This window comes from Amborella trichopoda, chromosome 3, assembly GCF_054954075.1.
Source record: "Amborella trichopoda isolate Santa Cruz 75 chromosome 3, AtrichopodaSantaCruz75HAP2 v2.0, whole genome shotgun sequence".
NCBI lineage: Eukaryota > Viridiplantae > Streptophyta > Magnoliopsida > Amborellales > Amborellaceae > Amborella > Amborella trichopoda.
This window is the reverse complement of record NC_142338.1, coordinates 57,327,456-57,399,544: the sequence shown is the minus strand read 5'-3', so window position 1 is coordinate 57,399,544 and position 72,089 is coordinate 57,327,456. Positions and strand designations below refer to the sequence as shown.

Below are 72,089 nucleotides of genomic sequence, written 5' to 3'. Positions count from 1 at the left end.
CACATGATTCACGGTACTAACGTCGGATGAGGGATACTTATGTAAATGAATAAACAAGCAGGGTAAGCTTTATATGTTTTTTCTATAATATAAAATTTATAAATTACCTTTTATCTAACCATCCATTTTAAATGAACGGCTAAAATTGTCTCAATCACAATGTCATGTATCTACACTATTTTATTTTTAATTTTTTTTATAAACTATTTTCACACCAAATTTTGCACGTCCAATTTTCTATTAACTCAGCACTAGCAAAAAACTATTAAAAAATATTTTCAAAAAAAATAAATCGACGAAAATGCCTTTGAAAAAGTATTTTAGTTATTATATTTTATCAAAATTTTATTTTTAATTTTTTTTATAGGTATGTTTTAATAAAAAGATGGTACGTACCAAATTTCAGATTCATACAATTTGTATAAAAAAAATTAAAAATAAAATACTTTAACACATTAGATCTAAAATCAAACGGTAAGTAACTCTCTTGATCAAAATTAGACGGTTAGATGGTATAAAAAAAACTAAAAATAAAATACTTTAAAATACCGGATCTAAAATCAAACCGTGAGTGACTCTCTCGATGAAAATTGGACGGCTGGACGGCAGAGAAAGCATAAATCTTCGGAGCCGCAGGGGAAGCATGGAAACCTTTCCCTAAACCAATAAGAGGCGAGAACATAGTTTCTAAACCCTAGGTTCTCTGTTACAAGGGTTTTCTCTGAGCATTTTGGGTTCACTCCGATTGTGAAGAGGAAGCGCAATGTCTCACAGGAAGTTCGAGCATCCAAGGCATGGATCCTTGGGGTTTCTTCCAAGGAAGAGAGCCAATCGTCACAGAGGAAAAGGTGCAAACCCTAACCCTAACCCTAGATTTAACTGTTGTTGGGCTTCATGTAGCCACAATTCAAGATCTGAACCATCCACTCATGGACCAATCATTTTTATTCTTGCCCATCTGTAGATAATGGATGTGTGCTAGAATTTTTCTATCAAATTTTTTTTTTCGTTAGAAATTAAATACTCGGTGTTATTTCATTATTTTGTTGCTGCGTTTGAGATTTTGGATAAATTGATATGATTGTTTAGGAAGTTCATGTTTAATGCAAGCAACGCGATGGTTAATGGATTATGATATCATGAATAGATTTAGTATTTAGTTACTAAATGTTCTTAATATTCATTCTAAAAAAAAAATGTTCTTAATATTGTATTCTGTTTTTCATAAAATTTTTACCTTTCTAGTTCCTATTCCTGATCCGAGGAATGAATTGTCCTGCTTAATGCTTGAAATGCAATGGGTGAGATTTATCATGTCATCACAAATAATTGGGTTATTTAGTTTAACTGCTGGTAATATTGTTTTTGGTTTAATTATTTTCCTAGTTCAACAAATGGATTATCATGGAATCCGTGTCGCCTTTGCTGTTGAAATTTGATTTACAGTTTCATTGAATCCTTCACAAGTAATTTTGAACTAGCTGTTAAAAAATTTTCAGTTTCATTGAATCCTTCACAAGTAATTTTGAACTAGTTGTTAAAAAACACTAGCTTCGCTGTATCAGAGCGGCAGCCCGCCATTAACAATCCCTAGTTTTCTTGATCGTATTTTGAGAGAGAGAGAGAGAGAGAGAGAGAGAGAGAGAGAGAGAGAGAGAGCAATGTCTCATAGGAAATTCAAGCACCCTCGGCATGGTTCCCTAGGGTTTCTTCCAAGGAAAAGAGCCAGTTGACACAGAGGAAAAGGTACAAACCCGAAATGCCCTAGCTCTAACTCTAGATCAGTTGGTCCTCAGGCGTCATGGGTCATTATTCAAGATGGTGACCGTACTTTCATGGAGGAATCTTATTGTATTTTTCTGTTTCTGCAAATAATGGATAGTACTCGAGTTTTTTCTCTGATTATGTTTTTGATTGAAATCAGGATAATCGAGGTGCATTCTTTGGTATTTTTTTTGTCTCCTATGCGGTTTTTATTGAAAGTTATTATGTTTTCTTGAATTATTTGTAAAATGGTATTGTTTATTTCTCCTCCTCGTGTGGAAATGGATCGTCCTGGCATTTGTTTGTTGTTTTTTTTTTCTTTTTATGTCAAAATGTTTTATTAGTTTCATGAAATAAGGACCTTATATTATTGTCAGCAAGACATTGATGTATTTTGTTATTTTGGCTGGATTAATGGTGTTGGTATGATCTATTTGGAATTGATTTCTTCAATACTCTTTCCTCTTGTATATAAGGATATTCGGATTTTTTTCGGTGGCTCAGGTCCTGCTTATTTCTCACAACTATCAGTGCTTTCATTCAGCGAATATTTCCTAAAATCCCAGTATCACTCTTTCCCTAACGAACTTTTTGAAACTCTAGGATACTCATTGTTGTTCATCCTGTTTATATAACTGGGTACGTAGTTTCTTATTATTCAGTTTATATGGATTAATGGCACAAGTGTTTTGTCCTCACAATAGTTCAGTTTCTACAGTTTGTACCCAGTTTTTTATTATGATTAAAAGTGGTATCATTGAACACAATGCAACTTAAATAAAATCACAGTATCATTTTATTTTGGGTGCGGTTTGTATAGAGTTGAGGCTCTAAACAATCAAAGTCAATCGCACCTTCAAATAGTGTCGAGAAATGTGGCTTCAATACTGGAAATATTTGTGATAGCCTTAAAATATGTTTTCATTTTTTATTATAAAATTTAAAGCTTCAAAGACAGTGTACATTGAACAGATCTATGAAAACTTGAAAGTTTTGAAAATTGGCGGTCCAAAAAAATGGGTTACAAGATGCACTACTTCCAAAACTTGAAATCCGTTTTTTTCTCATGTCCACGCATCTTGATGTCGAGATGATCAATTTGAGGATATTTGGGCATCAAAACATCTTCTAGTCAAAGTTTTGAAGTGGGCTCTAATTTAATTGTTTAGAGCCTCGGCTCTATATAAACTTTTTCCTTTTATTAATGATTAACTTTAGAATACTGTTGTAGTCTTTTTTTAACCATTTGTAGTGGCGCATGTAGTTTCTCATTGTGGGGTTCACCTGGTTTAATAAGGTTCCTCTTGTCCTCTCTGAAATGTTGTTAACTGGTTTAATTGAATGGGTTTGATACAGTGAAAGCTTTTCCAAAGGATGATCCCACCAAGCCTTGCAAGCTTACGGCTTTCCTTGGATACAAGTCTGGTATGACCCACATCGTCAGAGAGGTTGACAAACCAGGATCGAGTATGTTACCTTTTGCTCTTCTTTTATTATTTGATTTTTTAAAAAAATTATTGGAATATCTTTTGTAGTGACTACATGTTGGATTGATTATGTTAACTTTTCATTTTCTTCTAGTTTGATTTTTTATGTGGCAATTATTTCGTTTACGATGTATAGACCATCAGGCCTCGTTCTCACTGTTCTCATTAATTGAGATGTATCAGCCTTGAAATGTATGTGATGTTGCAACTTATCTAATGATCTAGGAAATTGAGTTTGTCATTTTCCCTTACCAAAGCAACAAGATTTTCTGAAAAATAAGTAGGCCAACAGCGAGAATGGAGATAAGATTATTGGAATATCTTTTGTAGTGACTACATGTTGGATTGATTATGTTATCTTTTCATTTTATTCTAGTTTGATTTTTTATGTGGCAATTATTTCGTTTACGATGTATAGACCATCAGGCCTCCTTCTCACTGTTCTCATTAATTGAGATGTATCAGCCTTGAAATGTATGTGATGTTGCAACTTATCTAATGATCTAGGAAATTGAGTTTGTCATTTTCCCTTACCAAAGCAACAAGATTTTCTGAAAAATAAGTAGGCCAACAGCGAGAATGGAGATAAAATTATTGGAATATCTTTTGTAGTGACTACATGTTGGATTGATTATGTTATCTTTTCATTTTATTCTAGTTTGATTTTTTATGTGGCAATTATTTCGTTTACGATGTATAGACCATCAGGCCTCCTTCTCACTGTTCTCATTAATTGAGATGTATCAGCCTTGAAATGTATGTGATGTTGCAACTTATCTAATGATCTAGGAAGTTGAGTTTGTCATTTTCCCTTACCGAAGCAACAAGATTTTCTGAAAAATAAGTAGGTCAACAGCAAGAATGGAGATAAGGAATGGTTTATTTCTTATTTCTTTTGTTGAATTTTATGATAAATAATTTTGCTTCCTTTTTATACTTGTTACACCTTTTCCATGTTCTTCTGTCATGTTTTTGCTGAGGACTGCCATATCCCTTGTTCATGTCCAATGTTACATTCTGTGTTTAACAAGTAGGTTCGGTGTTGTACTCAACCAAATCATTCAGACCAAGCAGGGTGCTGCTGGGTCTTTGGTTTCAGAACCCTAAGACTTGCCTGCCTCAGAACAAGTTACCTATCCTACTGTGTAATTTTTACAGAAAGTCGGCCCAGTCAGATTGCTGATTCAGCCGAACCAGACTGCTGACTTGGGCTTGGGGCCATGGCGAGTCGGGACCTGAGTCTGAGCCTTAAATCACTGATTATGTTTGAATCCTTTGCAACCTTCTTTTGTTTGCTTTATCTGTTCAATTTTTTACTTTAAACAAAAAAGAAGGGTAAGTAATTTTTTACTTCCAAAGTATATTTTGTTTACTTTATCTGTTTAATGCTTTATTTCCAAGTGTTAGAGAGAGAGGAATTCGAAAGACACCCACCTTAATTGGTGTAGTTCACCCACAAAAAGGCTGAGGTAGGGTTCTGTTTTGTCGCAAAGTATATATTGTGTTTCTTTCATGTATGCTACTCAATGAAATTCTGTTTTAGTTTTGTACATTCTGGTTTGCGTAGTGTAATGTTTGGATGTTCTTGCTTATTGATTGTTTTGCTTTTCATAGAGCTTCATAAGAAGGAGACATGTGAGGCAGTGACAATCATAGAAGCGCCTCCATTGGTTGTTGTTGGAGTTGTGGGTTATGTGAAGACACCTCGCGGGCTTCGCACTTTGAATACTGTTTGGGCCCAGCATTTGAGTGAGGAATTGAGGAGGAGATTCTATAAGAATTGGTACAAGTCAAAGAAGAAAGCTTTTACCAAGTATTCCAAGAAATATGAATCTGAAGATGGGAAAAAAGAGATAACTGCCGAGCTAGAGAAGATGAAGAAGTATGCTACTGTTGTGCGTGTTTTGGCTCACACACAGGTGCTAATTCATAAAGCTTTTACATATGCCTCGCCTTGCTTTTTGATCGCTGGTTTTGTGCAAGTTGTTACATTTTTTACCAGTCAATTCTCTTGGTTACCATTGTGAGGTGTGGCAAATTTACGTTTTACCCCCCAATTATACTTGGGTTCTTACACACCCAATATTTTTTGTTAAAACCTTTCGTAACCCCCGTCCCCCCCTCCCTCCTCCTCTCAAAAACCCCTTACATGTGTTTCTTATTGAAGCACTTTTGACAGTAATGCTCCTACTCTCTGGTTTTCGCTCTAATCCCTCTCTCCCTTATGCCCGCTTGTTTTTGTCTTCCTCTCTACTTATAGAACTCTGATTCTGGCACCGAACTCCCCTGAGAATCACCAGAAAATGTGTCCTGCCTCTCTACATGCATCTCCTTTAGCTCAAATGAAGAGATTGGAGATTGGAGATGTTTCACCTTTCTTTTCTCTCACTTCCCATCTCCAATCCCCCTTCTTCTCTCTCTCACTCACTCACTTTCCTAGCCTAAATTGGCAGAGTGTTTTTGCTTGCTTGCGTCTTTCTTTAGCCTACCTGAGTTACTGCTTTGCTCAATTACTTGGCTATTTGAAAGGTAGGGCTTTTAGTTTTGTGAGAGAATTTTGTGGGTATTACTGAGATATCTTTCTTCTTTTCGGTATAGTGTTCTCTTGATCTCTATGATTGTAACTGTCTTTTGATCTTCTCTTGAGATGCATAAAATATATTAGAGAGTGCAGGGTTAATGCTAGTGGGTTTTACCAAAGGTTTAATTTAATTTTTCCTGAGAATATTAGGTGTATTTGTGTAGTTGCGAATAATAAGGGGGTAGGACGTAAATTTCTATTTGAAATATCTAGTTCTATAACTGTGAACATCCTTCCTTGGTTCTTGGATAATTTGGTGGTGGGCTTCATCTATGTTACAAAGCTCTGCTCTGGCCACGCCATGTGGCAAAACTATGGCTATTGAAAAATCTTTTGAGCATACTAGGTTTTTATCTTTTTTTCTATAGAGTGGTGTTTGTGGTATTTCCCTTGAAAATTGGATAGTTCTTGAATAACTTAAATCGAAACAATATTTCTTTTAGTATTTCTCCTCCCTTTTCCTAAATAATTATCCATCAGATGCACTTTCTTTGATAAGATGAGGCAAGCACTGAATTGAATTTTGTAAATAAAGTGATAGTGAACCCCAGTAGTTTAAATATGTCAATTTGCTAGTGGTTTGACCCCAATTAGTTGGGAAAAGGCTTGGATGATGATGATGAATTTTTTGGTGGTTTTTTCATTGTTAGCAACTTAACATCACTTACATCATCCTTTATCTGAAATCTTTCTAGATGACTTATTTTCTGAGTTTGTCATAAGCAATGGTTTAAAAAGCGAATCGATGACTTGGATTGGGCATCTCAAAAACCCATCCGGATTGGTGAATCGGCGATTCGGATCGGGAATCGGCCGAATTGGTCGGATTAAGCCTTAAAAAAAATAAAAAAAAATTATTAAAATTCATTATAAATGTTGTTTTTTAGGAATCCAATAAGAAATGGGGGTACTCCATTAAGAATTTTCATTTTTTTGCATCAATATGCGAATATTGAGATGTTATTTCTCTGTACGAATTATTGTTAACCCTTAAACTTATATCACACAAAAGAAGAAACATTGAATTATCATGGATGAAATATATAATCATACATGGACTACAATAAATTAATAATACAAACAAATTATTTTACTGTTGTAACAAAAATAATAGATTATAATACTTTATAACACAAAAAAATTAATAAATAAAATACAAGATTTGATTATCAATGTATAATTATTATTTATAATATTATAACAACTATGATTCAAAAAATATTAAAAAACACTTCCATATCGTACGATAAAAATTAAAATAAATTCCCTTATAAATGTGAATATTATGGCATTACAAAATTATTCAAGAAAAGATTTTCACCTAATAATACAAACTAACAATGTCAAAATTCAGAAAAAAATAAAAAGAAAAAAATAAATACATATCATATATCCTAGTATTTTGCAAAGTATAAGATATACACTACAATTTTTATGTCAATAGGCGTTCACATGGGGAAACTGAAATTAGTCCCACATTGTTCTCATTGAAAAGTACACCTACCTATAAAAGGTAGAGACTGCATTTCAATGGTAAGAAAGTTCAACGCGGTAGAGAATCCATGGGAAGTGATGACGTGGCTCCAACATGGGTACGCTTTTAATGAATGAGGATGGGAAGTTGGGAAGTGAATGATGAGGATGGGAAGTTTAATGATGAGGATGGTAAGTTGGGAAGTGAATGATGAGGATGGGAAGTTGGGAAGTGTGATGGCGTGTGATGTGCTAAGCTGGGAAGTGAATGATGAGGATGGGAAGTTGGGAAGTGTGATGACGTGTGACGTGCTAAGCTGGGAAGTGAATGATGAGGATGGGAAGTGATGACGTTGTGATGTGCGAGAACCGGTTGAAATTGCTAGTGAACCTGTTGAAACCGCCCGTGTTACTGTAGCACGAGCGTGTTTTCGCTTAAAACTCGGCGACTCTCTCTAGACACGGGCGCTTCTGCGTCTTTTACGTGAACCAACACAGGGTGTTCAAAAACCGTGTCGAACCGGGCGACTCCGGTTTGACTCGGCAATTTTTCAATCGCTGGTCATAAGCATTCTGTTTACCATATCGATGAAGTGAGAGAGCAAGACAAGAACCTATTTGCCTACCGAGCATGTAGAAAAGCTCATGTCTTGAATGATTATGTAAAACGTGCTTTTCTCAAATGTTGTCAATTACCCTGCTGCTACAAGTACTTCTTTATTAGTTCATTCTTTACTTGAATCTTTTGTATTTCCAGCTTTTATTGTAAGAGAGAAACATTTGTATTGTGATCTGGTTTTGCAGATTAGGAAAATGAAGGGCTTGAAACAGAAGAAAGCCCATTTGATGGAGATCCAAGTGAATGGTGGCGCTGTTTCTGATAAAGTAGACTTTGCCTACAAATCCTTTGAGAAGACCGTGCCCGTTGACACAGTTTTCCAAAAGGATGAAATGATAGACATTATTGGTGTGACCAAGGGTAAAGGTTACGAGGGTGTGGTGACTCGTTGGGGGGTTACCCGACTTCCTCGCAAGACTCACCGAGGTCTCCGAAAGGTGGCATGTATTGGTGCATGGCACCCTGCTAGGGTTTCCTTCACTGTAGCTAGGGCTGGACAAAATGGGTACCATCACAGGACGGAGATGAACAAGAAGATTTACAAGCTGGGAAAGGCGGGGCAGGAGTCTCACACTGCAATTACTGAGTTTGACAGGTATTATTGTTGTTCTTTTTTTACCTTAATCAAAAAGTATTTTATTATTGGTGTTATTATTATTAAATTACTATTTGATGTACCTAAGATATATACGAAAGCTTCTGGGCCTTGCACTGCAGCACACTATTCAAAGATAATCAGGTGCAGGTGTTAGGGGAACTATGGACACCTTTATGTGAACCTACATGGTGCAGGGATTTTTTTATTATTATTGACAAAACTGCAGAACAGCCTCTTATATAATGTTGTAAATCTGTTTCTGGGTATATTATTGTTAGTTTTCCAAATGAAAAGATATACTGATTCTCTTTGTTCAAAAGATAAAGGTTGCTTGATAATGTTGAAGGTTGGTAGGAGACTTCAGCTTCTACCATTCTGGTTTTGTCATTTTTAGCCCCTCTTTTCAAAACTCACTTCACATGCTTTCTTGATAATAATATTGTTTTCTCAGCTTAAGGATGGTTTAGATTGGAAGGATAGATGCACGTCAAGAACATCTGAACCATCTGTTCAACCATCTATCTGCTTCACAATGAATTTAACAGCTTTAAATTTTGTCGTTGTGCCATTTTGTAATTTCAGATGAACGAAACTGTCCGTATTTCCTTACGTTGCTCAGCTGAAGTGTTACCATTTTAATTAGTAGTAAATCTGCCAGTCTCGTTGTGATGCTAATGGTCTTTCTGTATTGACCTAGACAAAAGACTTGCTTTCCTGAAATTGCTAGAAACATGTTTTTAGATTTCTTCTGTCAACTTGTCTCACAAAAATAATTCTTCTGTCAACTTCTCTGAACATTGGCAATTTTTTTAATGATCTCTTTGCATCAAATTATAGCTTTGAAATTGCATTTATCGATTATGTGCTGATTATCATGACTATATTTAGGACTGAGAAGGACATAACACCTATGGGAGGGTTCCCTCACTATGGTGTGGTTAAGGATGACTATATTATGATCAAGGGGTGCTGTGTCGGTCCCAAGAAGAGGGTTGTGACTTTGAGGCAATCCCTGTTGAAGCAGACTTCAAGGGTTGCTTTGGAGGAGATCAAGCTCAAGTTTATCGATACTGCATCCAAATTTGGTCATGGTCGCTTCCAAACGGTTGAGGAGAAGGCGAAGTTTTATGGCCGGATGAAAGCATAGGTTGAAAATCTTACCCCCAACATTTTGTTCCCTAGTTGTGAGACCTTAGTGTAGGGTCATATTTGAGGTTTATGCTGAACTTTTATTTTGCGATGAATTTGTTTATATTGAGTATTTTAGTGAAATTTAGTGGAGAAACAGATGTTTTCCTTTTGGAAAATATCATCTAGTGGCCGTTTTTGAAACTGTTGTAATGCATCTAAACTTCAGTGGACTTATTCTTTCTTGTTATGGAGTGTCTTTGAAATTGAGGGCTTGGATATGCTAAAATAATATGAGTTTGTATTATTAAGTCTGCTTTTTTGACTTTGAAACCAAATTAATAGTGGATATATAAATGGATAGTCGGGAGTAGTTTTGCACTCCTTTATACAAGCGATCGAAAAATGTTCCCTAAAGCGTTTTAAGATGCATTTTGATCCTTTTGTGTATATTTATATTTGTGACTGTATTTATGGAAAAAGTTGAATAAGGTTGCACCCACACACCATAAAAGTAAAGTGTACATTACAAGTAGAAAAAAATGTTCTGAAGTTGGGAAACCTTTCAATTGATCATTTCGATCACGAGCTACATAGATATAAAGAAATAAAATAATTTCAATTTTTGAAAGTGATAGATATAAAGATATAAAATAATTTCAATTTTTGAAAGTGACAATAGAAAATAGTGCATCTTGTAATAAGTTATTTAGATCATTTAAAAATAGTTATATATATATATATATATATATATATATGGGAAAAGATAGGATTACCCCACTATTTCATATGAACATATGAGCCCAACGTTTTAGATTGATTTTGGGTTGATCTGATGTTTACGAATGTTTCGTAGTGTTTGAATTTTAGTTTTTTTTTTATAAATTCAAATCAAAATTTAGCTCTGTGCTCATCAAAATAAGGTGAATTTTTGAAAATTATCAAAAAAAATATATTACATAAAATAAATTGACCAAAATACCTTTGAAAAGTTTTGAGGGATATTTTGGTCATTTTTTTAATAAATTTTTTTTATATATATTTTTATTAGCTACGTCTTGATGAGAAGCACACACTTAAAATTTAAAACGATTTGGATAGGTAGAAAATAAAATAAAATTCAAGCACTATCGGATATTTATGATCGTCAGATCGACTTAGATTCAATCTAGATCGTTAGGCTCATACGTTCATATGACCCTCCCATTAAATTTGGTTTAGATCTCATGGGTGTGAGATTTGATTTTTCTAAAGATCTGTGCCAAATTTAATGGTGATCTTTTGGGGTCTTACACATGAGTGTGTAAGGGTCTCATAGGATCATTACTCTATATATATATATAGAAAAAGTTTATATAAGGTTGCAACCTTAAAATGTAGAATTATATATACACCTAAAAAATCTATCAGAAAAGGTTGTTTTAATGTTGAAAAGCTCTTTAATTGATCATCTCGACAACGAGATGTATGTATATGAAAAAAAAGGATTTTGAGTCTTAAAAATAGTGTATCTCGCAACACATTATCTAGATCGTCCATTTTCGAGATTTTTTCATATGTTTATAGTTCTACTTAATTTTAACAATTTTTGAAGTTTAAAATTTTATAATTAAATATAAAAATCGATTTTGAGATAATTCTAAAAAAAGTTTGCACCAAAATTACATGTTATAATAAAAATTGGAAGTCTGCCTTAATTGGATTGTTTAAGGTTGCAACCTTGTATAAACCACACCATATATATATATATATATATATATATATATATGGAAACTCTTTGCAATGCCTATAGGCAAAAATGAAAAGTGATTTTTCTTACTTTCATCACCATTCAAATTTCATCGCACGGTTACAATCTATCTAGTAGTGTTTCAATTTTCATTTTTTTTTATATAAATCCAAATTATTTGAAATTTGGAGTGTGTGTACATCTTAGTGAGGAACATCTAATAAAAATATAAAAAAAATAGTTCATAAAATATAAATTGATCAAAATACCCTTGAAAATTTATGGAGGTATTTTGGTCAATTTATATTTTACGAATTATTTTTCTCACATTTTTATAAGGTGTGGTTCACTAATATGTACACTCCAAATTTCAAATCATTTCTTAGTAAAAAAAAAGAAAAATGAAACACTATCGGACAACTGTGACCATGCCATAAAATTTGGATGGTGATGATGGTAGGCGAAATGAACAGTGATATTGCCTACCCTTATCACCATCCCAATTTCATCACACGATCACAGTTGTCCGATAATGTTTTATTTTTCATTTTTGTTTTACTAATCAGAAATGATCTGAAATTTGAAGCTCGTGTACATCTTAGTGAGGCACACCTAATAAAAATATGAAAATTGAAACACTACCGAACAACTGTGACTATGATATATATATATATATATATAATACTACAAAATGGCTATAGACGAAAATAAACAGTGATTTCGTCTACCCTCATCATCATCCAAACTTCATCGCACGATCACAGTTATTCAGTAGTATTTCAATTTTCATTATTTTTTACTAATCGGAATGATCTGAAATTTGGAGTGTGTGTAAACCTTATTAATGTGCACCTAAAAAAAATATGACAAAAAAAAATCGTAAAATATAAATTGACTAAAATACCCCCAAAAGTTTTGGGGGTATTTTGGTAAATTTATATTTATGAATTATTCTTTTTCATATTTTTATTAGGTGTGTCTCACTAAGATGTATACACACTCTAAATTTTAAGTAATTTCGATTTATAAAAAAAAAATTAAAAATGAAACACTACCAGACAACTGTAGTCGTGAGATGAAGTTTGGATGGTGATGAGGGTAGGCGAAAATTCGAAATCACTGCTCATTTTGGCCTATAGGCGTTGAGAAGTATTTTCATATATATATATATAGAAAAAGATGGGATTAGCCCACTAACTCATATAAACATATGAGCCCAACGTCCCAGATTGAATTTGGGCCTATCTGACGATCATGAATGTCCGGTAGTGTTTGAATTTTAGTTTTTTTCTACAATCCAAATCACTTGAAATTTTAAGCGTGTGTTTATAAAAAATAGGTGAATCTTCGAAAAATATCAAAACTATATTTTACATGAAATAAATTGACAAAAATACCTCCGAAAAGATTCATGCAGTATTTTGGTCATTTTTTTTTTTTACAAATAGTTTTTTATCTTTTTTATTAAATACGCATTGATGATAAGAACACACACCTAAAATTTCAAGTGATTTGGATTTATAGAACAATAAAATAAAATTCAAACACTATCGGATATCCGTGATCGTCAGATCAGCCCAGATTCAATTTGAACTATTAGACCCATATGTTCATATGAACAAATGGGCTAATCCTATTTTTTTCATATATATATATATATATATATATATATATATATATATGGAGGGAGAGAGAGAAAGAGAAAGAGAGAGAGAGAGAGAGAGTTTTCTTATTTTCTTATTATAACGATGACGAGAACAAGGCATCTCGAATGACACTTTTATGAATCTTGCGTTTGCGTTGGTGCTCTAGATGTAGAAGTTAGTGGGAGAAAGGTCTCCCACTAATCTAAAACAAAACATGGTAGGAAAGGCATCTTTCCAAGGAGGACATGGTGTGGGCCATGTAAGGAAAAATGTGCCATCCATAAGTAGCCGTTTACCAGCAAATGACTCTTTAATAAAAGCAAGAGTAAAGGGATAGGCTTATGAAAAGAATAAAGGGACGTATCAAAACGCATAAATGTATGTGCGGTGCCAGATGGCAAATCTCGATTTTCATTTTTTTTTTTTTTTTTAAAACGATAGCATATCTTGATTTTAATAATTATGAATTTTAAAACTTAGATTTTAAGCATAAAAATGATGTACCTTGTAACAGATTATGAGGATTTATTTTCTAACATTTTTAGAACTTAAAATTTCATATCTAGAAACAAAAAATTGATTTTCGGGCAGTTATATATTTATCATAAAGATTTGCAAGAAATGTATTTTCCGGAGGGTTTTTATGGTACTTCTTTAATTTGCCTAAAGATTTTCGAGAAATGTATTTTCCGGAGGGTTTTTATGGTACTTCATTAATTTTCCTATTTTTAATTTAAAGCGTAATTCTTTTGCCAGGGCCGCCACTCTAATTCTGCTGGCAATTTCACACGTTGTTTCATAGAGAGGGATAGAGCGACGACCATCCACATGAGAGAGCATTCATCCACCAATCGTCAATGTTTTTATTTTTTACTTTTTTTTTTTTTGGGAGTGCTTCAGTCTTCATATATAATTTCAGCAATTTTTCTTGTTAAAATCCCAAAATTGAAAATTAGCCAATTTTTTTGGTTCTTGTGTATATGATTTTTTCTCTTCTTTGAGAAAATGGGCTCGATTCTTTTACGGCTAAAATGGTAAATACTGTGATATTCCAAAATCAAAATTGTCCTCAACTTGGTCCAAAAACTCTAGTCGAAATTCATAATATTGCTTTTGGCATTTAAAATAGTTTTAAATAAAGAAAATCGTAAAAACCACATATTGTGCTCATTTCTTTTGATTTAATTACAAAAATCCCATCAAAATAAAGAATGTGCTCCAAAATGGGTAGTTATTTTGATGAGGGTGAGGTTTGTATAAGGCGTCCACCTTATACTATACGGCTAAGGCACATATCCAAAGTTCGCTAAAAAATGTAGTTTTGGTACATAAAATCTTAAGATAGCTTGAAAATCTATGCTCAAATTTAAAATTTAAGCAATGGTGAGGTTCAAAGTAGGACGTATTTCTAAACTTTGTCATGAGATGAATTTTGGTGTCTAATACTTTTAGGATGATCCGAAAATCTATTACCATATTTAATTATAAAATTTTAAACTTCAAAGATAGTTGAAATTAAACAGATCTATAAATACGTTAAAATCATGAAAATAGATGGTCCAGATAATAAACAACAACATGTACTAGTTTTGAGACTTAAATTATTATTTTTTGTCATATTCATACATCTCGATGTCGAGATGAACAAGAAAATGGTTTTCCAATGTCCAAATAGTCTATTCTTTTTTGATAGATTTTTATGTACATTTTAATTTTACAATTTAAGGAGTCAACCTTATATAAATTGTTTCTTTTCAATGGTGTAGATCAAGAAGATCTATGAACACTTTGAAAATTTTAAAAATCAACGATTTAGATAACTCGTTGCAAAGTGCATTAATTTTAGACTTAAAATTATTTATTATTATTATTTTTTTCCGTGTATAGAAACCATCTCGATGTCCATATCATCAATTACAAGGTATTCCAAATTTGAATACTCTTTTCTATTGAATTTTTTAGGTGCACCGTGTAATTGCACCCTTATATATTATTTTTTTGCTTTTGATAAATTTCAAAAGAATAACAAAAAGAACGTCAAAGCACCAATGGGTAAAATTGTCCTTTCAACATTTCTCAGCCCTTCTAGACAAAATTAGAAAAATCAAAACCCTTTCTCCGAAAATACCGGCGATAAAATGCAAGCTCTGGTTCTCCTTTCATGGAGTTCTTCAACATAGGGCTCCTCTAGCCCTAAATAAGCAACTCTCTGTAAAATATTTCCCCTTTTTTACGACAATTAGTTCTTTTTTAATCTCACGGAGTTTAACCTAGGGTTTCTTTAGCCCTCAAATCAGCGGCTGCAACTTCTTCTACTTCTTCGCCATTGAAGATTTGTCTCCCTGCGAATTATTTTTGTGATGCAGAGCATAGAAGGAAATGCACAGTCGAATGAGCTCCAGCCGTCTTCCATGGCTGCTGACTCGAGAGGGAAGCACCGTATAATTGCGGAACTCAAGCGATTGGAGCAAGAAACCAGGTTCTTAGAGGTCAGTTTCTCTCTATTTTCTCACTTTTCATTTGAAATTGATAGGCATATTCTATTCCTTGTTCTCTGTGTTTCTCTCCCTCTGTGGATTCATTGGTGTTCATGGCTGGTTTGTATCTTTTTTTCTGACTCGCTTCAATTCATGTCCTGTTCTTCTTTCTCATATAAAGAAACTTAGGTAAAATATGATTCATGCATCTTTTTAATATTTGAAAAAAGCCTCTTTAGATCAGTTATTAGTCTTTTAAATTAGTGATTTGATTGCATTTGATTATGCTTGTGCACTTTTATCGAATGCCTAGTGGTATCGAACCAGTCCTTTTCTGGTAGATTTTTGGTTGGGTTGTTTTGAAGATTACCCGGTATTGTAGTTCCTAATGCTCTTACTTAGCGAAATTCATAGCTCATTATCGATGAATAAGAAAAAGATCTTTTGTTTTTTAGAGACTATCTTGTTTCAATAGTTCACTGAAAGTTGTTATTGCTTCATTTTTGTATCCTTTGCCGTTTGGTCAATGGAAATCATATACTTAGATGTCGTATTTCAGATGTCAGGTTGGATCGTTTCATGCAACTTCTGGTGGAGCCTGGGTTCAGTTTGGTCAATGTAGATCCTATTTTTACACTGGGATCAGTCCTTACTATAGAATGTCATAGTGTGTCCTTAAGTAGGATGGCAGCATTGGTTTTTTTACATTTCCTTTTTGGAGTTAAGTTTGGTAGGTTCCTCTTGCAAAGTGTATATATGTTGGGTCTTAGAGACATACGAGGTCTGCTATATGATATAAAAGGGGGCCATAACCCGGTGCTGGTCCCTCCTAAGCAGGGTCCCAGGAGGGCCTGCTATCTGATATATCGATCCTTTTTTTTTCATATTGATTTAAATATATATATGATGTCCTTCCTGAAGTATAAATGAAGTACTGTATGCTCTTAGGAGTTTGTTTTTGCGCAAAATTCATTTAGTACTAAAATTAACATATGTTGACCGAATATGGGTATAGTGATGCTCTTTGCTGATGGAGATAAACTCTTTTAGGTTTAGGTATGGATGTAAGTGATTCTATTTTGACATTCCAGTGTCTCACTTATAGATCTAAGTCACCAGCCTCCTAATCTTATTTCTCTTAGTATTCCAGGACATATGTACATTTCCAATTTTAAGATTTGAAGCTTTGTAGTTGATACTTCATGAAATTTGGATAGGAGATCCATAAATCCCACTGATTTACACCTTTCCCCCCCAATAAATTGCCTATACTTCCTTCTGTATGTCCTTCCTTTTCTCATCTACTTTGTAGTTATTTCTATACTTCATGAAATTTGGATGTTAGACACACTAATACCACTGATTTATGGACAGGAAATTATTGCTACTTCTGCTATATTTCACTCCCTTTCTTGTTGCTGTTACACTTCTCTCTATACAATAGAAAAATATGTTTATTTTTTTATTCATTGCATCTTAGGGAATATAACGTTGGAATCCATTATCTTCAATTGTGTTGGAGTTGTAAGCTGTTAGTTCTTCACTTGAAACTACTCACAGTTCTGCTGGCTGATATTAGCTCCTGTTCAGGGCCATGATCGCCAGGGGAATGAGCCGGACATGGCACACACACATACAAATGTAGAAACAGACACATACAAACACAAATCCACTTGGTTCTTTTTAGTTGTGTTCTGAATGTGGTGAAAACATTAAATAGAGGGATTTAAGTTGCCCTTGTCCTACAGAATAATTTCTTGTCTTGCGCTGTTTAGTACCTTTTGTTTTGAAAAAATCCAATAAATTTTGAGATTTTCATGCTATCTAGATTTTAAGAAATGCGATTCCCAAGGGAAGGGATCTGGGACTATAGTAAAACTGAAAAACAGTTATTGTTGATCTAAGCATGGACTTGACAAGCCTGATTTCTATGCTTTAGGGTTACTATCTCTGGTCATGCCCAAACCTTGCCATGCCGGTTCAAATTCAAATGAATTGATAAAAGTTTTAGTGACTAAGATCATGTCTCTGAGATGTGAATAACATCATTAAAGTTAAATGGTCGGTTGGACCATCTTGGGAGCATGAATGGAACTCATTAAATTAGAGTATCTAGGTCAACTGAAGTTAATTCAGGGCTTCAACTCAGACGTATATTTATGGTTGAGTACCCCTGTTGACCATTTGGATCTGTATATAGCTCAATTTGGTTGGTGGTCTTTAATGTTTTGGTGCTATAGTTTGGGATTAGAACTGTGAGATGACTAGATGCGTCACAGGTCCATCCAACTGGAAGACTCAACTTAGGCTGAAGCCCAATATTATCTTGCCAAAGTTCTTTTTCATGTGGGTACTTTTCTGCCCATAATTGTTGAGGTGATTTGCTCAACAGTGTTAGATAGTAACAATAATCTTATGATGTAGTGTGTCAGTGCCTGCTCTATTGATTTTAGGTACCTCCATTTTCTCCTTTCTTCCATTGTTTCTCCTCTCTTATTTTTCACTTTGGGATTCTATACACATTTGCATTACCTTGTAGTAATGGTCACCATAGCGAGAATTTTTATTATACTGAAATGATTAAGAAGGGGGTCACTGTGTCTGAGAAGGTGGTGTGCGGTTGTTTTCGCTAGTAGCGGTCATTCCTTTTTCATTGTGCTTTTGATGTATTTCATGGCAGTGCCCAATTATTAAGGTGAATTGAATGTAAAAGAAGGTCCGAGGTGGGGTTGGGTTTTTGGATTTTTCACCATCTTGGAGGAGCTGCATATTAATTTAGTTTGCTTTCTGTCTCTATAAAGTCGTCATGAAAATCTTCACTCAAGGTATCGAAAGTACTTCGAGGTTCCAGAATGTCAACAACAGCACTCCCGTCCTTGCCATGGGTGACTCGTATTTCTCCTCTCCTCAGTAGGTTCTCAATCTCAACTCTCAACTCGAAACAGGTTTCAATACAATGCCCCCTTTGGTTCTTGTGGTAGAGGCAGACTCGCTTTGGATCATGGAAAAGGGTCTTTGCTCGTCCTTCTTTGGCTAATTATGAGCTGGCCATAACCCTCGGTCAAACATGTTGTTTGGTGGGATCCAACTAATTCAAGCGTATTGTAAGTTCACTGCATATTTTTTACCAGCTCTGTTCTCTTTGCTCTCACTTCAAGATTACCAGGTCTGTACTACTTTACAGACTGTTACTTTTTTATCACCATCTAGGAATTAATTCTTAGAGTTATATTATTGGAGTTGCAATCACTTAAGTTTTGCAGTTCCAACATCTATTTTGATAAAGTTGTCCAGTTTTGATATTTCATCCTCGTGATGTGATTTATCAGCTATTAGATTCTTGGTCCAGGGGAGCATTGAGGACATAGAGGCATAATCACAAAATAAAAGCTATAGAGACTTCCCCTCCCCCTCCTTTGAATGGTAAATGGCTGCAAAGACTTAGTAGAGGATGTCATGACCTGGTGGGTCAACCCGGTCCTGGTCCGGGTCCAAGTTTTTGGACCCGGTGGATCTGTTTGCGGTCCAAAACCATGGACCCGAGTCAGATCCGGGTCCAGGTCTACCCAACCCGAACATATCTACACACACACATATATTTATTTAAAATACACATACACACACACGCACACATATATAGGAATTGTATACTATGAGACCATTTATATTTAGTGTATGGAGGTCACAGCTACTCCTAGCCATTAGATGTCAAATTGATGGCTTGAGGGTTGTCACAAAGTTCAAGAAATTTTTTTTTGAACTTTGAGTCTTGTCAATGACACACTCACAACCGCCCAATATAAAATCTGACAAACCTACTTGTATTAAAAATACATGGTGTCTTTTGTATTCATTTTCATGTGTATATATATATGAAAAAGCATAGAAAGAGACTATTTATGTTTAATACAAAGAGGTCACAATCACTCTTGTCCGTCACATTTCAAATCGGGTAGTTGGGAGTGCGTCATTGACTAGACTTAAACTTTAGAAGAAAATTTTCTCAAACTTTGTGACATGCCCTTGGCGATTCACTTTGACATCTAATGGATGGTAGCAATTATGACCTCCTTGTAACGAAGACAAATGTTCTCATAGTCAACAGTCCCTAGTATAAAATCCTTATTTATATAGTGCAATGAATTTCATTCTAGCCATTGCTTGTTGGCTTTTGAGCTGAAGACAAGCAAGAAAACGGATGTGCGTTAGCGCACCGGCTTTCTCTCTAGCCATTGCTGGTTGGCTTTTGAGCCGAAGACAAGCAAGAAAACGGATGTGCGTTAGCGCAATGGTTTTTGTGCTAGCTATTGCTTGTTGGCTTTCGAGCTTACGCTTGTTGGCTTTTTGCTCTTGCGAAGCAAGTGGTAGCAAGATCAATTGACTGGGCCTTTTGCTCTTGCGAAGCTCCAAGCGATTTGATGTTTTGCATAGGCTACACATCTTTTCGCTTGGGGCTTGCTCGTTGCCACCTCTGCCATAGTCATAAGTGCGAAGCAACGAGCAAAGCCCTCCTTTGAAGGAGTGCTTTCCTTTGATGTCTTCGTAGCAAAGTAAGAGCAAGCTACCACTGGCTTGTGTAGGCTAGACAAGCCACGATTAAGCTTTGCTCGTTACTTGCTTCAAACCACAACACAAATCGGCCAGCAATGGAAGTGTCATAAGCATTGAATGAGCAAAAGAGCATCTAGGCATTCTATTATATCTTAAAAACGCTTAGTACGAAAAAAAAGAGCAAGTGAAGGTTACTAAGTCAATTAGTCGATCGTGTGTGTGTGTATATATATATATATATATATATATATATATATATATATATATATATGGAAAAAGCTAACAATAGCTAGGCAACTATAATGAATAGTAATATAGGTGGAATCCTAGCTGTCAGGTCTTCATCATGTGGTTCAGAATGCATATTACTATTTTAATTTTAATTTTTTTTTTCTATAAATCTGATTAAGATGAAATTTTGGGTATATATACTTAATACTATTGCACATCATATAAAAATATAAAAAAATTATTTTCAATAATTTAAAATGACCAAATTACGCAATCATTTTTCAGGGGTATTTCGATCATTTTATATTTTGAGAAATATTTTTTAATTGTGCACCCTATTTAGTACACTCGTTTAAAATTTCATTATGATCCGATTTCTAGAAAAAATATTAAAATTTATATAGTGATATGCATTCTAAACCACATGATGAAGATCTGACGGCTGGAATTTCACCTATATTATAATTCATTATAGCTGCCCAGCTATTGTAAGGTTTACTCTCTCTCTCTCTCTATATATATATATATATATATATATATATATAAGTAATTACACTTTTGAGACCCTCCAACACCCATGTGAGTAGGACCCTAAAGGATCACACCATTAAATTTTGACATAGATCTCTAGAAAAGTTATCACATGCATGTGGGACTTGGGTGAATGGGTTTATTGATAACTTTTCTAAAAATTTGTGCAAAATTTAATGGTGATCGTTTGGGGTTCTACACACATGGGTGTGGTAGGGTCTAATGATTCTATGAGACCCTCCCACACCCATGTGTGTAGGACTCCAAAGGATCACCAAATTTTGCACAGATCTTTAGAAAAATTATCACGTGGGTGTGGGACTTGATTTTTCTAGAGATCTGTGCCAAATTTAATGGTGATCCTTGGGGTCCTACACACATAGGTGTAGGAGGGTCTCATAGGATCATTACTCATATATATATATATATATATGGGAAAAGATGGGATTAGCCCACTAGCTCATATGAGCCCAACGTCCTAGATTGATTCTGGGCCGATCTGACGATCACGGCTGTCCGATAGTATTTGAATTTTAGTTTTTTTTTTACAAATCCAAATCACTTAAAATTTTAGGCGTGTGTTTATCAAAAATAAGTAAATCTTTCAAAAATATCAAACAAATATTTTACATGAAATAAATTGACAAAAATACCCCCGAAAAGTTTTAGGGGGGATTTTGGTTATTTTTTTCACGAATAATTTTTTTTATATATTTTTATTAGGTGTGCCTTGATGAGAAAAACACATCCAAAAAATTTCAAGTGATTTGGATTTGTAGAAAATAAAATAAAATTCAAACACTACAGGACATCCGTGATCGTCAGATCGACTTAGATTCAATCTCGATCGTTGGGCTCATATGTTCATATGAGCTAGTGGGCTTTTCCCAGCTAATCTCATGGGAAAAGCTGAGATTAGCCTACTAGCTCATATGAACATATGAGCCCAATGGTCGAGATTGAATCTAGGCCGATCTGACGATCACGGATGTCCTGTAGTGTTTGAATTTTATTTTCTTTCTACATATCCAAATCACTTGAAATTTTAGACGTGTGTTTATCAAAAATAGGTGAATCTTTGAAAAATGTCAAAAAAATATTTTACATGAATTAAATTGACCAAAATACCCTTGAAAAGCTTCGGGGGGTATTTTGGTCATTTTATTTTTTACGAATAATTGTTTTTTTATTTTTATTAGGTGCGCCTTGATGAGAAGAATACACACCTAAAATTGCAAGTGATTTGGATTTGTAAAAATAAAAATAAATTTTAGGACTACCGGACATCCGTGGTCGTCAAATCTGCCAAGATTCAATCTAGGCCATTGGGCTTATATGTTCATATGAGCTAGTGGGCTAATCTCAGCTTTTTTTTCTTTCTCTCTCTCTCTCTCTCTCTCTATATATATATATATATATATATATATATATATATATATATATATATATATATATGAGGTTTGTTTAGAGTTAACAACCCCTCAAAATACAAAAGTTTAAGTTAGAAGGGGTTGTGATGAGTGTATTTATCAAAACAATCATTAATTTTTTATTAAAAAATTATTTAAATAGGTAACTTTACCATTAAGCAAGGAAAAATTTGAAATTTCTACAAAAGTACATTGACATTTTGGAAGTTATGGAACTTTATTAGTTAAAATTTCAACTCTACCCCTTATGGAGATGATAAAAGTACCCTTTGTCTTGTAGTAATATTTACAAACTTGCCCACAGAAGTAATTTTTTTTAAAAAAATAAGACTACAAAATTAATAAATCTACCCTTCACAACTCTCTCTATCTTGAACCTTTGTAATTTGAAGGGTTGTGAAGCTTAGATTATCCTATATATATATATATAGGATAAAGTTGAAATTTTAACTAAAGGACAAGGGCACTCTACAAATAAAGTTCTAGGACACTAATATCCAAAATACCAATGTACTTTAGTGAAGATTTCAAATTTCCTCTTGCTTAATGGTAAAGTTACCTATTTAAATAATTTTTTAATAAAAAGTATCAATTATTTTGATAAGATAAATATACCCATCACAACCCCTTCTAACTTGAACCTTTGTATTTTGAGGGCTTGTTAAGTCTAGACAAACCCTATATATATATATATATATATATATATATATATATATATATATATATATAGATAATGCAACCACACTTCTAGAAAACCATGATTGCGGTATTTGTATGATAAAAAATTTTGCACAGACACTCTCTTCATCTCAATAATCAATCAAAAAAAAAAAGTTCGATTTGAACATTGGATATGATCAAAATGAGTCCTCTTTAACAATGTGGTGAATTTCAAGATCTTATCCTTTACAAACTCAAAATAATTTTATTCTTTTTTAACATTGTTCATCTAATGATAATAAAGCCATCTAAAAACTTGGAAAAGAAAAAATCCTTCTAAGATCTAAGTATCTTATCAAATTAGACGACCTATGTTAATTGGGCTAAAAAAATACTTTTAAGATTGTGTTTTTAAATTTTTTTTTTTTGTGATTGTTCATTAGAATGAAAAAAATGTATATTTCAAATTTGGATCAAACAAATGGCTCTAATATGATTTTTGAAGATTGTTGCATTATATTACTATACAACCGTTGCCTGTATATATAATTATATATGAAAAAGTTTATATCGAGCCAAGGCTCTAAACAATCAAATTAGAGCCCACCTCTAAAATTTCACTAGAAGAGGTTGTTTTGATGCACAAATATCCTCAAATTGATCATCTCGACCTCAAGATGCATGGACATGAGAAAAAAATGGATTTCAAGTTTTGAAAATTGTTCATCTTGTAACGCATTTTTGGACTGTCAATTTCAAGATTTTCAAGCTTTCATAGATTTGCTCGATCTATACTATTTTTGAAGCTTTAAATTTTATTATTAAAGATGAAAATATATTGTAAGGCTATCACAAAGATTTCCAGTATTGAAACAACATTTCTTGACTCTATTTGAATATGCGCTTTACTTTGATTGTTTAGAGCCTCGGCTCTATACAACACACACACACACACAGACACAGACACACACATATATATATATATATGGAAAAAGCTAGCATATGCCCACTAGCTTAGTGCTATGTATGAGCCTAACGGCTCAGATTCAATATAGGCCGATCTGACGGTGACAACTTCATGTCGTAAAATCACGTGAAATTTTTGGCATCTATTCTTCTCATCAAGGTGCATCTAATAAAATATTTAAAAAATAATTTACAAAATATAAATTGATCAAAATACCCTTGAAATATTTTGGAGGTGGGTATTTTGGTCAATGTATTTTTTACAAATTATTTTTTTGATATTTTTATTAGATTCTCATATATTAAAATAACGCACGCTCAAATTTTCAAGTGATTTGGATGTTATAGAAAAAAAATTAAAAATTAAATATGAAATTAAATCATGATCATTGGATCGATCGAGATTGAATCTGAAACGTTGGGATCATATGTAGTTGTAGGCTAGTGGGCCTACGTCATCTTTTCCCTATATATATATATATATATATATATATATATATATATATATGGGAAAAATTTATATAGAGCGGAGGCTCTAAACAATAAAATTTGAACCTACCTCAAAAATTTCACTAGAAGAGGTTGTTCTGATGTTCTAATATCTTCAAATCGATCATCTCGACATCAAGATGCATGGACATGAGAAAAAAATGGATTTCATGTTTTGAAAATAGTGTATTTTGTAACAGTCCTTGGACCATCCATTTTCAAGTTTTCATGGATATGTCGATCTATACTATTTTTTAAGCTTTAAACTTTATAAATGAATATGAAAATATATTTTAAGGCTATTACAAAGATTTCTATTATTAAAACCATATTTCTCTGATACTATTTGAAGGTAGGCCCTAATTTGATTGTTTAGAGCCTAGGCTCTATACAAATCGCACCCTATATATCTCTCTCTTTCTATATATATATATATATATATATATATATATATATATATATATAGAAAGTCGAGCCCAATTAGTTGGGAAAAAGCTTTGGCGATAATAAATGCATATGTTATATGTATATATTTCCCCATTTTTTAGCTCTATTACGGTTGAAAGCTTTCATTTATGCTGACCATAGACATTTAGGCATTAAGTTGCAAATCCTGTGCACTTCACTGGGTACTGTCAAAATAATGAGAGACCTAAAGTATCTAGGTGTTTCTGCCAGGCACTTGGACAGATGAGAACAATTTTTTTTTGGACTTGTAACTTTGGCCATGGACACTTCTCCTCAATCTCCTTTCTCAATATTATATGCCTTAGTAATGAGTGGTGTTCTTAGCACTGTTGAGTTAGGCCCTGACGCTAGCAATGTTCACTGTCAAGGCGGAGGCTGCAACGGATGTACAGAGTATCGCCACTCCAATCTCTCTATCTTTACCTCCAACCTCTCTTCCTGGGCGTGGTAATGGGCCAGGCCATGTTTGGGTTGACCTGGACCTGGCCTGTACCCAACTCAGAACCGATTTACAGCGTATCACCGCTCCAATGTCTCTATCTTTACCTCCAATCTCTCTTCCTAGGGGTGGTAATGGGCTGGGTCATGTTTGGGTTGACCCTGGACCTGGCCCGTACCCAACTCAAGTCTAGGGTTATGGACCCAGACCTGACCCAGTTCGGGTTTAGATCTAGATCTAGAATCTAATAAATAAATTTAAAAAATATTTTAATATATGCACATCATACATATAGAAAAATTTATCAAAATAGTATATATTTCAAAAAATTATATATATATATATATATATATATATATCTAATGACCCGTATCTTTTATGGATCAAGATTCGTTTTCTGCAACTCCATTCAGCAAAGCTGTGGACAGGCGCAAACCTATCTTTTTGTGACTGATAACTTTCAAACTAATGAATCTTGGCTTCTCTAAATTGGTGGCAAGAGAAACTTGGTCATGCAAAGTAGAAATCTGCGCGATGTTTATAAAATTACTTTTCATGGACATTTCTCAATAAGTTTTCATTCACTTTTTAGTTGTCACCCAGTCTGTTCCATTTCCAATTTTGGAGAAATGATTAAAATTGTGTGCTTGCGTATGCCTTCAGGAAGAGTTGGAAGAGCTGGAGAAGACACAGAAAGTCTCAGCTGCCTGTCAGGAGTATGCAAACCCATTCTTAACATCCCTCGAATTTCCTTACAACTTAGAAACTCCATTTTTTCAGAAATAAAAAGATTAACTCAAGAACCCCTCTCAAAATGCTCACTCACTGTATGTTTCTCTGCATAATGTTGCAGGTTGTTGGTACTAATAGAGGCGAAGCCGGACCCCCTTCTTCCAATGTAAATATATGCCCAGTTTGTAAATCCTTATTTTGTAAAGTCAACCATTCCTTCCATAACCAACCCACCCTTTTCAATACTGTCAATGGGAGGCATTTGTGCAATCCCTAACCTCTGTTTAATCTTTATTAATGTCTTTTTTGCTATGGCAGAACAAATGGGCCCGCAAATCCAGCATGGGACCGATGGTTTGAAGGTGCCCAAGAATCACAAGGTTGCAGATGCTGGATAGTCTGACGGTCCCTTCGCTCCTAAACTTGGATCACTTGACGTTCTGATGGAATTCTCAAAAGGGTTTCTCCTCACAAAATTTGATTTTCAGCCATTTTTTCCCCCTATAAACCCAAGATTGTAGGCTTTTTACTTCCCATGTGATATAACCGTCAGTTTCATTTAAGTAAAATGTATGATACATTTTGTTGTTTATAATGCCATATGAGAAATTGTATCCTTTTGTAGGCCAACCATAAAATGCTGCATCAATTTGAGAAACTTACATACAAAAAGTTATAATCCTTTTGAGGCCAAGACTTTTTGTAGGCCAACCATAAAATGCTGCATCAATTTGAGAAACTTGCATACAAAAAGTTATAATCCTTTTGAGGGCAAGACTTTTAGCTCTCATTTGCTAAGAAAATGGCTGAGAAGCTAATTTTTTAGGGGAAAATTGTGAGAGTATAATTCTTTCCAAGGGCCAAGACGAAAGCACACCATCAATGAGAGCTACGAAAAAGGCTGAGAAACTGAAACTATTCTTGTGAGGAAAATGGTAAGAGAATATAATCCTCTCCAAGGGCCAAGACCAAAAAAGTACACCATCAATTTGCTGAGAAAACTTCATTTATGGTAACATGATAAACAAATCCTTTTTTGCCACAATAGAAAAGGTGAGAAGCTAAAAAAGATCACAACCGAAACCTGTAAAAAATGCTTTCTGCCTTTTAAGTTGTTGGCTTTCCGGTAACCCTTTGAGCTATCCACCCAAGCCCATCATATAGGCCTTCTCCAGTCAAAGCACAACATGCCTGGATATGCCAATCGTGGTTTTTGATGCTATGTAGAGAGAGAGCATCTGTGATTTCAGCAGGGGTCATGGCATCCTTCAAGTCTTGCTTGTTTGCAAAGACGAGCACAACTGCATGCTGGAGATCTTCATGGGGAAGTAGGCGAACAAGCTCATCTTTCATGATGTTGATCCTGGCTCTATCAGTGCTATCTATCACTACAATAACAGCATGGGTTCCTCTGTAATATGTCGCCCATGAAGTTCTCAATCGATCCTGCCCCCCTAAGTCCCATACCTGATAGCATTGCCATGTTACCAACAATCAGAACATGAATAATATGAACACGAAGAGAGAGAGAGAGAGAGAGAGAGATATTATTCTTGGTGGCAGTATTTGAATTACTCATGCAATATTCACAATTGAACCATCAAAATGTTCCTACTGAAGGGCGCATCTGGCTCCAATTTAAATCGTGGTTTGAGGTTGCATTAGAAATTGGTTTGTTTGTAACAAAATGAATTAGTTGGTTGGTAGAAATGAAGGCAATTAAGCTGGCTTTGTGGTATGTGATAGATACGGAACTGACGGTTTGTTTGCAAACAACCTGCAAATCATAAATCAACTAAATAAACGTACCTGTTTTTTTCTCACACTTGCAAACTCTATTTGCAAACAAGCTGAAAAAATCACAAATCAACTAAAAACAAGTTTTTCTCTTAGTTGCAAATGCAGTAAAACGTCAGCACTCCAAGGTCTCAAATACACCCAAAAGGGACCAAATGGAAAATACGGAGAGGAAACCACCCTAGTTTTTAATGGGGAGAACAGATCTGTACTCATACGCATGTCCTGATAAGGCTTTCCTCCCATCCTAGGTGGATAATTTAGAAGTGAGTTCCCATAAGGATTTTTTCATTAACCCCAACCAAATGTCACAATCTTACATATAAATAAAATCTTACATATAAATGTCACAAATTTTAGAGAAACAAGGATTCTACATATCAGTATTTCTAAGAAATGCAATATTCCAAGGACCACAAGGAACTCTAGACTAAAGATCAACCAGTACCAGGAATCTCTGCACCAGACTATATATTACCCTACTTGGGAATTGGGAAGGAAGCACACTGCAGCAGCTCCTAACACACATCTCATAGAAAGATCAAACAGTACTAGGAATCTTTGATGAACTGAGAAGAACGTTTCTGGATTTGTTCTCATCAATGAAGTGATGATGAAATCCTTTGGGCAGGGATGAGCCGAACCAATAGAACAAATAAGAAAGTAATATATTATTTGTTAACAGCTTCAGAAAAAAAAGAGTAGTACGTTATGTATTTGACTATGTATTTTGTATATTTGGCATCATGTATTGGACTAAACCAATGTTTTCAAACCAGAATGTTCATTGAACAGGTGACAGCACAGGTTCATTCCAAACCAGTTGGACCAGCGAGCTCGCGAGTTCATCAGTCAAACCTGTCTGGGAAAATATCATCATCATTAACAGAGCCTTTTCTAAACTATTTGGGGTCGGCTACACAAATTCTACTCCGACATTCTACTCTATCAAGGGCTATTTGGGGTCGGTTACACGAATCCTGCTCTAACATTCTGTTTTATCAAGGGCCGTACCCTCAGTGAATCCATAAGCCATCATATATATTCTCACTACTGTCCTTTTGAGCCTACCCTTTGTCCGTTTGGGGCTTTCCACACTGGCCTGAAAACATAAAATACATCTATATTATATATTCTAAAAAATATAAAGATACTCCAAACCAATAAAAAAAGGGGCCAAAACCTGTCAAAAACGCTTTAGACCGATCGATTCAACTGGTCCAACTGGCTGGACCAGCCAATTCAATGTGGCTATAACCAGATCAACCCCATCTATGAGTGGTTTTGACCAGTTGCAGGTTCATTTGATCAAAAGGTACCAGTTCAAAGCCCGGTTAGTAAAGCTTCCATAGCTACAGCCCAAAAACATTCTAGTGGATATTGCATAATGTATTAGGTTTCTCCAGGATCTCAACCATAAGCAAAATTGGACCTTCAAGTACAACCCCGTTAACTAAAATCACAGACCATTTAGACCTAAAATTGTGGCCTGAGCAAGCTGTATGCCCAAAGCTATCTAAAAATCTGGATCCACAATCCAGCGACCTAAAACTAATGTTAAAACTCAAAATTGCAACCCAGAGGTCCAAGCACCAACCAGCCCAAGTGATCCACATACAGAACCAAAATCCTTTATATCAACTGCTGCAATGATTATCGCTAGCATAAACTCCACTTTCAGTAAGTTTGTTTGTTTTAGTAGATTATCAATATAAGATTCAGCTTTAGAGATAAATTTATTAGTGCTCTACTTTGAAGGGCACCAATCTCACACTAGCATATGCTTTGCTAGTCAACTAATTCTAGATTTAGTAATTCAATAAAGAGTACCAAATAGGATTTACTATGCACCTTTAGATAAAAATGGGGATGCTGTTCATCTAACCATGTACCATATTTGAAAGGTCGAGCACTCAAACTTCCTACACCAGGTGCCTCTATCCAATGCATAAGCAATTGATATTTGGATGAAGCCAAAAATACCACTACATGTCCTACATGTTGAAGACACGCAAATTTATCCCTTCTTTTTTTTAAGAATGCGGACTGGATATATTTATAATAAGAGCTATACAAGCTTTACAATACTAATATACGTCTGTTACACTGCTTTGCATAAAATCGGGGGAGGAAACCAAAAAGCAAGAAAATCACTTACACAAGAGGGTGGGCTTTTACAAAATTGTTATTCCCCAATCAGGGTGGACTATGACAAGGCAGTTGTTTGCAGCTCCTTGTCTAGCCAAGCTGTCTGCTATGTCGTTAGCCTCATGCGATATATGGTTGAAAGTGGCTTGAGTGGCCCCACTCAGCTGGAAAATTTCTTCAAAAATTTGGTCCAGGAGCAAGGAAGACAGAGGAATGGTTCACCAATTTATGACATTTACGAATCACCTTCAACAACTAGAGTATTGGCCTCACCCATAGTTTGTACTCTCTAAAACACTGGGGTAGGGCACCAGCTTTGGCCATAGTCAAGGCGGTAATGCTTATAGGACTCGAGAAAGATAGTAAATTAACACCCATGCCATCCCTAAACAATCCCCCCACAACGGCTGCACCCAGCTTTTCAAAGGAGCATGCATCAAAGTTCAACTTAACCATATCTTTTCATTAATTCCATCAATGTTGGGCCTTCCCCTTGCCATTTTAAAGCATTCCACTTGAACCAAATCACCCCTCCAAACTGGTGCTGTATGGCCAGACCACCTAAGTCTACTTTCCCTCATCTTATCGCCTATTGGAGCCACCCCTCTATCCTTTCCTGTCTTGCCAGTCATCTATTGCAACATCCTCATCTCAACTACACATTTTATTCGTATGTTGTTTCTGGACCGCCTAACATTCCGTCCCGTAAAGCATGGATGGTCTTACAACCTTCCTATAGAACTCCCCTTATTGTTTCATTGGTATGTGATGATCACATAAGACTTCGGAAGTACATTTCTACTTCTTCCACCTAGATATAATTCTATGTGTGATATCCTCCTCAATCTCTCCATTCTTATGGATTATCAACCCAAGATATCAAAAATAATCTCTTTTAAGAACTTATTGGTCATCGATCTTAAGTAATTCCTTGTTTCTACTATTTATTACTAAACTTGCATTCTACATATTCTGTCTTAGTCTGGCTAATCTAAAAACCTTTGTATTCTATAGAGCATCCCTCCAAAGTTCTAACTTTGCGTTAATGCCGTTTCTAGTCTCATCAATCAAACTATGTCAACCGACATACACCACAATACCTCATCCAGTAGATGCCTAGATAACTCATCCTGTCATCCATAACCAAAAGAAAGAGATATGAGCTCAACGTTGATCCCTAGTGTTGGCCTACTGTCACTGAAAACTCACTTAGACTCTCACATAGTTGTCCTCATACTAGTTATCTCTCCCTTGTACATGTGACTCACCAAGTTAATATATCCTCTAGATATTCCTTTCTTTTCAACACCAACCAAAATTTCCTCACACTAATAATCCCTCCTTCGTACATATGACTCACCATGTTCATATATCATCTAGATACTCCTTTCTTTTTCAACAAGAACCAAATTAATTTTCTAAGTATCCTATTGTATACGACTTAGTATAATTATCACTTCATTTTGCATTTTCATAGTAAAATTTGCCATCCTCACACACCAAGGAACATAAAATCAAACCAAGTACACTCAATAAATAAAAAATTCATGACTGTTAGATCACAATCGTTGCATTCATCTCTATAAGTAGCCATAGAAGGAAAACAATGCAAGTACGAGAAAGTCTGCAACTTCCCACTCAAGGAGGTTTGAAAGATCAACAAATCTTGGACATGGCTTGATAGCACACAGATGCATCCATTCTCAAAAGTCAAAACCAAACTAGATCGCCGAGGCTAGTGTTCAAATTGGATTAGGAGAAGGCCCATGATCATGTAGAGTGGCAGAAACTAGACCAGGTTCCAGACCGTATGAGTTTTGGGAGAAAACCTATTTCAGGCTGCATTGGGTCACCATACTTCTCAGTACTGATAAACAGCTGGCCAACAGGTTCTTCCCCTTGTTGCAGTGTCTCCACCAAGGTGAACCCACTCCTCTTTCCTTAATTGCCATAATTTGAGAATTTTCGACAAGTTAATTGCCATAATCCGAAAATTTTCTGCACGTCACCAAGTTAGATCTCCAACTTATACAGTCAAAAACTACTCCAAGGCTTCCCATCCTCCAATCAATGGTTATTGCTCCAGTGCATTGACCATCCACAGGCCTGAAGATAAACTTAACAAAGACCAAAATGATGGGGATATGTCTTAGTCACAACGTTGAGCAATCTTTGGCCAAGATGCTAGGTTATGGGATTCAGCCATGATAAGTGCCTCAATCTCCATCTACGTCTCGACAAACCTAGAAAGATGCAATGGGATGAGGTAGTCAAAGTTTGATAGGAAGTTCACGGCATGGAATGCCAGGTTCTTGTCAGTGGGGGGCAGGATTGCCCTCATTAAAGACATCCAATCCAGCATTCCAGTGCTTCACATGTCCCCCTTCAGGATGCCATGTCTATTCTCAAGCGACTTTTGAGTGCCTCCTGAGAGATTTCCGTTGATTAGGTTTTCTGGGGAGGGGGAGGAGGGCATATAAATTCCATTCGGTTAGTGGGGATCTGGTCTATGAACATAAGAGGAATGGTGAGCTAGGTCAAAGGAAACTCAAAGACTGAAATACTCCCTCCTATGCACGTGGTAGTGGTGCTTTGCAAGAGAAAGCGTCCACCACAGCAAGTAATCAAGGGAAAGTACAGCCCTGATGGATGGGATTCGTTACCAAAGGCAAATGGTATCACAAGTGCCCAGACCTCAGGGGCCTGGAAGGGTAGCCTCCATTGAAGGGAATTCGTTGGTAGGATGAAATTCATAGTGAAACAACGGAGAGGATTAGGCATTGGAGGGATATGCAGAATGGGATTTCCCACTAGAAAGTCAATTCCCCAGCCTTTTTTCTTAGCCAAAGTCCAGATTACCACGATCGTACATTCTCATGAAGCACTTGGTGAACACCTTGTTTGGTCATCAGGCATTAGGAGTTACCTTCGTGATTTGAAGATCCCTGCTATCGCGGTTCTCCTTGATCTCCTTAACAATCAGTTCATCCTTCTTTTGGCTTCTATCACCTTTCTCGGTGACTTTTTTTGTTTCTCCCCTGGGGGCTCCTTTGTACTACTCTATTTCATATATACAATGTTAATAGTGAGCAGCGGCAGAATGATTTGGACCCTAACCTCAAGTGACTTTAGGTTGCCTCTTTGTATAACAGTTTGTAAACCATCAACAGTGTGCTGGCCACAACTAGAAGGTCCGTCGCGCCCCTATCCCACTTTTAATTAGCTAGAGATCTCTATCAAGGGCCTTACTATAGAGCAGATCCAAAGAAGAGGCATCAGGCGGCGGAAGATATTGACCATTTGTTTATCCATTGCCTAGTTGCTGCCCATATTTGGCTTTTATATTGGACCTTTTTGAGTGGGTCCAGTTGTGGCCCGAGAATGTTCCACGACTATTCTCAGGCTATTTCTCACCATTCCCTGCCGCCGGGCTGTTCCTCTAGTGTGCCACCATGTTGGCCTCTATCTAGTCATAGGGTTGAAGCACAACTCTCACATCTTCAAAAGCAAGGAATGACAGTGACTCTAAAGGACAAGATTTACGCCGCTATTGTCTTTTGGACCCAAAATCAGAAGGTTTTGTTTGGCTTGTCCTTTATAGATTTTGCAAAAACTAGGGCCTCATCGTAGAGGCATGACCGATGGATACTCCAAGATCCAATCAGTGGCTGTCTCCATCTCTAGGTGTTATCAAACTTATCTTTGACGGTTGCCCCCTTGGCAACCTGACAAAGGAGGGTGATGGAGGGATCTAGAACCAACATGCCTGAATTCTTACTATCGTATTCGGGCCCCATAGGCACAGCAAGAGGCACAGCAAATTCCACTATCGCCTTTTTTTTTTAGGTACATTGAGCACTCAATGTACCTAAAAAAAAAAGGCGATTCAAACAATTTTATGTCCTCCAACAATTGGAACCAGATTCAGAGAATATTATTGGGTGGGAGTTAAGGGAGCCACCCTATTTGTTATTGGGAGTGCCTGTTTGATCAATTCACCTTACAAGTCCCTTCCAAGCATGTGTGATACGAGTCAAACTCAGTGCCTTAGCAAAGGAAGGTGCAGGAAGTAATGCTTTTCTTGTCACCAGGTGACATTCATGAACAGGTTGTTTGTGTAGTTCAATGTATAAATTACTTTGGTTTATGTCCACCTTTTGGAAAAGATTTTGTATTATCAATAGTCACGCTTTCACAACCACAAAAAAAGAAGGGGGTTTCCAGGAGTTATATGTCTCTTGGAAGAGCACAACCCTTAAAGAGAAGATGGGACATCCTGGTATGTGTAATTGAAGGACAACCATTTTCTTTTTCGAACTATATATTTTTTCTATAGTTATGGGGGTATTAACGTATCAATTTCAATACAAATCATTGTTTCCTTCGCATGGTACTTGACCCTTGAGGAAACTTGAACTCCAATGCTTTATTTGGGGTTGGTACCTCCATAATGGACAGCTTATCAAGAGTTTGTTTCCTGCGATTGAAGGGGCCATTACCCTGCCAAACCAAATAGTCATTTCTGCAGGGAGCAAACAAGGAAGTCTATTCTTTTAAACGTTCTTGACAAAGGTCATGGCATATTCAAAACCTCGAGAAAATACTTCTTCTACCCTCGATGTCATAATCCCTCCAATATTTAACAACACTATGAACTATACCCTCATTCTCCACAATCATTGGGAAAGGTAACAATGATTTTTGAAACCCTACTAGGGCGAAATGACCCACACTACTGTTAAGTATATGTCAAGATAATGTAGCACAATTCACCTCCCTAGTTCACCATACTATAGCACCAGGGCTAATTAAGAATATACTTTATTTCCCTACCAAAAAAATCAGTTGCAAACCTTACCGACACCATCAAAGGGTAATACTAACTTCTGCTCTTTGATAACTAGCCAAAACTCCCTCTCTTCTACTCTCGATTTTAAGTAGTTAGGGTTTTTTATTTTTATTTTATTTTATATCTTTTAGGAAATTGAAGCTAGAGACAATCGGTCCCATAGTTTTTCATTATCTTAGGATACGTATGTGTCTTTGTTGTTTGAGATAATTCAGGGGCAGAATTGTCAATTTTGGGCAGACGAAGGGCTGGAACTTCATAATGATTGAGGTATCTTATGGATCACAATATAAATATGTATATTTTTTGGGGAGAAAATAGAGAAGTTGAATTGAGATCGTAGGATCTTGTTAAAATATCTAATCTGGGCTGGACCCCCTTGCACGCCAAGAGAGAGGGTCGAGTCTCTCAATATTTCTTTGTTTACTGTATTTTTCCTTTGTCTCTCTCCTTGCATCAATGGTTAACAAAGCCTCGAGATCCATGCAGCTTGACACCATCAAAACCAATGTAGGCAAGATGGATTCAATCTTGGAGTGTGTAGATCATATTTCGAGAAATTCTAGAAAGGCATGCAAGAGATCCTTGGCAAATTAATGGAATGAATGGAACAAGAACTACAGGGCATATCAAAGCAACACATGAAACAAGAACATAAAGAGGAAGAAATTGACCTTCACTTCAAGCATTAATCAAACACCACAACAAAGTCCAGCAGTTGATCTACCCATAAGTACGAACTACTAGTCATTAAGTATATTTCAGCATCAAAGTTAATCTCCCAGAATTACAAGGCTTCATGGTTATGCCACAACCATTGAAAATTTGACAGGAAAAAGGTGAAGAGTTCAAACTGGAACAAAATGAAGAAGAAAATTTTCAAATTCCTTGAACTTGAGAATGAGCTTCTCCCACCCTTGGACAGTTATGTACTACTATTTTCTCTTTTATTCTATTTCATATTTTAAGAACATTGAAACTAGGGCTATTTGGTCTTTAACTTTAATTACCTCAGGAACAATGTATGTCTTTTTCTTTGTTGCAGAGAATTTAGGGGTAATATTGAAAGTTCAATTTCGGGAAATAAAGGGCTAGGATTTAAAAGTGATTAAGATTTCTTATAGAGCAAGTTAGACTTTTAGGTTTTTTCTTAAAAATATGTATATTCTTTCCAAGACAATAGAGAAGATGCATTGAGGTTTTCTGAAAAGATCTATTTAGTGTTGTGTTCTCTTGCAGTCCTAGAAAAAAGGACAAATCTTTGACTTTTGCAGTGGACGCCCCTATAAACCCATATGGAGGGTATTTTCTCTAAATACTTTTTTTCATGTTCCTTATCATTGTTTCTCTCTTCCTTGCATCAATTTTTTCAAACCCTTGAAAAAGATTATGAGCCACAGAGCTTTTACTACAATAGATGGGAAACAAAGAAACCAACATCAACAACCTCAATTCTAGATGAAGTGATGAACATAAGATATCTAAAATATTTCGTACAGCCATGAAGAAGTATAGAATATCGAGGAGCTGGGTTGGTCATATTTTGAAAGGAAGTGATGGTTTCTAGAAAAACCAAACCTATTAATAACAAAACAATCAACACTTTTATGCCTCCAAACATAATCATTATCGTCCAAGCCTTATCCCAACTATCTGGGGTCTGCTACTTATTCAACCATTCTACTCTATCAAGGGCAATTCCCGCAGTAAGACCATATGTCACCATATTGTTTCTTACTACTTCAATCCGTGTCCATTTGGGTCTTCCCCTTGCCCCTTTAGAGCCTTCCACTTGTAACAAATCGTAACTCCTAATTGGTGTTGTATTAGGTATATGCTACACATGGCCGGCCTACTTAAGTGGCTAAGTCTACTTAAGTGGATAAGTCTACTTTCCCTCATCTTGTTTCCTATTGAAGTCACATCTAAATTCCCTCGAATGCATTCATTCCGGATTCTATCCTTTCATCTCAACATCCTCATCTCAGCTACACTCATCCTATGGATATGTTGTTACTTGACCGGCCAACATTATGTCCCATAAAGCATGGCTGGTCTTACAGTTGTCCTATAAAACTTCCCCCCTCAGTTTAGTGGTATGCAACGATAACATAGATATATTTATTCATAACCGCTATGGCTGATAAATACTTCCCTCCGTCCCTTCCTCCCTCAGAGAAGGGATAAAAAGAAAAGCAATCTATCCCCACTTCTAAGTGTATCAAATTGTCAAATGGTTCACCGTGCCTTTGTGCTAGCTACATGGATATCTAAAATGGGTCTAATGCAACTCAAGGACATTCTACTACAAAATACCTAATTCATACAAGTATACTTTCAATAAACTTCAAGACAAAGGCTACATACATGAGTAACATAAAGCTCATAAGCTCATATCTTTAAATGGGCAGAGTTAAGAAGCTCATATGCCTTTAACCACCAAAAAACAATGAGATATCCATATCGTCCCATATCATCCGAGAAAGACAAGCTTATTAAAGACAAACCAAAAAATAAAGATTTAACAACCAAGTTGCTTGTTCTAGAACAAGAAGGGGAAACATTGAAAGATTCACAATAGCTATGCAACTTTTAACCATATAAATGAAAGTAATAAAAAAGAACCTCAAGAATTGAAAGCTCATGCACTCATCCAGAAATCAAAAATACACCTTGAGAAAATTAATGCCACTCAGACAAAAATGTATATGCATGTAAAGGCATGAAAGTATTTTGGGGCACTGGTATCCTTTCTTTTGGGGGGGTAGTCAGTTGGTTTTGAACCACAACCTCAAGGTTGCAATATTGTGTGTCTTCCAGTTGAGCTCAGAGCTTGAGCCATTTTTAGGTCCACAGTTTCCTCAAGAAACAAGAGAATGTAGCTTTCTTCTTTCCTAAATAAAAAAAGTACATCTAATGAAACATCATCTTCTTCCACAACTCGGAAGTGTTTCCTACTATGTGAAAACCTCTTAAGAAACTAAATATGTTCTTTTTTCCTTAAGATACCCTATATCCGACACGGATAACTAGTTAAATACTTCTGTGTAGCGATATAGAGATTGTACATAACAACAAGCAACACCAGAAAAGTATTAATTCAACCTTGATGCATGTACTAAGACATAGTGATTAAATAAATCCAATGAAATTCATAAACTATCATTAACTGCAAACTCAAGTATCGACACAGTTCTTAGAGACATGTCCAGAAATCCCATCTAATTCACAAATAAGACGAGAAATATAACTCTCCACCTCCAAGACATAAAAGGCAAAACACATTCAGAATCCTAATAAGGAACAACTCTTTTACATTGGAAAAATGCTAAAATAAAGAGTCTCTTCAAAATTCAAATAACCAAATCCAAAACATCAGCAACTTAGAATTGGAAGTAAACACTGGAAAACCCAAAACTTTTATGCGATGATCCACAAAACTTCATAAGAAATGTGAATCACCTTCATGAATCATCTAAATGAATCACCTTCCGGTTTTATATTAGCTCGTGCTTTGATACCATGTATAGTTGTTTTGTTCAATACCATGGTTTATACTCTCAATATTTACGGTGAGATTTAACCCTTTAGGCTCCAATTTATAAGGAACAGCTTTTACCCCTTTAATATCCAGAGGAACCTCAGGGGGATGGATGGATTGGATTTCTTTCCCATCTTTAGTAGTAAAAACTTGAAATTCTTTTTCTACTACATTTATTTCTTTATGAAATTTAGGAAATAAGATACCTTGTTTCTTTAAGAAGTATTCTAACCACTTAAAGAATTCAATATTAATTATTTTTCCTTTCATATATTTATAATATTTTTTATATAATTTTATTCTGAGTTTTTGTTTAAACTCATTCTGAAATCAATCTCTTATCTATTTATTCTAATTAGAATAAAAATATTTTCTCAGGTTAGCTTTATCAATTTTAAATTTTTCTTCTTTAAGAAGAGTATTAAGACCAAATTCCATATCAGAAAAGGTAGGAGATGTATGATTTTCAGGTTCTTCCTTCATTCTGGAAGATCCTGAAGTATCAATCATGTAATAAGGTCTCTGAATATGCTCAGAAGTCATTCGGAGGCCTTCAAAAATTATTCTTTCATATTCCTTTCCATGCTCACTCTGAGGCATAGAAGAGCATGAAGTCCTTGGGGGAAGCCTGGAATGAGCATCAGATATATTTATTTTAGCTCTTCTAATTGGGGTAAACTGGATTTCACTTTCTCTGTTATCATGTTCAATTCTTTCAATTATTTGTTCAACTTCCTTGTTTTCAAGAGGTTTGGGTTGAACATCATTTTGCAAGTTCCACCTATCAGGTAACCTATATGGGAAATGCTGGCGTAGTAGATCCATTAGCCAATAGCTACATATAGGCCCAACGGCCTAGATTGAATATGGGCTGATCTAATGATCTCGACTGCATTTCGTATTTTAATTTTAATTTTTTTATATAAATCTAAATCATTTGAAATTTTGGGCGTGTTCTTTAAAAATATTAGAATCCAATAAAAATATCAAAAACATATTTTGTGAAAAATAAATTGACCAAAACATCCCCGAAATATTGTAGGAATATTTTGATCAATTTATATTTTGTGAAGTAAATTTATACTTTGCGAATTATTTTTTTAATATTTTTATTAGGTGCGTGTTGATGAGAAGAATAGATGCCTAAAATTTCACATGATTTCGATTTGTACCAAAAAATTAAAATTCAAATACGAAATGAGGTCGTGTCAGCTAGATCAACCAAGATTAAATCTAGGCCGTTGGGCCTATATGTAGTTGTAGGCTAGTGGGCTTACGCCAATATTTCCCTACATATATAATATTCCTCAAAGGTTCAACGAGAGCTCAGAAAAGGCAAATGGATAGAACTTTTCTATAACTTGCATAAATTCATCAGAAATTTAATGAAATCCTCGAGAACAAAGCTCTTCATAATATCAATAAAAATTCATCATGAAACATCATTGTTTCGAAAACGACCCGCCTAGTACCTAGCTGCTTGCCTAGGCGCCGAGCGGACACCAAGGCCCACGCCCAAACCTATGGCCCTCTCTGGGTACCAGTACCTGGTGTTGGGATGGTGATGCAAAATCACTTCCCATTGACCTATGGCATTTCTCTCAATGCCAAGGGCTATTTTCATCACAAGAAATATGATTTTTGTAGAGGCTCATAAAGTCATTGTGTAGAAAGAGAAATGTGGGATGTTTTTGTGAGGGAAGCTCTTGAGAGAAAAATAAGAAAGTTTTGGGGAAGATAAAGATTGGGGGTTTTGAACATACCCTAACTGTGTGTGCCCTTGTATTGGGCCAGATTTCAAAGGCATTTCTTTGCAGTGACGGAGTTAGTCGAAAGTAGCAAACAGAGGAGTCGATTGATGATATTTTTATCATATGAAAAAATCATTTTGAACTTTTCTCTACCATTGTAAGGTAATCTCTACATACCCACAAAACTTTAATTCTTTCATTGATAGTGAATCCAATCATGGCCGGTTGCCCATAGATGTAGCCCAATTTGAGTGAATTACACATATTTGTATTGATGGTGCTTGGATTGTAGTTTTTAGTATGTTGAGGTTCTTGGATTTATAGATTTCTTGGAATTGACTTGCTGGCGATAGCAATTTTGTTTCAAGGTATTGGATTTGTTGTAGTAGGCGGTTCACAATAGGTAAACGAGATAGTCTTCGTTCCCAACACCTGGGAGCCCACCTAGGTGGCCTAGGTAGGCGCCTAGTGACTTCGCCCTTTGGGTCATTTTTCACCCACAATTTTCTCATAGAAGGTCTTCAGGGGTATTCTAAATCCCCAAAGTCAAAGAACTCATAAAAGGCTCTCAGGGGTTTCTAAACCCCAGAGTCAAAAAACTCATAAAAGGCCTTCAGGGGTTTCTAAACCCCAGAGTCAAAAAACTCATAAAAGGCCTTCAGGGGTTTCTAAACCCCAGAGTCAAAAAACTCATAAAAGGCCTTCAGGGGTTTCTAAACCCCCAAAGTCAAAAAAATATTGGAATCTAAACCCCAAATCTATTGATGGAATCTAAGCCCTAAATCTAATGATTTTGAGATCTATGTGAATTGAGAAAAAAATTCAGATTTTTTAGTGTTCTACTAAAAAAAAAAAATTCTTAAGGTTTTTCAAAGTCCCTCTATGGACTTTGTTAAGTGTTTTCACTAAATTTTCCACGATTTGAAGTTTTCGAACATGTTTATTCTTAACGTACAGTATGTTTGTATAGAAATAGTTAGTTATAATACACAGAAATGCTAGAAATTGCAAGTTAAGAATAAATATACGCATATACGTGCATTTGAACAGCACATATATGCATATATCTGCATAACTTTCACTACAGGAGCCATTGCGTCCGAGCTTCTGGTGCCCGCATAGGCGCTGGGTGCCAGGCAGCCGAGGTTCTGGTGCCAACATAGGGGCTGGATGCCAGGCGCCCGCCTAGGGGCTGGGTGCTGGGGCCAGGCCGGCCACCTAGTGTTTTCTGAAATCTTGCAAAACATGAATAAACTCGTGGGAAAAAGTTTCTGATTCTCCTACAAATTTCATTAAGTTCGCTGGGTGCCAGGCAGCCGAGGTTCTGGTGCCCGCATAGGCGCTGGATGCCAGGCGCCCGTCTAGGGGCTGGGTGCTGGGGCCAGTCCGGCCACCTAGTGTTTTCTCAAACCTTGCAAAACATGAATAAACTCATGGGAAAAAGCTTCTGATTCTCGTACAAATTTCATTAAGTCCGTGGGAAAACAAAAGGATATCATCAAAAGACACAGGAAAAAGGCGACAAACCTTAAGGAAAAAAAACTGGGGTTTAAGGGAACTGACCTCGAAGCGGATGTTCTTGTAAACAAGCTCCTCCACATTGCTCCCAACAGTTGGATGAGTGGTAACAACCTCTCCAAGATGCAATTTATAGAGAGTCGTAGTTTTTCCTGCATTATCCAATCCAACAACCACGATCTTGTACTCTTTAGCAGGAAACATCATGAACCAGAATCTGGATATAAAAGCACCCATTTTTTTCTGAAATAAATCCCAAAATTCCAAGAAAAAGGGGATCAAATCAGAGGAAGAAAGAGAAAACGTACAGATGTTATCGAGGATTCAAGGGCGAATTCTTAGAATCAAACAGAAAAATACAGAGATGATGGATGAAATAGACGGAGAAAAAACACAAATAAGGTGGATGAATCAGAGAGACGAAATACACATAGAAGGTGGACGGATCAGAGAGAGAGAGAGAGAGAGAGAGAGAGAGAAAAAAATACAGAAGAATTAGATAGAGAAAACACACAGAGATGGTGGATTTGGAGAGAGAGAAAGAACGTGGTAAAAGAAGTCAGAGAGAGGATCCATTATATATCAAAATAATCAACCTTGCTTTAGATGCAACGTTTTATTTTGAACTCACTCATGGGCTCATTCGGGAGAATAAAAACCATTGTGAATTTGAGATAATTCGGGGTTGCGTTATTTGAGATGTCGGCACATGTTTTACCGAAGTTTCGGACCGTGTGATTTCGGCCGTCAAAGTGACAGGCGGAATGGTCGTATACAATGAGACTACTTTTCACCTAAAATCTGTATACCATGTCAAACCGTCCGATTTAGAAAGCCACAGTTGGGATGTTCCATTTCCTCTTCTGAATGCCTTTTTTTTTGGATGAAGTTTATATAAGGCTAGGCTTTATGAGAACAAAATAAAGCCTCAACTTAAATGAATGCTCTAAATAATTTGGTACTATTTAGCGCTTGAAATTTTATATTTTTTCACAAAATGTAAAGGTCTTTCGTTGTTGGTAGATAAGTGGGGAATACCGGCCCTACGCATATTTTTAGAAATAGTAAGTGATTTTTTAATCTTATAGTGGTAATGAAAATCTACAGCGGTGGGTAAGGCTCCGGTATGGATGGTAACGGGTCAGGTCAAGTCGATCTGGACTCGGATCCAGACCCGAAAAAAATTATGGGATCTGGACCTGACTCAAAAATAAAAATATATATTTGAATGTTAGATTAAATATACACATGTATTATTTAACTATTATAACTATAAATATATAATTATATTTATTTAAATATCATATTATGTATATAATAATACTATTCGGAGCGGGTGAAGTCGGGTCCACATGGACCTGCACCCGAATAGTGTTCGGGTCCAATATTTGGATAATGGACCCGGACCGTACACCAAGTCTAATTCTTGAACCCATACCAAGGCCCAGGTTGAGTCCGGACGTGGCGTCCTGAGGCCATTGCCACCATAAGCTTAGGTGGCGCTAATACCATGAGCTTAACCCCTTTCCGGAATCCTCTTCAAGTTGAAGTGATAATCGATTTGTTCCATTGACGTTGCCATAGCCAAATAGCTTAGACGGAATTGAAGATTGGATGCCGTTTCTATAAACTTCAAATCTTCATCCTGAGAAAGCACATTAGGTATCGAAACTCTCTAGGATGGTCTAAAATCAATTTCCAAGACCAACAGTGAAATTTGAAGCTTATAAAATGGTACACATCTTGTGGAATGGACGGTCTAGAGAATGTATTCCAATTTATACAAATTTTAGGGCTTGAAATCCTAGTTTTTTTTCACAACTATACTGGTCAAGTCTGAGATGATCGATATGAAGATTTTCATGCAGCCAAACTGTAATTTTTTGTGAGTTTTAAAGTAAAGCTTTACTTATTTTGATAGGGCTACAACCCTATCAAACCATTTTACTTTTAAGATTTAACATTAAGTTAGAGCCACCCGCTCCAACCAAAAAAAAGGGAAAATTTATGTAAAACCTTCATTACGTTTTTCAGGGAAATACGTCAAAATACATTTAAGGTATTAACTATTTAATATTTTACCCATACATTTTTATTTAATTTCAAAATGCACATGAAAATGTATGTGATCTAAGTTAAAATAAATAGAAAAAGGGTGAAACATTACATAGTTGAAAAGTGAGTTGTATTTTGATAAATTTTTCTATCTTTAATATTCAAGAAAAGTCTCATGAATTTCTTATTTTTACATTTCAAATCTTATTTAATATAATATAGTTTTAAGAAAAAAAAATTACAAAGTTTTTGTTTTATTTTTAATTTAAAAAATAGTTTAATGTATTTCATATTTTACACTTCAATCCCACCTTTTGGGAGCATAAAATGTGTTTTAATTTTATTCCTTTTTTTATACATCTGATTAAGCTAAAATTTTAGCATCCATACTTCTAAGCATCACACACCTATAAAATATGATTAAAATAACTTAAAAATAAGACAAACAAAACTAGGACCTTAAAAACCTTGATACCACTAAATCAATTTTCTTTAAACAAAGAAATAATAACAACTCTTATACTTGGGAGTACAAAGACGATATAATTAAATATAACAAAACACAAAAAGAGAATACTAAATATTACCTCAACCGGGTTTATTACACCCTACACCGAATCACTACCATCCAATGGTGCGAGATCAACGATCAACATTCAATCTCAACCAGGAAAGCAAGTTTAGGCCAAGCCCTCCAATGGAACTATGACCTCTTGATCACAAAACTCAAATTTAGAAAACCCACAAAACTTAGTTTAAGTGGTATACTACTACCCAACCTTTTAGATCATCAAGGCAAGATGAGAGAGAGAGAGCACCATCTAGGTGGGACGTGCCCCTTAGGTTAACCCAGAGAAAGGTCAACCTAGAGAGAGTGATGGTTCAAGAGGTGGGGCGTGCCCCTTACTATTGTCTAGAGAGAGAGAGCTTTTAGGGTTGGGGTGTTGCCCCTATAGTTACCAAAGAGAGATAAATATTTAGATAGAGAAGAGAGATTTTGGTGTAAACATTTATGGCAAGTGTTCCTCTATTTATAGTGCAAAAATAGGATTAGGGTCTCTTAGGATTTTTCAAAGCTTGCTTCCTCTTGTGAGATTGAATATAAACTATTGATCTTGGGTGACTTGTGGAGTGAGAGATTTGAGCTCTTCATTTCATAGATATGCCATAAACATCATGGTAGATGTTATAACATATATTCCCATTTTCTAAACTATTTTCCCATCAATTGTAATTAAATAAAATAATTCTAAATATAATATTGTATATACCAAAATACTGCACAAGCATTCTCATGTTTTCCAAAAATCCATTCAAAATCTTCTTCAAGCCAATGGCCTTCCAAAACATATAACAACTTGGCCTTCAAGCCAAAATCACTTATCAATAAAATAGAAAGCTGGGTGGGGTATGCCACCCATGAGAGGATCTCATGTGCCCCACCATCTAGGTCATGGTGGGCCCATGTACACAATGAGTCTCTATACAATTTTTAAATATTTTTAAAACTCAACAAAAGAATTTTAGAATTTTATTTGAATATTTAAATCAATATAAAATCAATATCTCTGTTTTTATAAATCTAAATTTTATAAATAAAATATCCAAAAATCTAAAAAAATTCAAATAATAATTCTAAAATCATATATATATATATATATATATATATATATATATATATATATATCATATAACACACATAATTAAATTCATTAGATGGGAAAAAGATCCATATAGTATAGGAATTAAATCAATAAACACTCGGGCACTCCACTTTCATACTTGTTTTATCAAACCAACTCAGTGTTTTTTATGACTTACAGTCCATGCAGGGGCTCATTAGTGGTCATTAAAGTCTGGCCGATGAGTCAAGGGGTCATAATCTCAGCTTGTGGAGGTCAGGTTCTCCCCTAAATAATGTCACCTAGACCTGATGCAACCACAACTCCTTTAGCGTATAGGGAAATCTCTCACACATGCATAACCTTCATCCTAAAAGGTGGTTTACTTTCCCAAAACGACTATCATATATGCATGAGGTTTTGGCCCATCTTTAAAAGCCACTATCACACACAAAGGTCACACGGTCTTTCGGCTCACTCGTCCGGATATACTCTGAACTCATCAAGGAATGACCTATTAGAACCCTTGTTGGATAGTTTTCTATGTCTAGGTAATATAGGTTTTTCTCAACCGATTGGCCTAGTTCGTAAAGCTCAGTTTGGTATCAACAAATGCTATTTGCTTAGTATAGTCTACAAAAAACCACACTCCCACTGAGTTAATATTCCATTATAATAAAATATTTTATTACAAGCATTCATAAGGCCTTTAATGGCCACACTCACCCAGCATAAATAACCAAAATACCGTTACATTATTTAGGGGTATTTTAATGATTTTATTCTTTTAATTTAATTTGTAAATATTTTTTTGAATTTGTGATGGTGAGAGATAAGACCAGTAAAACTTGAACTTAATTCAATATATAGATAAAAAGATAAAATTAAAATACACTTTAGATTATAAAATTAATTCGAACACTAAACAATAACTACTCCGCCATTTCCCCCCGTCCCCTATTCAATAATTGAATCTACCTATGATTCCACCATATTTCATCTAGGGTAGGACATCATATTCCACATTGTCGAACAAATAACTTTCTAGTCTTCCAATAGACATGATGCGTCATTTTGGTTACTCGCCATGCAGGCTTTGCCAAAATATTTCGTGTTTATGATGGAGAATAGTATCCATTAACTCCCTTTGGCAAATTTCAACATACGAGAATTTTTAGAACCCTAAATTTTAGGGATGTAATCCCATGTGCTCTACTCAATAAATTTTTTTCCAAATTGCATTTAGTATGGTCTTGAAAAAAAAATGCCTTAAAGATTGATTACAAACCGTCCAATTTTTAAAGGGTAAGATCTAAGGGTTAGAAATCTCATAATTCATTTTTTTTTTTTTTTTTTTTTAATATAATGATTTAGCGATTTGTAGGTGGTTCCGGAAATTTTGGATCAAAAAAGTATTCTAAAGTTTCTTTTGCTCGAGGAGCAAGAACATAGTATACGCACTCCATAACTTTATATTCCTTCTAGAACCTATGTTCAAAGAGTTAAGGGCATTTTTTAATAAACTATCAAACACAATCTATTACAACTAATCTTGACTTTGTCAAGATTACCAAGACAAGTTGTTGTAACTATGTAAAATTGACTTTGTCAACATTACCAAGAGAAGCTGTTGTACTTATGTAACCATTTTTTTATTTTTGTGTTCCCTTTTCTGTGGGATTTTTATTCTCTTTTGTATTTTTATACGCTTCCTCCTTGAATAGAAATGATATACTCAATTCAGAGTTTACACAATCTATTATATTACTTTCCTATGTTGTGTGGGAACCATCTCGTTTGTGTGTGTTTTGTATTTATTTATTTTTATAGTACCTCAACTCATTTGTGCCTGTTGCTTTTGGAATCCCATTTGTATAGTGTTAGTATTTTTAGTTTAAAAAATGCTTAAATGTATTTCAAAACAACAATTTTGGTTTTATGGATCTTACTTAAAATACCTTTGTAGAGAGAGAAAGATAAAGGTTTGAGTCCCATATTGAAGAAGAGAGAGTTTGTTGAGCTGTATTTAATAGCACATATTCCCATGTAATATACTCTAAGTACAAAGGACTTAGAAATAAAACACATGTGCGACGCACACAAAGTGTGCGACGTGCATGCACATAGGAGTTAGTTTTTTAACAGCACACTTTTGAGCATCTTAATGCACATTTTCTTTTTTAACAGCACACTTTTGAGCATCTTAATGCACATTTTCTCTATAATTCTAGCAAGCAAACCAATGGGCTAACTCTCTCTCTACTCGATTCTCTCTCTCTCTTTCTCTGTAACGCATGAAGACTCTGATGCCTATTGTGTAGGTTCCAAGCTAGGGTGCATCGAGCTTAGGAAAATTGTAAAAGATCTCTCTGATTTCCCGTATACCGAGAACGACCCTTCTTATGCATGTCAAATACTATATCGAAGGGAGGCAATGCATGTCAAATACTATATCGAAGGGAGGCAATGTCTATTATTGTTGTGTAGGTTCCAAGCTCAGGTATATAGAGCTTAGGAATATTGTAAAAGACATTTTTGTTTTCATGTATCTCGATAACGAATTACCCTTCTTATGCAAGTCAAATACTATATTGGAGGGGGGCAAATATATGTTGGATATATAGCATTTCAAGGCTTGAATACCAATAACCTCTCATTCAGTGGGAGTGATTGGGAGATAGAATCTGGGTGCTTTGCGAACGGGACCCAGATTCTTATACCCCAAGTACTTGAGGCTAAGAATTTTACGTTCGAGAAAACAATTTCTCAAGGAGGTATAAGGGTCACCTCCTAGTTGGGATCTTATTTATATTAGCCTCATGATTTTTGTACTTAGCTAGTGTTGGGAGTATCCAATTGAGTACAATAGAACCCGAGTATTTTATGAATAACGGCCCTGTATGGGATAGTCATGACTTATGGGACATAAGTCTGTATCTTGACACAAGACCATTTTATGGCATGTGCACTAACATTCGCAAGGGAGAGCACTTTTCCAAATCCATTATCCGAGTTTGGAATAGCTAGTGCACATGTGCTTTGAGATGACCCATGTACTTGTATTGGACTATGTCCCACATGGGTGCACCTGTAATCCATTGAGAGCCGGATGATGAGAAGCTCTGGCTCAGTTACTTTGATGTAACCAATTATGTGTCTCTGCCATAAACTGTGAAGCATAGATCCATTGGGTCAGGTTGAGACATCGGCGAAACATCATTCGGGACTAGCCCGATGGAGTATTTCGATACCGAGAGTTGAGCCCATGAGATCTCATTTACCATTTGTCCAATTAATTATGATAAGAAATGATGAGCAAATGATCATAAATATTTTAAATATTTATTGTGAAGTTTGAAGATTTTTTTGAATTTTTTATTAACAAAAATGTACTTTTAAAATTTGTTTAGACTCAATTCCATTTGAGAACTGCCACATGGCACACTCGAGTGACCATAGGGTGGCCACGTGGCATCCCTGGCCCCACCATAAGATCAATGCCCAGTTGGGCACTAATCCCAAGGTGGGAGACGTGGATGGCATATATTATTTTGTTATGTTATTATATATTGCTATTTGACTTGTTATATTATGTTATAACCTGATATATATTTTTCTCACATGTTTATTTGATTCACACAAGTGCCTTTGTTGGCACGTGTGAGCTCCATTTTAATTTAATTTAAATAATGTATCTAAAGTAAAATTGAAATTTGAATTTGAATTTCAAAAATGTCTTCACACATGTGTGAATGAGACATCAAACTCATTGTGGTTAGTTTGAAATATTAGATCTATAAGGTAATAGGCTTTCATAAAGGTGTATTTTTTCACATGTGTGAGTTTTATCATTTACTTTATTGTCCATTGCCCTTGATGGAATTCTACACTCTTTGATTATTTAAAACTAATGGCTTTTATGTAAGAGAAAGGTGGATTCGCTAAGAATACAAATATGAACCTAAAGACAAAAGGGTAAAGTGTCATTACTTAGAGTTTAATATGGATGATAAGGGTGCTAATTCGTATCCCATCAACCTATTGGTTGGACGGGGATGGGTGGCTAGGGTATATTAGCCTTTCATGTGCCTTTGGATAGGTGCATCAAAAGTGTTGATGATATCCAATCTTACACACTATGTATATATACTTATTTAAGTCTCAAATCCTACCCACTAGTAAAATTGGATGTTGCTTGAATTGAGTAGACAGAGAAAACCTTGAAACCTCCACATACCACCAATTTCCCATTGAGAGTTCTCATCCATCATTGATGATCTTTGAACCTTGATGGTGGTCCTTCACTCCATAAGATCAAGTTTATCTCATACTATGATTAATGTATTATCTAAGTTGTTTTATGTTAAAGATCATTTTATCCTTGATTAAAGGTTCTTGGAAATTTCATTTACAGTTATATTTTAGCTTCCTTGGGCCTCCATTTTGATATTAACTTCATGTAATTCTTACATAGTGCGATCCCTCACTTACTTATGTGTTATATGCATTGATAAACATTTGATCCGGCATAGTTTTCTTTGATCTACCTTGTACGAATTCTGTTGAGTACTTCTAAGTCTTGTCATTCAAATTTCATAGATATTTAGATCATCTTAGAAGTATATTTGGTCATTTAGAGTGGGAACTTCTGCATGAAAAGTTGTTGTGGTGGTATGCTGGACCACCACATGTAGTTTTAATGTATCTTGCTCCATATTGATTCGATTTGCTTCATTTTTCTTGCAAATGTTTTTAAATCAATTTTATGGACTCTAATATGTGGTTTTAAAAATGTAAGAGCTTCTTTATTGAATTAGACAGCCTTGAGATTATAAACCACTCTTTCATTATTCATTGGGACAAAATTAAGTATCTAAAAGACTCGAATTTGTGGCCCGGGCACAAGCGGTTCAAATTATGGCTTCCCACATGTTTGTATGCATGTTTATTTATTGTATTTGTAGTTATTAAATGATTCATGATTGAAAAAATTGTGTATGTTAAGTGAAAAATAGAATTGTGTTTTTAATCTTGTGGTACGAGCTTTAATATTATGTTTTACTATATATATGAATTAAATCTCATCGGATTATTATAATCAAGTGTATGTTGTGTATAAGACATTGTGATATATGATGAGGATGAATAATAAAGATGAATTTATCATGTAATTTTGATATAATGGAGAATTTTAAGTACAAGCCATGTAATATATCATCTAAATGTATATTGTGAGTATTTGGACATACTATTGAGTTTAATTGTATTTTTTAGGAAGGGAGTGTAAGGCACCTATTAGGGTTGAATTTTTATTATTCAGATGTATATAAATCAGGCTAGGCTGCATTATGGTTTTGTATTGAGATATTCATATATTTAAACCATTGTGTTTTAATATAATGAATTTTTTTTTAAAGATTGTGTACCTAGCCACTTGGTCTTATACCACCAATAATATCGTCTTGAAATAGCATTCTTGCGTGCCCGAAAACAAAAATATTTCAAGATCTAATTTTTGCAAATCGTACCATTTTTTACCCCCATTTCATCCACACAAAGTCCAACATATAGAACATAGATAATAATGCTATTTGATAATAATCAAAAAAGAAAAAGAAAATCACATTTTCAGTTATTTATAATAATACAAAAAAATATCCCTGGAAGCACAGTCCAAACGTGATGTATAGAGGGCATCCACTTGCATAAAAGCAAAGATGGGAAATTCTTATTTATTTGCCGTGCTGCTGCATGTTTCATAGTGGATCCTTTCCCCTAGAGGGTCCTTATTAGGATCCAAGCAACCCTATCTCGATCCACCTCAGGCTGTCCTCAGCCATATGCTAATACCAAATCAAATTATTTAAGTTTGCACATAGCATAGCTTGTTCTATACTTGGCCACTGCTTTAGCCAAAATATAAGCCCCTCTCTCTCTCTCTCTCTCTCTCTCTCTCTCTCTCTATATAGCTTATTCTATACTTGACGCCTGCTTTAGCCAAAATATAAATCTCTCTCTCTCCCTCCTTCTCTCTCTTAATACTTTCTTTTGTTTTTCAATATCTATTCTATATCTATTGACGAAAATAGACAGTGAGTTCGCATACTCTCATCACCATTAAAGTTCATTACACGGTCATGATTGTCTTGTAGTGTTTTATTTTTCATTTGTTTCCTAGAAATTAGAATGACCTAAAATTTGAAGCGTATGTATATAATAGCGAGGCGCACTTAATAAAAATACAAAAAAAAATAATTTGTGAAAACCAAATTGACCAAAATACCCCCAAAACATTTCGGGGGTATTTTGGTTATTTTTTTATGTAAAATATTTTTTTAATATTTTTGGTAGATTCGCCTATGTTTTATAAACATATGTTCTAAATTTCATATCATTTCGATTTGTAAAAAAAAAATGAAAAATAAAATACTACCAAACAATCGCGACCGTACGATAAATTTTGGACAGTGATAAAAATAAACGAAATCACTGTTAGACATTTTGTAATATCTTCCCGTGGCAAACCAATACAGCTACTTAATCTTAGATCTTCATCTACGAGGAAGAGGTCCTTTCCCCGTCTTCAGGGGTTATGAAACCCAAACCCTTTTGCCCTTTCTACCCCTTTCACTGTGTATTTCCCTGTCTGTTTCCTCCGCCTGCGCTCTGAAGACGAGAGAACCTTGACAGCCCCTGAAGGGAACGGCGTTTAGCAAGTCGGGCAATATCAATACATGGGAAAATCAAAAGATTGCTATTAAATTGGTTTTGCTTTTAAAAAAAAAGAGGCAAAAACAATCACATAAAAAAAAAATCAGAACTTTGTTTGTCTTTGTGATATAGATAGAGGGCAGGGTTCATCTTCCAAGGCTAAGGGCGCCTTCAGGTTAGATGTGTCTGATAAGAAGATGTATCTCTTCTCCCGTTAGCGATCGCAAGCTAAGGGGAGATAGAGGGTTTGGGGGAGAGAGCATGAGAGAGAAGAGTTGGGAGTGATTATTTGAAAAAAAAAAAAAAAAAAGAAACGTCACCATGTTTGGAGAGAGAGAGCTTGTTTGTTTTGCTCGCATTACCAACAATGAGTAACTTGAAAAAAAAAAAAAAAATGGAAAAAGAAGCCGTGAGGGTGTGCCGCTCATAATTTGAGACAAACGTGATTATTTTGTAATTGACCCATCATGATCCGTACGTAAATTTCTCAAAAAAAAAAAAAGAAGACATCTATATCTCTAAATCTTCCTAAAAGAACCTCTAAATCTTGCTAAAAGTTGTTGTTCAAGTGTCATAAATTCTTACGATGGCCTAAGCAAAAAATCTATTTTTATCTCTAATTATAAAATTTAGAGTACAAAAAAATATATAGATTAAGCAAACCTATGAACACTTAAATTTCTGAAAATGTCTAGAAAATTTGTTAAAAGATGCATTATTTTCAAAACTCGAAATCTTTTTGTTTTTTATATCTATACATATTGAGATGATCAATTGTAAGGTTTTTTTAACATTTTTTTTGATATAAATTATAAAATTTTATTAAAGAAGACTAAAAAAAATTTACAAAATTAGAGCTCAGATAGAAAATGCCCCCTTTGGCCATCAAAATGGCTTTAGGGTTTTTTTAAAGATTGAAACAACCTTTGCTGATAGATTTTCAAGGAGCACCTAACTTATTCCATATAAGGATGATGCCTTATATAAGCTTTCTCCAAAGTGGCTTTGGCAGATTCCTATCTTATATTGGGAGGGAAAGAGTTCAGTTTGCCGGCCTTTGAGGTTCGAACAATCTGCTAGCAACTCCTCAAACCGTCTGATGCCAGCAACATACGTTTGAGGAGACGCTTGACAAGTGCCATTCGATGAACAGTGTGCTAGCAACTCCTCGACTCTCCATCATAGACAACAACAGTGTGCTAGCAACCCCTCAATTCTCGAGGAGTGCCACTCGCCGAACCTGTATTGAAAACTAAAAGTGGTTCTTTCTTCTTCAATCCCCCATTTCATACACAGTTCTTTGCATTTTTCGAGTTAACCATCTTTGCTAAGAAAGATGAAAATGCCACTCGCCGCACCTGTATTGAAAACTAAAAGTGGTTCTTTCTTCTTCAACCCCCCATTTCATACACAGTTCTTTGCATTTTTCGAGTTAACCATCTTTGCTAAGAAAGATGAGCATCCAATACCTTTTTCACCATTTTCGTTCTCATCAGAATATAAATCCTCAATATTATTTTATCACTGACATTCAAAATACCAGAAGGCATGAACCTTTGCTTATACTTACTAATCACTGATAACCTCAACAGTTCATTCTTTATTGTTCTTGCACGGCTCATGAAGTAACCACATTTCCTTTTTTTCCTTGGTAATTTCCTCTTTTATGTTTATCCAACATTGGGTGATTTCAATCCTCTTTTCTATAAATTCTATGAAAAATAAAAATAAAAATTTCATATCAAGTTTCATCTTTTATACTATTGAACTAAGGTGCACATTAAAAATTCTGTAGAATCTTTCGGGGAGAATACTCCCCGTGGTCAAAGGTATTCACCAAGCTCAAATCCACAGGTCAAAGACATTCACCAAGCTCAAATCCAGAGTCATATTTTTGGGGGACCAACTACCACTACCTCAAAGGAGTACCCTTTTCGCCCTTCATAAAAAATTGGAGCAACGTGTTTTGACACAACCACAAACATCCACCCCGGACATCTATTTGGAGACCTCCACCACAGGGCCAAGTAAAACTTAATTTCGATAGATAATCTCTCGAAAACCCAGGTCCATCCGGAATAGGAGCCATCATCAGAGACCACCACGGTACTACTGTAGCTTCAATTCCCAAACATATTGGTCTTGCCAATTCAGTGGCGACCGAGGCCGTAGCACTTTTGAAAAGGCTCAAACTCATCCAAACGCTAAGTCCACATTCCATAATTGTATAGGGAGATTTCAAGAATACAATTTCTTGGGCCTAAGGGCTTTCTTCACCTCCCCATGGATCCTGACACATCTTTTTTATGAGATTGACTACCTTTGCACAGATACGCCCATCTTATGGGGACATACCTGACAAGAAGGAAACAAGGAAGCCGACGCCTAACTAAAGAAGCAGCTACAATGGCTGGAAATCAAGGCTTTTTTGGTTTTATTTTCCTTTTCTTCTTTGGTTTTTTGGATTGGCATCTTTTTTTGGGTGATTGTCATTGTAACCTTCTAAAAGAAGGCTTTTTTTATTTGCCTTTACTTTCTCTCTTCCTCCCCTACAGCATCCGCCCCCTACAGTGGATTGCCTAGGTCTTTCGTACTCTACTGCTCTTTAATGATTAAAGGTTAACATTCTCAACCAAAAAAAATTCCTCTAAAAAAGAATGTTCTAACATTGGAAAAACCCTCCAATTGATAATCGCCACCTTGAGAAGCATGGATATATTAAAAAAAAAAAAAAAAAAAATCAAATTCTAAAACTAATACATCTTGTGAAAAGCTATATAGACCATCTATTATCAAGATTTTTAAGCCTCTATAGCTCTGCTCAATCTATACTATTTTTTAAATTTTAAATTTCATGACTAAAGATGAAAAAGATTTTCACGTCACCGCAAGGTTTCTAATACCAAAATAATATCTCCATGCAAAATTTAGAGGTGCTTATAAGGAGGGCGCCTTATATAAACTTCACCCAAACAAACAAACAAGATGACTAAGTTCACTATAAGTTCACAGAACATTCCTTGGGTGGTCTTTCGGTATTTTTTTCCTTTTCTTTTCCTTTTTGACAAGATTAAGAGGCGAAAGAACGTAAATAAGAAATTAAGCGTACATTTAAACAGAAAAACCCAATCCAAACCTCTTTTCACTATTGTGATATCTGCTCTCTTTGTTCCCCAAGAGCACAAACCTAAGCATTAGGCCCCATATCCAATCAAATTAGGACCTTACAAATGAGATGATCCAATTGGCTACGACAACTTCCAATTTAGCATGGCAATCCACATCATTCAGATTCTTATGGGAGGAGTTTGCATCTGTTTTCTCTTAGTAGACCTGTTTCGTAAGATCCATCGGTTCTCTCTCTAGACGAATTCTTGTTTCCAGCAAAAAAAGACCGCACATTCCTTTCTCGGAGATAGAAAGGACTTCACCAAAATAAGCCTTCTGTATCCACACATACATTTACATTTGACCTCCTCATGTTTGCTCCTAATAGAAATTCCAGCATGGCAATGACTGGTTCCTCTTCAATGTCAACTCACTTCAAAAGTCTAATTTTTGAATACATTGAGCTAGACAAACAGTATATTGATTTCAAAATTGTGATCCAGCCACCTGCATGTGCACAAAGATAGATCTAGTCACCTATGGCATTTAAAGAGGTACTACTACCACAAAATTTAATATTTCTTGCCATAAATGTAGGTCATAGAATTGAAAAACAGTATAACATATTCTACAGTTATCAGATAATTTCATCAAATTCAAAGAAATATACAATATCAAATATGAGAGTCCAGATACTTTATTAAAAGCAGAAGTTGCATATCACAGGAAAATCAAGCAGTATCTGAGAATATGTTTTCCAAAAATCCCGAAAAGAATAGCAATCATTATACAGGTTTTGAATTATGAATTTAAACAATACTATGAAGAAATATTCGTTTCACCTAATAACTGCTAAAAATACCTCATCTTGCATTACTTTCTCCAGCAGCCGGAGAACCATCACTGACCGCCGCAGAAGAATCAGTACTCCTATGTAAAGGACTTTGGGTATCAGCCACCTTAACCTCTTGCTCCGTTTCCTGATCAGGAAACACTTGAGAGTGCAAAGAAGGGGCAATTCCATTAACATGGAGCCATGTAAGCTCCCATAAACTATCACCACCAAGAGTGCTTCTCTGCACAAGCACCCCCTTTGCTTTCATCACCAATAGCATGTTCTTTAGCAACTCCGGGACCTCTTCCTGAAGTTTCTCTGTCTTTTTTCCCCTTATCTTGGCCTTCATGTACTTGTCCATTCGACCAAGAACACCAAGCCACAATTTACAAAAGTTAGGTAGTGGAGAAAGCTCGTGCAAAAGCTGAAGAAAGACCTTGGATAACAATTTCACAGCTAGACGAAGAGTTCCCTCCATATTTCGATAATCCTTGAGGGAGTGGCCCTGAGCAATCTCGAGCAAATCATCAAGCATCGTGAACACAACCAAATCAAAGCATTGAAGCCACAAGGCAGGTGCAAGTCCCATCCCTTCAGCGGAAGTGAGGCACCTCTGCAAGGCAGAGAGGGCATGGTTTCTCACCTCTTCCCTCTGTTCTAAACACACTTTCCTAAGCCCTTGCACAAGCCTAAGCCACATTTCCCCTATTTCTTGACCAGCATCTTCGCCCGCCTCCTTGGCCTCACGAGCCCACTTCACTAGGCATGTGACCGAGTCAGCCATGAGGTCAAGGGCTCGTAAGGACCGGTCGGTAAGCCCAACTCTTGATTCAGCAAACTGGCGTGAAGCATCCAAGCACAAGGAGTAGTTAGCCCTTGTGAGATGAGCCCCCTCAGCCATGACAAAGGTGAGGGCCTCAAACCCAGGTTCAGAGGCCTCAGGGTGCCTAGCCGTAATGGAGAGAAGCGATGAAATGGTTCGCCACCCCATTTGAGACTTAATATGAGATGCATTTGCCTTTACCAATCTCATCACATCTTGCGTAATATGTTCACAATATGCATCGGCTACTCTTGCGTCAAGCTTCAATATCAATTGCAGTGACCTCAGGAGCTCGTCAGCTAGGTTTTCCTTATAGGGGAGAAGCCTTTGGCAAATGCGCAAAAGACCAAATACAGCCTTTTCCACAAGAGCACAGGGCATAACTGTAGATTGCACAATGCTTGCTATGTGCTCATAAACACCTTGCCATAGAAGCACAATCCTGTCTCGATTGTTCAATGTGATGGCAATCAGTAGCTCAAGGCAAAACACTGCTGTATCTTCATCTTCAGGAGAGCTGCTCCCCCCCTTTTGTGGCCTACCAGCCGCCCAAATCAAAGCCTTTGCAAGCTGAAGCAATGAATCAGCCTGCAAAAACTTAGACTCAGTGAAAATGCTATCAATGTGGCACTTCTGTATTGTTTGGAGAGTTCGTTGATGAGCAGCAAGTTGTTGTTCAGTTGGTTGAGACCTGGGTTCTTCTGCATCAAGAGATAAGAGCTGACTAAACCGACCCATTAACCCTGAAGACCTTCGAGGGGTTCCAATGGGTGGTATATGAGACACAGTCAAAGAAGTTGAGGAAACAGGTTTTCCATGAATAGGATCAGTAGACAGCTCAGTATCATCAGCTGCATCACTGGCTACTCGAGCAGGGAGAAGGCCAAGCTTGTGAAGCCTCAAGATACAGTCAAGTATGTTCCTCCATCCTGTGCGTATGTAATCTCCAAACCTGTTTGCTATAGTAAACACAGTGATGGTTGCCATCCTGGCTTTTGTGTCGTCTCCAAAGGCAATAACAGGCTCCTCAACCGATGAAACAGGGTTCAAGAGAGTGGTGAATTTGCATAGTGATACGACCAAGTCATCAAGCACATCTTCAAGATGGTGGCTAGCTGAGATTTTTGCCACTGCCAAGAACCCACCAACACAAGTTTGGAAGACCTCCTCTTGCTCTGCGTGATCAAAAACCACTGATATTGCTGCAATAGTTGGACCCGACATGATAGCAAACATATCGTGATCAAGAAAGGCTTGAGAATCACAGACAATGTAAGGTGGAGTCTTCTTTGATTTCTTCATGAGGTCGATCCAATGGCTAGGAGTCATTTCTGGGAACCCAGCACCTTGCTCAGGTGAAGTCCTAATCTCATTCTTGCATATAGACTGATAAAGATCAGAGAGAAATTCCCGTGGGAGGTCTTTCCCAGCATTGATATGACGATTATTTCGGATGAAGTCCTCTTCTGTCATCTTCTTTTTAACTTGCACATTATGCTGATCAGTGTTGAGCATAATGAGAGAATACGATAACAAGAGCGCTGCATCTTTGTCCGCCAAAATATGGGGTGATTGCTCGTAGTATCTCTCCGAGAAAGCCTCAAGAACCCTCTGTATCTTCTGGGACTCTCCTGGTAATCGGAAAGTTTCCAAGAACAATCGAAGTGCAGTGTCCAAATTCATGTCTTCAAAATCAAATGTTCGAGCAAATTCATGAAGCACTTGAACACAAAAATCATCATGGTTTCCGAGAAAATCGCCAACAAGGTTCTTATCCAACCCTGCTGTGTACCTGAAAAAGCATGCCACACTTTGTGGATCAAGCTTATCAGGCAAAAGATGGGTTCCCTGTAAAAACTCTAGCCCTTTCTTCGGGTCCCTGTTAAAGTGGTCAGCACCAATCATCAACCTCCTCTTTATGAACTTCCTTCGACGCACAAAGCCCACCCATTGAGAAGCATCACTATAGTTCTCACACTTCACTGTCCAGAAAGGATTATATTCTTCAAGATCTCCTACTATTCCCTGCTCTAAAGATTGAGAGGAGCCAACCCTCTCAGCCATACCCTGAATAACTGCAATCAAGCCATCTAAAGCAAGAATATGCATGGCAGATAGAGGGCAATTTACAGGGAAGGCACTCTTGGATAAAAGGTTTGCAAGGTCTTCAAAAACATTGGTGCAAGTGATGTCACAATCAAAGTTTGCATACATCTCAGACATGAACGAGGTTTGCCTGCAAAAATCGACAAGGGCCTCCATGGTCACCTCCTGCTGCTGATATGAAGCCCCATACCTGCTTTGTGCCAGCCTCAATATCACACACGAGAAGAAAGCCTCAAGCTGAAGCTTCAACTCTGTTCGCAAATGGTGATACAGATTGAGCACCACACTGCATACCATCGAGAGAATCAGTGGGCTCATTGACAATCCAAACTGCATGAGATTTCGAAAGAGCTCATCTTGTATCAGCGACAATAGCTTGGCATGGCGTTCTATTGCAAGGCCCCCCAATTCAATTGCAGAGTTTATTAAGCCCAAAGCAAATAGTGGCACATCTTCATCGAATGCTATGGTGTTTGACCTCTGCCCCATCCCAACGTGCTCACCGAAATTGAGTAGGGAACACAAGAAATGGAATATCTCCACCATGCATGGAACACCATATGGCTCAGTCATAAGATGACCATCACTTGCCCCATCATTACTGCTCCCAATTCCTATCACATTATCATCAGCCAAACTTGCCACCGAGTTCCCTGAAGCATTAGTAGCAAACCCAACTGAGACTGGCGGGTTTTCAGGATCAAGACTCCCATTTCCATTTTCTGATTTCTTAGAGACAAAAGTGTAATCTTTCTCACCCACCTGCAAAGAGAAACCTCAATTTATATATGGATTACAAAAGGGGTAAAGTGAGCAATAAAATTATGATTCTTACCAGGGCATCAGATTTGATAAATGCGGCATTCCCATTACTCAACGAACTCCCTTCCGTGCACTCAATATCCGGCAAATGTGCAAAAATACACCTAATGAGCTCATGCATCGTGTGTCGAGCTATTCTTTGCAACAACTCCCCTTTGGTTCCGGCTTGATGAACTATACGAAAGCATGTATTCACTATGGTACACACATGCTGGTTACTCAAAACCACTGATGCCTTACTCTTCATGCAAGCCAAAAGAACTTGGAGTATCTTCATTAATACCACCTCTTCAGAGGCAGGATCTATCACCTCAAATCGACAACTTGTCACTGCATCCACTATCGAATGCATTGCTTCTTCTACATTCACTGTATTTAGATCAAATATCTCAAGGGATAGAATCTTGTAAACAGAAGTTAAAGCAACTCCTGTGATGGGGGCACCAGTTTCATCAGATCTAATCACATCCAAAAATGGTTTGAGGTAAACAGCTGGGTTAATTGATTGCCAATTCTGATCCCATGAGAAGATCTGCCTCCTCAATGCTTTAAGAGACTGAACTAAGGTGTGTTCCAACTGGTCATCTCCTGCCATATAACGACCACCCCATCTAACATTTCTTCTCATCACTGCCAATACAGCCCCAACTTCTGAGTTCACCATACAGGCAAGAGCCCCTCTATTAGACGTGCATTCACAGTCTTCACTACGCTCTTCCTCTATTGCCTTAATACCAGTCTGAAGCTTTGGACGCCCCATTCTAATATGTGGTTTCTGAACTTCCTCTAAATATACTAAATAAATGCAGCGCTTTTTATCTTCCAAAAATGCTCATCAACACATAGAGCAGCTTCAGTGTATTGCACTGCATCTCATATGACATGTGAAAACACTACATTGATACCACCGCCTTCTCAATTATTCGCCACAAAATCAACAGCATAGTCATGGGAGGACCCAAAAGGCATAGAGGTCCAGGCAGAAAAACTTGCCATCCACATGATCACATTAACCGGAAATGTAGACATTAGATGAAGCAAGCTAACCTGCAAAAATGATAAAACAACAATGAGGCTATGACCTTTAGCATCCCTAATAATGAAAAAAAAAAAATCTTCAGATTCAAAAATAAATGCAATATAAATATTTCAGTTATTAGCAGCAGAAGAGGCCTAGTCTGTAGGTAAATCTTACATGAACTAGATCAGAAATAGCCGACAATAAAAAAAGGCAAAAAAGAAAAAGTAAACAAACATAAACATTTCGCCACTCAAGCAAAAATAACACGCAGAATTCCAAGTTCAACTATCTAATCATCACAATAAATGCAAACCGTGTGAAACAACATATAAATGTTTTCCCAAATAACATAGGGATGAATTCATGAAACAAGGTCAAACATGCACAAGATAATAATTTGCAGAAGCCAACCTAGGACTTTTTTCTTTTATTTTGCTTTCATTGGTTTAGTGAAAACAATTTCATTTTAATGGTTAATTCGTAACACATTATAGCATGTCATGATGAATATGGGGCCTGCAGAACACCTCGTGCATTTCATAAGTATTTTCTTAGTGAGGATCATTTCTGATGACTATCGAATACTAACTCAACCGCCATTTAGTAATCTTAGTACACAGTTTTTGAGGATGGACTTAACCTCACCCATGGGGTAGCTCAAGTTGGGACAGAATATGGTTGAGTCAAGCAAGTCAGGCCAACTTCGACAGGTTAGACCAATCTTGAAAATGGTAATAAGCTCAAGTCCATACAAGTCTTGAGTAAATGAATACAGAGAAACATAAATTAACATTGCATACAGATGATACATATCAAAGAACCCAAGGATCCCAGGGGCCTTGGGTCCCAAAGCAGCACAGGCACAAATTGGCGACCACCCCATCTTGGTAATCGCAAGCAAAACATCATAGGGCCCACAATAGGAAAGGGGTTGAAGTCAAGGTGGTAACACCACCTATGACTCAGCTAGCGATCTCGGTTTCCATTCCTACCAATGCTCCCTTTCGAAAATTACTAATGGTTTCAAAAATCGCTAATCTAGTACTAAGAGTTAACGTTAAAAACAATAAAAATTATAAAAATAAAACATAAAAAAATAAGGCATCATAGGGTTCACAAAGATTAAAAAAAAGGAAGAAGCTCTTTGCATGAGACTATTACATCAAGTATGATTGAACTAGGAGTGGATTGCCTTGCCTAAATAAGTTTGTAAAAATAAATACTAAAGGATGTCATTGCGAAACAAGGTAGCTTGCCAGAGTGAGGATCCAAAAGACAAACAGCAAACAAGGGAGAGGATTCACGATAGAAAGGGAGGAGAAACCACCAGCCTAGATCCCATGAGCACATATACATTTGGGGGGATGCAAAAGTGGGTTTGAAAATATGTCCCAAGTGAATTCAAAGGGCATATGTAGAAACCTCTGAACTAATGATCAGTTTATGCATCACACTACAGGAATTCCTCTCATCATATATTTTGAGAGACCGAGTTCAGCTAAATTGTGGGGAGCTCGTTGGCAACATCGCTTCTCTATCTAGGATGAAGGAGCGAAGTTGGCGCACTTACATTGGATTCATATAGAATCGATTGGAAATTTGTGTATCAATGTAGGGTGATTGTTCGGTCAGGCATAAATTTGGAAATCATCCAAGGCTGCATATTTTAGATGTGTGGGCACCATTTTAACAATGGAATCTACATACCCGAGATAAAACAAACTTTGAACAGCAAGCTGACATGTACCTTAATTTTGGTTTTTGCAGGTCAAAAATTTCTCAAAATCCACACCACAATTCCAAAGAAGCACAAATAGCGAATGAATCTTGACCTCAACATAAACATCAGATCTTTCCATTTTCTTTTCTTTTTTCTCTTTTCTTGAGAATAAAGATCAGAACTTTCCACATTGCACATGCATTTCTGTTTCTCGCATGAGTGGACTTGCCAAGACACATTATCCAGGGCAGTAAATGGACTGAATAAGATGCTGAGCAAGACTCCATCATAAGGACCCAAAAATAACAAATTTAGTTTTGAGCCCCTGTGGACAAAATGAGGACAGCTTAGCCACCAAACAAATTACATACATGTTTCTCCCCTTTTTATTTCTTAATAACACGTTTTTTACGTATATCTACAAATCTCCAGAAAAATTAAGTGAAATTTGACAGATATACAACATTGTCCAGAATAAGGGTTTTCTACTTAACTCTGATTTTCAAGTGTGACCATAAGAAACCTGCCTGATGGTTCGATATCAACGAAAGTAAATGCAAGAGATGAAATTCTATGAGTTCTATTTTTCTGTTCTGTAATATCTTCGGATAGCTTTTCAAAAAAAAAATATGAAACCCAAAAATTCAGGTCAAGTAGCTCCAAATACATTATTGAACGAAATTCAACATCTCATTCCAGAGAATGAATAAAACAAATTTTAAACTTTTAATACATGATCCAATTAATACATTCACAGATTTCAGCTATCAACAAAAACACATACTCAAAGCTAGAAAGTGGAAACCTTTTCACATAACAACCGATATATATTACACAGAATCACCCCATAAAATGGACAAAATAATATTAAGAAAGTAAGATCTCCAAATTCATTCATGAAATAAATCTTAATTTTCATCCAAACCAGACACATAAGAGAGAATTTTGATCATAAGATGCAGAGAGAGAGAGTGATACCTGGAATGAGTAGATAGAAAACCCAAGTGGCAGAAAATATTTTCACAGGAACCCTAAATCTCGATTCATGAATGAGGTCAAGGGCTGGAATCCACGGTGGGAAGATCGGGGGGTTCAGATCTACTCCTAAATGGCGGATCTGTGAGGCTAATGACACCTACGAAGGCTGTTCCCCTTTGGCTCTCGGGCTTGAGAGAGAGAGAGAGTCGTTTCGAAGGGAAAGGGCGAGAGAGAGAGAGTGAAGACACTTTCCAAGAAAACAGAGTGTGTGTAGAGAGAGAGGTGTATTTTCTACGTAAAGCGCGTTGAGAGGGGTATTGAACGTAGAGAGTGTATTTGTCTTTGGCAAAAAGGGCAAATATTATTATTATTATTTTATTTTATTTTTAAATTTTTTATTATTATTATTTTTAAAGAGAATATAAAAAAAGATAAACGATTTTATGAGACCCTCCCATACCCATGTTTATAGCACCTTAAAGAATCACCATTAAATTTGATCGTTATAAAAGTCAAGTTTCACACCTATGTAATAACTTTTATAAAGATTTGTGCCAAATATAATAGTGATCCTTTGGGGTTCTACACGCATAGGTGTGAGAGGGTCTCATAAGTTCATTACTTACAAAAAAATAAAAAATAAGTTGTATAAAACATCAAAATTAGACTTTCTAAGTACTTTGCCCAACATAATTTTTCATACCATTTTTTTCTTCAAAACCAAGTTTTATAGCAAAATACCTCCAATCTAAAAAATATATAAAATAAAGACTAAACTACCTTCCCCTTCATTTTTTATTTTCCCTCAATTTTTCTTTTTCCCTCATGATTTTCCTCTTTCTAGGCATTTCGGTGTTTTACAAGTTTGATCCGTCATTTGTTTATGAATTAATGAGCAGATTGGCATTAGTGAGCTACGCTCTGGTGCTTATGTCACTGGTGTAGGCGGTCCAACGTTTGGAAGAGGCGATCTGGTGCTTATCTTACTAAAATGGGGGGTTCGATGTTTCATAGTGGCAGTCTGGCGTTTTGAAGTGGCGGTCTGACGTTTCATAATGGCGGTCCGGCATCTCATAGTGGCAGTCTGGCATTTTGAAGTGGCGATTCGACACCCACGTTACTGGAATAATGGGTCTTCTGGTGTTTTGCAATAGTAGTTCAACATGTGTTTTGGATTGACGAGCGGTCTTGCATTTGTGAGCTACGGTCAGACAAAATTGTGTCTGGAATAAACGGCTCGGCAGTGTACAATTTCGGTCCGTCAAATGTACAACTGCGGTCTGGCTTTTTTTTTTTATTGAGATTCGAAAATGATTTGTTATGTACAAAATGGTATTTTTGTAAAAAAAAATAAACTTTTTGTATTGAGGGCAGTGTTTTAAAAAACGTCGAGTCGAACCGGACTCGCCCGGTTCGACTCGAAAATCGTAAAAAGTGGATCGTATCGGTTAAAAAATAGGAAATCGTCCGGTTCTAGAGAGAACCGGACGATTCTGTACAGTGAATCGCCGATTCACCGTACGGAATCGGCGAGTCCGAACAGTGAATCGGCGAGTCCCGTACGGAATTTTTATTTATTTATTTGTTTATTTTTTTTTGGTAATCCATGATAGATTTTTTTGTAATACTTGATCAATTTTTTTGTAATCCATGATCGAATTGTTTTTGTTTTTTTGTAATCCATGATCGAATTTTTTATTTTTTTGTAACCCATGATAGAATTTTTTGTAATCCATGATCGAATTTTTTGTAATCCATGATCGAAATGTTTGTTTTTTTTTCTTGTAATCCATGATCGAATTTTTTGTTTTTGTTTTTTTTTTTGTAACCCATGATAGAATTTTTTGTAATCCATGATCGAAATGTTTGTTTTTTTTTTTGTAATCCATGATTGAATTTTTTGTTTTTTGCTTTTTTTGTAACCCATGATGAGTTTTTTGTAATACATGATTGAATTTTTTGTAATCCATGATCGAATTGTTTTTTTCTTTTTTTGTAATCCACGATTGAATTTTTTGTTTTTTTTTTTTGTTTTTTTTTGTAATCCATGATCGAATTTTATGTAATCCATGATCGAATTTTATGTAATCCATGATCGAATTTTATGTAATCCATGATCGAATTTTATGTAATCCATGATCGAATTTTTTGTAATCCATGATTGAATTTTTTGAAAATTTGTGATTTTTTTTTTTTAATCCATGATCGAATTTTTTTTTGTAATCCATGATAGAATTTTTGGAAAATTTGTGATTTTTTTTTTTTAATCCATGATCGAATTTTTTTTTGTAATCCATGATAGAATTTTTTGAAAATTTGTGATTTTTTTTTTTAATCCATGATCGATTTTTTTGAAAATTTGTTATTTATTTTTTTAATCCATATTATTCAAAGAGAAAATGAGAGAGATGATGATTCTGAGGCCACCCTATCCCAGCCATATTATTCACATATCGAGTCCCAACAGCAACAGTGTAGGGATGAGCACGACAGTGCAGGTGAGTATGAAGGATGGACAATCTTCGGGGATTTTAGATTGGGAACACAACAAAACACTAACATTCAGGGATTTGGGAATAATTAGACGCCTGCTAATATCGATGATTCGTTTTTAGATCAAATCAATGAATTGTCAAACGAATTCAATCAATGGCACCAGCTTGACCAAGAAGAACAATAACGTCGTCTATCATTTTATTTTTAGATCATATGTTACTAATTTTATGCTTTATTGTAGTCCATGTATGTTGATATACTTATTCCATGATAATTATATGTTTATCCTTTTGTGTGATGTAAATTAAATGCTGAATGGCGGTTCATGCAGGGAAAGAACATATCAATGTTCGCATATTCATTCAAAAACAAGAAAATTCTTAATGGAGTACCCTCATTTCTTATTGAATTCCTAAAAAACAATATTTATAATGAATTTTAATAATTTTTTCGGATTTTTTTTAAGCTTTATTTTGACCGATTCACCCAGTGTTTTAAAAAACGCCGAGTCGAACCGGACTCGCCCAGTTCGACTCGGAAATCGTGAAAAGGGGACCGGATCGCCTGAAAATCAGAAATTGTCCGGTTCTAGAGAGAACCGGACGATTCTGTACAGTGAATCGCCGATTCACTGTACGGAATCGGCGAGTCCGAACAGTGAATCGGCGAGTCCCGTACGGAATTTTTTTTTTTTTTTTTTTTTTTTTTTTTTGTAATCCATGATAGATTTTTTTGTAATACTTGATCGATTTTTTTGTAATCCATGATCGAATTGTTTTTGTTTTTTTGTAATCCATGATCGAATTTTTTGGTTTTTTGTAACCCATAATAGAATTTTTTGTAATCCATGATCGAAATGTTTGTTTTCTTTTCTTGTAATCCATGATCGATTTTTTTGTTTTTTTTTTTTTTTTGTAACCTATGATGGAATTTTTTGTAATCCATGATCGAATGTTTTGTAATACATGATCGAAATGTTTGTTTTTTTTTTGTAATCCATGATCGAAATGTTTGTTTTTTTTTTGTAATCCATGATTGAATTTTTTGTTTTTTGCTTTTTTTGTAACCCATGATAGAGTTTTTTGTAATTCATGATTGAATTTTTTGTAATCCATGATCGAACTGTTTTTTTCTTTTTTTGTAATCCACGATTGAATTTTTTGTATTTTTTGTTTGTTTTTTTTTGTAATCCATGATCGAATTTTATGTAATCCATGATCGAATTTTATGTAATCCATGATTGAATTTTTTGAAAATTTGTGATTTTTTTTTTTTAATCCATGATCGAATATTTTTTTGTAATCCATGATAGAATTTTTTGAAAATTTGTGATTTTTTTTTTAATCCATGATCGATATTTTTGAAAATTTGTTTTTTTTTTTTTTTAATCCATATTATTCAAAGAGAAAATGAGAGAGATGATGATTCTGAGGCCACCCTATCCTAGCCATATTATTCACATATCGAGTCCCAACAGCATCAGTGTAGGGATGAGCACGAAATACTGTAAATTAAATGCTGAATGGCGGTTCATGCAGGGAAAGAACATATCAATATTCGCATATTCATTCAAAAACATGAAAATTCTTAATGGAGTACCCTCATTTTTTATTGAATTCCTAAAAAACAATATTTATAATGAATTTTAATAATTTTTTCGAATTTTTTTTAAGCTTTATTCTGACCGATTCACCCGATTCCCGATCCGGATCGCCGATTCGTCGATCCGGATCGGTTTTTTGGAAACCCTATCCGAGTCACCGATCCGTTTTTTAAATCATTGGATTCACCCGATTCCCGATCCGGATCCCCGATTCGCCGATCCGGATCGATTTTTTGGAAGCCCGATGGGGGTCACCGATCCGTTTTTTAAACCATTGATTGAGGGTATTTGCTATAAAATTTAATTTTGGAGAAAAATATGCTAAAAAAATATAGCATGGGTAAAGTGCCTAAAAAGACTATTTTTGAAAGTTTTATGTAATTTTCTCAAAAATAAAACCTCACCTCAAAGTTCACAAAAAAAACAATTACAATTCGAAAAATCCTCGAATCCATTATTTTGGCCTTGATAATATTGTGAAAAAAAGAAAAAAAAGACTTCAACCTCAAAAATATGTATTATACATCATTTAGACTATATGTTTTGTCCGAAAATGACTGTTTGGGTTAGGATTCAAGGTGAGGGTTTACTTTGTTTCCATAAAGCCTAACGTCATAGAAACTGCATCCGAGCAAAAAAAAAAAAAATGATAGAAGAGGGGTGTTTTTGTACAAAGAGAAGTGAGAGGGCATTGCATATTAGAGAGAAATTTAAGAGAAAAGGAAATAAATAATTTCCACGGTGGTGGGTGTAAGAGAGAGAGAGGAGTTGCTTCAATATGGTCATTAGTATCCTCACCGCCAATTGAATAGGTAGATGGTGATGGGAGAGAGTATGATTCGTTCCTATATATTTTGGAAAAGTATATAAAGAGATCATTAACTTTTAACTTAACAAGGTTATAATTATTCTTGTCCCTCATATATAAATTCGGATAGTTGCGCGAGTATATCGTTGACTATATTTAAAGTTCAAAAAAATTTCTCAATTTGTATGTGACACCCTAAGCCATCCAATTGACATTTAATGGCCAGTATCACGACCTTCTTATAATAAAAAAAAAAATCTCATAATATACAATCTCATATATTTTAGATCACGCTCTCCATCGACCATTCGCAACTTCATTGTGCAAAGTTACCCCTTAATTCTTTCATGGTCATATAGGGCGTAGTACATTTTCTCAAAAATAGCATAGCACCTCGCAAAGACGAAATTATCGCAGCAATTATTTTGAGTTCGAGTTAGATAACAATAACATGAGAAGTGTATAAGTAAGACCATTTATTTTTTTTATAAAGGAGGTCACAATCAACCTTGACAAATTGAATATGAAACTGAGTGATTAAGGTTGCCCCGTTGATCCACCTCAAAATCCAAAAATAATTTCAAGCTTTTATGATACAATTTATGTCGTGAGATTTCATATTTGATGGCTATTGGTAATTATGACCTTCGTAAATGGTCTTATAGTATATAATATATATATATGATAAAAGTTTATATAAGGTTGCAACTTTAAAACGTAGAACTACAGATGCACCTTCAAAATCCATCGGTTAATGTTGTTTTAATGTTGAAAACCCCTCTTATTGATCATCTCGACGTTGAGATGTATGACTCTAAAAAAAAAAAGGATTTTGAGTTTTAGAAATGGTGCATCTTACAACACATTATTTAGACCGTCAATTTTCAAGATTTTTATATGTTAACAGATCTACTTGATTTTAATCATTTTTGGAGTTCAAAATTTTATAACTGGATTTGAAAATAGATTTTGAGATAATCTTAAAAATAATTTTCATCAAAATTATATGCTATGATAAAATTTGAAGGTGCGCTTTAAATGGATTGTTTAAGATTGCAACCTTATAGAAACCACAGCCTATATATATATATATATATATATATAAAAGCTTTCTATGTTCCCTTTTATCCAACTGTTCATTTTTTAATAGAGGGCTAAGATTGTCCCAATTACAATGTCATGTCTCTACACTATTTTATTTTTAATTTTTTTTTTATATAAACATTTTTGACACCAAATTTTGGACGTCTATTCCTATATTAACCTCGCACTAATGAAAAATATATAAAAAAGATTTTCAATAAAATAAAATGACCAAAATACCTTTGAAATATTCAAGGGATATTTTGGTCATTATTTGTTATAAAAAAAGTTATTGTTAATATTTTTTATAGGTGCGCCCCAATGAGAAGATGACACGTACCAAATTTCATATTAAAAAAAATTGTATTGAAAAAACTAAAAATAAAATACTTTGAGAAGTCGGATCTAAGATCAAACGGTGAGTGGCTCTTTTGATAAAAAATGGATGGCTGGATGGTAGGCGGAACATAGAATGATTTCCCTATATATATATATATATATATATATATATATATATATATATATATATATATATGGAAAAAGCTAGGATTGGCCCACGAGCTCATATGAACATATAAGCCCAACGCTCTGATTGGATCTAGGCCAATCTGACGATTACGGATATCTAGTAATTCTTTAATTTTATTTTATTTTTTTACAAATCCAAATCACTTGAAATTTTAGGTGTATGTTATTCTCATCAAAGTGCACCTAATAAAAATATAAAAAAAAGTATTCGTGAAAATAAAAATGATGAAAATAACCCCAAAAGTTTTTCAAAGGTATTTTGTTCAATTTATTTCATGTAAAATACTTTTTTGATATTTTTCGAAGATTCACCTAGTTTTTATGAACACACGTCTAAAATTTTAAGCGATTTAAATATGTAGGAAAAAAATAAAATTCAAATACTACCGGACATCCGTGATCATCAACTCGGCCTAGATTCAATCTAGACCGTTGGGCTCATATATCCATATAGAGAGAGAGAGAGAAAGAGATAGAGAGAGAGAAATGTTAGCGTGAGCCCATTAGCCCATAGCTACATATAAGCCCAATGGCCCAGATTCAATCTTGGCCAATCCAATTATCACGATTACATTTATATTTAAATTATAATTTTTTTATATAAATCCAATTCACTTGATCACGTTTACAAAAATTTGTAACCCTATAGAATCCATTTTATTATGTTTAGGAGCTAAAAACTAGTGTTTCATAGATCAATGAGCTATCTCCGAATCGCTCAAGTTAGACCCCTAGTTCCTCGATTCTGCATGGTAATGAATCAATGAATGATGCCATATTGCCTAAAACTGTGGGGCTCACTATAATGAACAAAGGAAACCACCCGGTTCACTATTGGAGCTCGAGTGATTCCTGGGTCCAAGAGGGAACCTAAATTCTAATTTTTTTTATTTTATTTTTTCTTTCGTGAGTGATTTGGGGAAGGCTGACATCGATGAACCCACACAGGAATCTGCGATCCAACTTGCTTGGTTGGTTGCCTGAATTGGCACCCACCCGATCCAATCTTCTTATCCACCAGCAAAAACTACCATATTAAGTCTTTTAGAGCAAAAACTAGTTAAATGGTATTATGCAGAATATGCTAATTTTGGATGAGATAGTCGATAAAATTAACTGTAGTCCAAACAAGTCCTTAAATTATGGATTTCAAATTTACACCCTCTATAGTTCCATGTTTGGGCTGCTTCTTTTACAAAAAGTATTTTGGCTTTTCAGAATTATTTAGCCATGTTAATATGCAAGTAATCAATGGTTCTCTCTCTCTTTCCACGCCCTTTCTCTTCCAATAATGCTTACCTTGCGAAACTCCTCTCTCTAACTAAACAATCTCTCTAATTTGTTTATCTCGAAATTATTATTCTCTCTCTAACCGTACCCTTTCTCTCTCCATCCATGTCTCTTAATCTTCTTTAAACACGTATTTTCTCTCTCTAACTCCTTTCTCTCTCTAACCATATCATTTCTCTATTTTTCATACCAGTCATAGATCTTTAGTTGTGCACTCTCTCTCTCCAATGGAATCTCTAATCCCTCGCTTGCTAACCACGCCCTTCGTCACTCTAGCTTCTCTCTCTCTCTCTCTCTCTTTTCGCTGTCATCTCTCTTTAAATCCTCACTCTAACCGTGCCCTCTCCCTCTCTCTGAAACCATGAAGACTGCTCTCTATGAAGCTTTGTTAGATCACAGTAAACCCTAACCTCTGTATTCAAGAACTTGGTAACACATTAACAAACAAGTACTTGAAAACTAGAACTTCCAAATTCCAGTTACCAAGCATGCTCTTCAGTTCCTAAAGCCAGTTGGATTGTAAGCGTGCTTACAATGTAAGTTTTAAACTATCGTATACTTTCCCTTACGAGTTCAAGGAATCGTCAAGCTTTCTTTGATATTTCATGAATGATGATTAACTAGGTAATTTCAGGACTATTAAATGTAGAAATCGGTGATGAATTCTTGGTGGACAAGTGCATCCTCACCTTTAAAATTTATACAGCGATCAAAATAACATAAACACTTATTTTCATATTTTTGGTTAAATAATATAAATCGTTTTGGAATATGGTGGGAAGTCTTCTTCTTTAGAAGACATGGACACAAATGTCTATATATCAGACATACAAAAAAATGTCACAAATTAGAGCTGTATACCTGCCATTGTACTTTG

The 72,089-nt window shown here is 35.6% G+C and overlaps 5 protein-coding genes across 8 annotated transcripts in view; 2 read left to right on the top strand and 3 right to left on the bottom strand.

The window, feature by feature from the left end:
- The first annotated feature begins 695 nt into the window (after positions 1–695).
- Positions 696–9,961, top strand: LOC18429561 (large ribosomal subunit protein uL3). 3 transcript variants are annotated; one of them, XM_088861689.1, is made up of 6 exons: positions 696–848; positions 3,121–3,231; positions 4,410–4,720; positions 4,866–5,170; positions 8,110–8,519; positions 9,411–9,961. In XM_088861689.1, exons 4-6 carry the CDS (start codon positions 5,126–5,128, stop codon positions 9,667–9,669), a joined length of 714 nt encoding a protein of 237 aa, XP_088717815.1. In that variant the 5' UTR covers positions 696–848; positions 3,121–3,231; positions 4,410–4,720; positions 4,866–5,125; the 3' UTR covers positions 9,670–9,961. The 3 variants fall into 3 exon arrangements, with proteins under 3 accessions (XP_088717815.1, XP_011621629.1, XP_088717814.1); XM_011623327.3 differs by lacking the exon at positions 4,410–4,720; XM_088861688.1 differs by lacking the exons at positions 696–848; positions 4,410–4,720 and adding an exon at positions 1,574–1,746.
- A 5,085-nt stretch (positions 9,962–15,046) lies between these two features.
- Positions 15,047–26,616, top strand: AGG2 (G-protein gamma subunit 2). The gene is made up of 4 exons (XM_020664361.2): positions 15,047–15,514; positions 25,931–25,983; positions 26,121–26,165; positions 26,318–26,616. Exons 1-4 carry the CDS (start codon positions 15,386–15,388, stop codon positions 26,400–26,402), a joined length of 312 nt encoding a protein of 103 aa, XP_020520020.1. The 5' UTR covers positions 15,047–15,385; the 3' UTR covers positions 26,403–26,616.
- Positions 26,617–26,987: 371 nt separating this feature from the next.
- On the bottom strand, positions 26,988–42,154 carry ARFC1 (ADP-ribosylation factor C1). 2 transcript variants are annotated; one of them, XM_011623326.3, is made up of 3 exons: positions 41,912–42,154; positions 41,649–41,820; positions 26,988–27,466 (listed from the first exon to the last, which is right to left on the bottom strand). In XM_011623326.3, exons 2-3 carry the CDS (start codon positions 41,808–41,810, stop codon positions 27,107–27,109), a joined length of 522 nt encoding a protein of 173 aa, XP_011621628.1. In that variant the 5' UTR covers positions 41,811–41,820; positions 41,912–42,154; the 3' UTR covers positions 26,988–27,106. The 2 variants fall into 2 exon arrangements, with proteins under 2 accessions (XP_011621628.1, XP_006838907.1); XM_006838844.4 differs by having other exon boundaries at positions 41,649–42,154.
- A 12,947-nt stretch (positions 42,155–55,101) lies between these two features.
- GN (sec7 domain-containing protein) lies at positions 55,102–63,729 on the bottom strand. The gene is made up of 4 exons (XM_006838843.4): positions 63,405–63,729; positions 59,699–60,732; positions 55,962–59,625; positions 55,102–55,606 (listed from the first exon to the last, which is right to left on the bottom strand). Exons 2-3 carry the CDS (start codon positions 60,443–60,445, stop codon positions 55,963–55,965), a joined length of 4,410 nt encoding a protein of 1,469 aa, XP_006838906.1. The 5' UTR covers positions 60,446–60,732; positions 63,405–63,729; the 3' UTR covers positions 55,102–55,606; position 55,962.
- An 8,198-nt stretch (positions 63,730–71,927) lies between these two features.
- Positions 71,928–72,089, bottom strand: part of LOC18429557 (protein AGENET DOMAIN (AGD)-CONTAINING P1) — a 7,556-nt gene continuing 7,394 nt past the window's right edge. Inside the window, exon 6 of the mRNA XM_088861686.1 lies at positions 71,928–72,089. This exon is cut by the window's right edge and continues 466 nt beyond it. The gene's annotated coding sequence lies outside the window, so the exon portion shown is untranslated.

Coding starts and splice junctions, on each gene's coding strand:
- AGG2 (XM_020664361.2), top strand. CDS start 15,386: ATGCAGAGCATAGAAGGAAATGCACAGTCGAATGAGCTCCAGCCGTCT. Junction 15,515..25,930: donor AAGAAACCAGGTTCTTAGAG/GTCAGTTTCTCT, acceptor GTATGCCTTCAG/GAAGAGTTGGAAGAGCTGGA. Junction 25,984..26,120: donor GTCTCAGCTGCCTGTCAGGA/GTATGCAAACCC, acceptor ATAATGTTGCAG/GTTGTTGGTACTAATAGAGG.
- LOC18429561 (XM_011623327.3), top strand. CDS start 764: ATGTCTCACAGGAAGTTCGAGCATCCAAGGCATGGATCCTTGGGGTTT. Junction 849..3,120: donor CAATCGTCACAGAGGAAAAG/GTGCAAACCCTA, acceptor GGTTTGATACAG/TGAAAGCTTTTCCAAAGGAT. Junction 5,171..8,109: donor GTGTTTTGGCTCACACACAG/GTGCTAATTCAT, acceptor CTGGTTTTGCAG/ATTAGGAAAATGAAGGGCTT.
- ARFC1 (XM_006838844.4), bottom strand. CDS start 41,840: ATGGGTGCTTTTATATCCAGATTCTGGTTCATGATGTTTCCTGCTAAA. Junction 27,467..41,648: donor ACAAGAACATCCGCTTCGAG/GTCAGTTCCCTT, acceptor CAATGCTATCAG/GTATGGGACTTAGGGGGGCA.
- GN (XM_006838843.4), bottom strand. CDS start 60,445: ATGGGGCGTCCAAAGCTTCAGACTGGTATTAAGGCAATAGAGGAAGAG. Junction 59,626..59,698: donor TTATCAAATCTGATGCCCTG/GTAAGAATCATA, acceptor TTCTCTTTGCAG/GTGGGTGAGAAAGATTACAC.